Source organism: Mustelus asterias, unplaced genomic scaffold (genome assembly GCF_964213995.1).
Source record: "Mustelus asterias unplaced genomic scaffold, sMusAst1.hap1.1 HAP1_SCAFFOLD_145, whole genome shotgun sequence".
NCBI lineage: Eukaryota > Metazoa > Chordata > Chondrichthyes > Carcharhiniformes > Triakidae > Mustelus > Mustelus asterias.
Window position 1 is genome coordinate 135,656 of NW_027590170.1, and position 55,571 is coordinate 191,226.

General features: G+C 45.0%; 1 protein-coding gene, 1 long non-coding RNA gene and 1 other non-coding gene across 3 annotated transcripts; 1 reads left to right on the forward strand and 2 right to left on the reverse strand.

The window, feature by feature from the left end:
• Nucleotides 1-5,068: 5,068 nt before the first annotated feature.
• On the reverse strand, nucleotides 5,069-17,440 carry LOC144484933 (uncharacterized). The gene is made up of 3 exons (XR_013496126.1): nucleotides 17,230-17,440; nucleotides 16,141-16,252; nucleotides 5,069-5,585 (listed from the first exon to the last, which is right to left on the reverse strand). It is a non-coding gene; the product is annotated as an uncharacterized LOC144484933 (long non-coding RNA).
• LOC144484932 (uncharacterized) lies at nucleotides 7,407-15,485 on the forward strand. Its single transcript, XM_078203292.1, has 3 exons — nucleotides 7,407-7,467; nucleotides 8,770-8,874; nucleotides 13,088-15,485. Exon 3 carries the CDS (start codon nucleotides 13,432-13,434, stop codon nucleotides 13,996-13,998), a length of 567 nt encoding a protein of 188 aa, XP_078059418.1. The 5' UTR covers nucleotides 7,407-7,467; nucleotides 8,770-8,874; nucleotides 13,088-13,431; the 3' UTR covers nucleotides 13,999-15,485.
• A 4,632-nt stretch (nucleotides 17,441-22,072) lies between the features above and the next one.
• Nucleotides 22,073-22,145, reverse strand: trnal-cag (transfer RNA leucine (anticodon CAG)). The gene has a single exon. It is a non-coding gene; the product is annotated as a tRNA-Leu (tRNA).
• Between the last annotated feature and the right edge of the window lie 33,426 nt (nucleotides 22,146-55,571).

A 55,571-nucleotide genomic window follows, 5' to 3' on the forward strand; every position in this document is an offset into this window, starting at 1 on the left:
TCCGATGATATTGAGGTCCCAAGGAATAAGACTCTGTCAGATCTAGACGTGACGTTTGAGATTTCAGCCTGTGATTCCTTTTTCAATATCCTGTAAAATGAGTTTCCAAAAGTCATCAGTGTCAGTACAGGATAGAAATTCAGAACAGACAATTTCTATGGAACATTCTTTCCTCTCTCATTCCCCAAAAGCTGTAAATCTCCATCCCACACACTCTCTCCCCATTCTCAGCAGGTCTGGCAGCATCTGTATGGAGAGAAAAGAACTGATGTTTCAGAGCTTTGACAAAGGGTCATCTAGACAAGAAACATCAGCTCTTTTCTCTCCTTACAGATGCTGCTAGAACTGCTGAGATTTTTCAGCATTTTCTCTCTTGGTTTCAGATTCCAGCATCCGCAGTAATTTGCTTTTATAAGGCTGCAGATACCTCCTCCCAAGTAACATGCGTGTGCCCAAGACATCATCACTTGTTTCCCTTATTTCTTTAGCACCCATGGTGCTCTCCGCAGTAAACACAGAGGAGAAGTATTCATTAAAAATCTCACCCATCTCCTGTGGCTCCACACACAGATGGCCATACTGATTTTTAAGGGGATCTATTCTCTCTCTGGCCACCCTTTTACTCTTAATATAGCTATAGAACATCTTGGAATTTTCTTTAATCTTACCTGCCAGATCCATATCATACCCTCATTTTGTCCTCCAGATTTCCCTCTTCAGTATTTTCTTATACTTTTTATAGTCAGAGTGATTCATTTGTCCCCGATTCCTAAACCCAATGTATGCTTCCTTCTTTTACCTGACCAGAGCCTCAATGTCCCTTGTCTGCCAGAGATCCCTAAATTTACCATTCTTTCCCTGCATCTTAACAGGAATATACTGCCCCTGGACTCTTGATATCACACTTTTAAAACCTCCCATTTGCCAGTCATTCCTTTCCCTTCAAACAAATTCACCTAATCGACATCTGCTAGATCCTGCCTAATGCCCACAAAAGTGGCCCTGCTCCAGTTTAGGGCCTTGACCTGTGGACCTGTCCTATCTTTTTCAAGAACTATTTTGAAACTATTGGTGCTCCCAATACTGACACTTCAGTCACTTGCTCCACCTCATTTCTTAACTGTCTAATAGAAAGTGAGTCCAGGAATTGATAATGAAAAATAAGGAGCTGGGAGATGAATTGAACAAGTATTTTGCCTCGGTGTTCACAATAGAGGATACAGTTAAAACTCAGAAACAGCTGGAAATCAGAATTGCAATTAATTAATAATAATGAATAATAAAATACAGTGTAGGAGGAGGCCATTCAGCCCATCGAGCCTGCACCGACAACAATCCCATCCAGGCCCTATCCACATATTTACCTGTTAATTCCCCGATACCAAGTGGCAATTTATCATGGCCAATCTGTCTAACCGGCACATCTTTGGACTGTGGAAGGAAACCGGAACACCCGGAGGAAACCCACACAGACACGGGGAGAATGTAGAAACTCTGCACAGACAGCGACCTGAGGCTGGAATTGAACCCGGGTCCCTGGCGCTGTTAGGCAGCTGCACTAACCACTGTGCCACCGGGCCACATGTCAGTGCCATCGCCCAACTCCAGCCCAGTCTCAGCTCATCTGGAACCCTCACCCATTCCATTGTGACATCACACCCTCACCCATTCCATTGTGACATCACACCCTCACCCATTCCATTGTGACGTCACACTCTCACCCATTCCATTGTGACGTCACACCCTCACCCATTCCATTGTGACATCACACCCTCACCCATTCCATTGTGATGTCACACTCTCACCCATTCCATTGTGACGTCACACTCCCACCCATTCCATTGTGACGTCACACTCTCACCCATTCCATTGTGACGTCAGGGCTTCACTCTCCGATCACAATCCCTGCCGGCCTCCCACATGCAGCCTCAATGGCGGCAGTCAGCCCGGGTCTAACACTACAAGCTGCCGCTCCATTTGGTACAAAGCGGGGGAACCGGGAAGTTCATTTCCGGGGTTTGGGTTTGAACAACATGTTTACAAAGTCTCTCCACCCACCCGCTGGATTCATCGCTCCCCGCGCACCGCCCTCTACCTCGTATTGATCTCGCTTCCAAGATAAAACCGGCCGTCTGTCCGTCGCCATTACCCGCACTGCGCATGCTTCAGGTCCCGCCCCTCATTCACTCCGATTGGTTGGAGGACCAGCCGCTCCCGCTCGGTCCTTCAGCCCCGCCCCCTCTTCCTATTGGTCCGGAGCTGCCGTCAATCAGTCCCCGGGCATTGTGATGTGGAGCATGCGCACTGTCATTGCTGTCCTTGGCGCTTGTTTGTCCCGGAGAAGCGGAGTCAGCGTTAGGCAGTGGCTGGGAGGATTTGGAAACACTTTGTGGATCCGCAAACCCTTCAGAATCATTGTCAGCTCCCTGGTTTGCAGCTGCGGGGCTTCTCCCTCCCTCCCTCCCTCCCGGGAACAGGCCCAGGTTAACGGCCCCATCCTGGCTCAGCCACTGGAGGATGGTTCACATCAGAGGATGGGGGAGGGGGACAATAAATAAGAGGTTACACTTTGGCCTCAAATCAATGAGGACTCTGATCTCTGGGAAGGAAGGAAGGAAACCCTGGGAGGTGGGCGGGGAGGATTCACAAACACCCGCTGGAGGCCCCAACACCCCCAGTAAAAAGCTGCAGCTCCCGGGTTTGCAGCTTTTTCCCGGGAGGGAGTTGGGGAAGTTTTGTGGAGACCATTCCCGGCTGGTTCAGTTCGTGGTTCCTGGAGCTCAGAAACCCTGAGTTAGAATCCTGAACCCCACACTGGGTGGTTGTTTTATTAAATACTTTTATTTATTAATCATCTGTTGAAGAAAATATTAATTTGTTTTGAAAAATCATTTTATAGAATTTGTGAATTTGTGAATTTGGGCGGCACGGTAGCACAGTGGTTAGCACTGCTGCTTCACAGCTCCAGGGTCCTGGGTTCGATTCCCGGCTCAGGTCACTGTCTGTGTGGAGTTTGCACATTCTCCTCGTGTCTGCGTGGGTTTCCTCCGGGTGCTCCGGTTTCCTCCCACAGTCCAAAGATGTGCGGGTTAGGTTGATTGGCCAGGTTAAAAATTGCCCCTGAGATTCGTAGGTTAGTGGGATTAGCGGGTAAAATATGTGGGGGTAGGGCCTGGGTGGGATTGTGGTCGGTGCAGACTCGATGGGCCGAATGGCCTCCTTCTGCACTGTAGGGTTTCTATGAAAATACCCATTAAAATAGCAATTCTCCCAAAGTATTTCATAGAATCCCTACAGTGCTGAAGGAAGTTATTAGGCCAAGTCTGCACCGACAACAATCCCACAAAGGCCCTATTCCAGTAACCCCACATATGTAACCTGCTAATCCCTCTGACCGACTCATCCCAGGACACTAAGGGGCAATTTAGCATAGCCAATGCACCTAACTGGCACATCTTTGGATGATGGGAGGAAACCAGAGCATCTGGAGAAAACCCACGCAGACATGGGGAAAACGGGCAGACTCCACACGGAGAGTGACCCATATTGGGAATCGAACCCAGGTCCCTGGAGCTGTGAGGCAGCAGTGCTAACCACTGTGCCACCTGCATTGCTGATGAGAATTTTAATTCACTGACTTGGGAATTAATTCTCGGGAATAGTCATTCTGAAAATGACCATTAAAATGTGTTTTAATTTACCCCATAATGCCAGATTTCAGTTCACATTTCAAAATTGAATTGAGAATGTCTGGGAGCAAATGGTAAAATGAGGTTTGAGACACCAGCTGCAATTATTTTCTGTGACTGATGATACCTTTGTGCCTGTGCAGGAGGTAATTCCCCTGATGCTGTGGCACAAATAAAATGGAGCCTTTCCTAGGAACAGGCCCATGTTAATGGTCACGGTGGTGTTTCATTGGTGAGCAGAGCACGTGTGCCCATTGTGTTAACAACAGAGTCAGTGGGGCTGCACGTCCCCTGACTTGGAAGGAAAATAATTGACTCCTTGATTGTACTCTCAATCTGCACATGGTCTGGAGGACTGAATCCAGCTGGAGGGAGAGGGAGCTGGGCTCAGAGTGGAGATGGGGCAATGAGTTTGATTTCAGCTCAGGGACAAGAGAGAGTGTGTGGGATGGGGATTACAGCTCAAGATAAATGAGATGGAGAAATGTTTTGTGGAAACTGAAATTGTCAGTTCTGAAGTACTTTTTAAAACTCTTTTTGCAGGGAACTAGAAGAGGATTCACAGACATTCGATTCATCATGACCTGCTTTTGACAGTGATTGCTTATGATTGATTTTGACAGTGGAGGGAGAAATAGTTCCCTGTTTTGTCAGTGGAAGAAAATTTCAAAATTCAATGTGACAGAAAAAGAACTGAGACACACACACCCAAGTGAGAGTGCTCCAGTGAACTGACTGTGAATAGAGCTTTAACCAGTTACACAGCCTGAAAAACATCACACCATTCACAGTGGAGAGAAACCATACACATGGTCTGTATGTGGATGAGGCTTCAACTAATCATCCAACCTGGAGAGACAGAAGGACACCAGCACCATGGACAAACCGTGAAAATGTGAGGATTGTGGTAAAGGATTCAATTATCCATTCCGGTTGGAAACCCATTGACATGGTCACATTGGGGCTGGGAAAATGGAGAAACCATGGAAATGTGATGATTGTGGTAAAGAATTCAATTATCCATACTTGCTGGAAAACCATAGATACAGTCACATTGGAGAGAGGCCATTCATCTGTTCTGTGTGTGGGAAAGGATTCACTACCTCACCCCACCTGCTGTTACACCAGCGAATTCACACTGAGGATGAAAATTCTCCTTTTCTTTGCAGGGAAAGGATCGCTGGGTATAAATGTAAGGTGCTTCTCGCAACTATAACTGAGCCGTATTATGAACTCAACTGATTATCTTCAATTGATTCTGAGTGCAGCTATTGGCACACTCAGGATTGTTCAGCAAGTGCTGCCCAACCTGTAATCACAGTTAACATTGTATTTTTGGTTTTGTGAGTGTGAGCTGCTGAAAAAAATAACGACATATTATGAGAAATCGAGGAACATGCTGTTTTATTCTATCAGCCACTCACTGGGATGTACAGCCTTGTACCCGGCACTGCACTGGCAAAGATATTCATACGCAGTCTTGCTCATTTGTGTGGGAGGCTGAATGCCTTTTTGGTGCTGGCAGCTAATTAGTGGAAAGTATTACTCGTGTAACCACAACATAGTTGCAGAATGAAACAGATTAGTGTTCACTCTGTATTGTGCAGCCTTGTGATTGTGCTAAAGGCCATCACTTTCAGATCTGAAAAGTGCCTGGGTCAAGGTCAAATTACCCCAGAAAGGGACATTTTCTCTCAAATCTGAAGCAACAGGTGAAGCAAATCATTTCACACTGAAATACATCTTCAACGTTGCGGTAGTTTGTTCAGTTACACACTTGGTGGTCACGTGACTCTGGTTGCAGCATTCCTGAGCCTCATTGGAGGGATTCCTCACATGAGCCGAGTTTGAGGAGAGTATCTCTGGCCTCGAGTGATGCAGTCGCTGAATCTATTCCTGGAAAAAAACACATTTGGAATATTGTGATAATGCTGTCTGAATCCATCAGGACAATTTTGTATTCAAGTGGGGTGGGGGGGTGGGGGGGGGGGTTAATGTTCACTGTTTTATATTCGGGTCTGGGGGGGATAATGTTCACTGTTTTATATTCGGGTCTTGGGGGGGATAATGTTCATTGTTTTATATTTGGGTCTGGGGCAATAATGTTGCTTTATATTTGGGTCTGGGGGATAATGTTCACTGTTTTATATTCGGGTCTGGGGATGAATGTTCACTGTTTTATATTCAGTTCTGGAGGGAGAATGTTCACCGCTTTATATTTGGGTCTGGGGGATAATGTTCACTGTCTGGGGTTTGTTCGATAGCGATGAGGACCATCAGAGGATTCAGCAGGATATAGATCAGTTGGAGACTTGGGCGGAGAGATGGCAGATGGAGTTTAATCCGGACAAATGTGAGGTAATGCATTTTGGAAGGTCTAATACAGATAGGAAATATGCAGTAAATGGCAGAACCCATAGGAGTATTGATAGGCAAAGGGATCTGGGTGTACAGGTACACAGGTCACTGAAAGTGGAAATACAGGTGGAGAAGGTCATCAAGAAGACATACGACATGCTTGCCTTCATCGGCCAGGGTATTGAGTTTAAAAATTGGCAAGTCATGTTGCAGATTTATAGAACCTTAGTTAGGCCGCACTTAGAATATAGTGTTTAATTCTGGTCGCCACACTTCCAGAAGGATGTGGAGGCTTTGCAGAGGGTACAGAAAAGATTGACCAGGATGTTGCCTGGTATGGAGGACATTAGCTATGAGGAGAGGTTGGAAAAACTTGGTTTGTTCTCACTGGAGCGACGGAGGTTGAGGGGAGACCTGATAGAAGTCTACAAGATTATGAGAGGCATGGACAGAGTGGATAGTCAGAAGCTTTTTCCCAGAGTGGAAGTGTCAATTACTCAGGGGAATAGGTTTAAGGTGCGAGGGGTAAAGTTTAAAAGAGATGTACGAGGCAGACTTTTTACACAGAGAGTGGTGGGTGCCTGGAACTCATTGCTGGGGGAGGTAGTGGAAGCAGATACGGTAGTGACTTTTAAGGGGCGTCTTGAAAAGTACATGAATGAGATGGGAATAGAGGGATAGGGTCCCCAGAAGGGTAGGGGGTTTTAGTTCAGTCGGGCAGTATGGTCGGTGCAGGCTTGGAGGGCCGAAGGGTCTGTTCCTGTGCTGTAATTTTCTTTGTTCTTCGTACACAGGCTAATTTATTTTTCTAGGGGTGAGTGTGCCTGAAAGGTATGCAACTGGAAAACATTTTCCATTCACCTGCTGCATAGCTGCAGTATATAGATAGTGTTCTCACTCTGCCAGCAGGGCTGTGGGTTTAATTGGATAGATCTTAAAGACAGCCCGACTGGGCAGGATGAGCCAAATGGTTTCCATCTGTGATGTATCATTCTATAAAACAGAATATTCAGCATCGGGAGAAAGAAAGTGAAAGAAACTAGTCTCTGTGGGATTGAGCCAACCAGTGTAAGTACCTTCAGGGGAGCAGAGAGGGAAACTAGTGGGAAAACGTTTAAAAACTCGGGGTATTCCCACAGGAGAGCACTGGTTTAAATCAATTTTAGAAGTAGAGAATATCAGCGCACAAATTCCGAGGAATGCATTTTTAAAAATTGATTGATCTTAATTGCACAAGATAATATTCTATTATCGTCTTTGACAATGACGTCGTTAATTCCCAGGTGCCCCTGCGGGTTTGAAAGTGTCCTATTCATTCCACAGGAGCCTAATGCGCAGGCGCAGTGTTATATCTGGAGCGTGCGCAGTGTCACTTTGCTCGGAGTCTTGCGAGTCCGGGAGTTGGCACGTTTTTCTGCGGGTGAGTCGGTGGGGTTGCGGGAGAAATGGAGCCGGGAGTCGGGGTAGGGAGGGAGCTATGGCTTCCAAACATCCGCTGTAGGCTGCAAGACCCGAATAAGACCCTGCAGGTCCCGGGTTTACAGCTCCCAGGCTTTTATCCCGGGAACAGGCCCCAGTTGTCGGCCGCCATCTTGTTTCAGCGGAGACGGAGGGCGCATGCGCTGCTGTCTGACGGGTCATAATGGGCGTGGTTTCAGGGGCAGGTTCAGAACCTCTATCTTCAGAGGGACAATAGGTGGCAGGGCGCATGCGCAGCTATCCAAGAACATCGGAATAAGAATTCGGAACAGGAGCCCGTCATTCGGCCCATCGAGCCTGCTGCATCAGTCAATAAGATCATGTCTACTTTGCTCCCCCACCCCGTCCATACCCTTGACTTTCTTGTGGATCAAAACCTCAGCTTTGAATATATTCAATGACCTGCCTCCAATCCTCACTGGTGAAGACAGAGTTCCAAAGATCAACAACCCGCTGAGAGAAAAGATCTCTCTTCATCTTAAATTTGAGATCCTTTATTTTTACTTGATTTCCACACCAGAGGAAACATCCTCTCAGCATCTACCTTGTCAAGCACCTTATATCATATGAATCATAGAATCCCTACAGTGCAGAAGGAGGCCATTCGGCCCATCGAGTCTGTACCGATCACAATCCCACCCAGGCCCCATCCCCACAACCCCATGCATTTACCCTGTTAATCCCCCTGACACTAGGGTCAATTTAGCATAGCCAATCCACCTAACCCGCACATCTTTGGACTGTGGGAGGAAACCAGAGCACCCGGAGGAAACCCATGCAGACATGGGGAGAATGTGCAAACTCCACACAGACAGTGACCCAAGGCCGGAATTGAACCTGGGACCCTGGCACTGTGAGGCAGCAGTGCTAGCCACCGTGTCGCCCTTAAATTCCCAGATGTTTCATTAAGATTACTTCTCAGTCTTCAAAACTCCAAAGAGTACAGGTCCAAGCTGCTCAACCTGAAAGCTAAAACTCCTCATTTCAGGAATCAACCAACTGGATCTTCCCTGAACTGCCTCCACTGCAATTTTGTCCCAGCTAAAGTAATTCTGTGCCAGGTTAAAGGAGGAGTGAATGTTTTGAATCTCTTTCCTGGACAGATGCTGATGGATTTTGGAAACTCCTTTTACAGGGGGTTAGAAGGGAAGGATTTACACACAGCAAACTCAGACCAAAAGAAATGTTTGTCTGTCTTGAATTTCTAACCTTGAATTACACCGATAACTTTCCTCATTTACAGGGACAAGATTTGAAGATTGCAACATTTTTCCCGGACACCAATCTCTCTGAGATCTTTTCAGCTGCAGCAGATTTTAAAATGTGAAAACAGTGAAATTGTTTTGGGGTGAGTGTTAGTGAGCATTAATTTAAATTTAGAGCATGCTCTGATTCCATGGATCTCGGGCTATTATGACTCCTTCCCCATGGATGGGGAGGTAATGGTACAGCGATAGTGTCATTGGATTAATAATACAGGGATCCAGGGCAATGCACTGTGAACCCTGGGTTCGAATCTCACGTTGGCAAATGTTGAAATTTGAATTCAGTAAAAATCGAGAATTAGAAGTCCATTGATGACAATTGTTGTAAAAATCCATCTGATTTAATAATGTCCTTTAAAGAAGGAAATTACCACATCCCCCAGCAATGCAAACCACTCAGTTCAAGGGCAATGAGTTATGGGCAATAGATGGTGACGCAGCCAACACATAGAGTCATAGAGCAATACAGCACGGAAACAGGCCCTTGGGCCCAACTGATCCATGCCAACCATGGTGCCCTCCCAGCTTGTCCCAATTGCCCATGTTTGGCTCATATCCCTCTCATCCTTTCCAATTCATGTACATAAGAACATAAGAAATAGGAGCAGGATTAGGCCATCTAGCCCCTCGAGCCTGCCCCGCCATTCAATAAGATCATGGCTGATCTGAAGTGGATCAGCTCCACGTACCCGCCTGATCCCCATAACCCCTAATTCCCTTACCGATCAGGAGTCCATCTATCCATGATTTAAACATATTCAACGAGGTATCCACCACTTCAGTGGGCAGAGAATTCCAGAGATTCACCACCCTCTGAGAGAAGAAGTTCCTCCTCAACTCTGTCCTAAACTGACCCCCCTTTATTTTGAGGCTGTGCCCTCTAGTTCTAGTTTCCTTTCTAAGTGGAAAGAATCTCTCCATCTCTACCCTATCCAGCCCCTTCATTATCTTATAGGTCTCAATAAGATCCCCCCTCAGCCTTCTAAATTCCAACGAATATCAACCCAATCTGCTCAGTCTCTCCTCATAATCAACACCCCTCATCTCTAGTATCATCCTGGTGAACCTTCTCTGCACTCCCTCCAAGGCCAATATATCCTTCCACGAATAAGGGGACCAATACTGCACACAGTATTCCAGCTGTGGCCTCACCAATGCCCTGTACAGATGCAGCAAGACATCTCTGCTTTTATATTCTATCCCCCTCGCGATATAGGCCAACATCCCATTTGCCTTCTTGATCACCTGTTGCACCTGCAGACTGGGTCTTTGGGTCTCATGCACAAGGACCCCCAGGTCCCTCTGCACAGCAGCATGTTGTAATTTCTTTCCATTTAGATAATAATCCAATTTGCTATTATTTCTTCCAAAGTGAATAACCTCCCATTTGTTAACATTATACTCCATCTGCCAGATCCTCGCCCACTCACTCAGCCTGTCCAAATCTCTCTGCAGACCTTCTACGCCCTCCAAATGATTCACTTTTCCACTTATCTTTGTGTCGTCTGCAAACTTTGTTACCCTACACTCAGTCCCCTCCTCCAGATCGTCTATATAAATGGTAAATAGTTGAGGCCCCAGTACCGATCCCTGCGGCACGCCACTCGTTACCATGCACTTCTCCAAATGCTTTTTAAATGTTTAAACCTGCTGTTTGAACCTGCCTCAACCACTTTCTCTGGCAGCTCATTCCATGTACACATCACCCTCTGCATGAAGACGTTGCCCCTCTGGTCCCTTTTAATCTTTCCCCTCTCACCTTAAACCTATGCCCTCGAGTTTTCAATTCCCCGACCCTGGCAAAAAGACAATGTGGGTTCATCCAATCTATGCCCCTCATTATTTAATACACCTCAATATGGTCACCCCCATATTCTCCTACGTTCGAAGGAATAAAGCCCTCACCTGTTCAACCTCTCGCGATCACTCAGGCCCATTAGTCCCGGCAACATCCTCATAAATCTTCTTTTCACTCTTTCCAGTTTATCAATGTTTTTCCTATAACAGGGTTACAAAAACTGTACACAATACTCCAAGTGCAGCCTCACCAACGACTTATACAACTATAACATAATGTCCCAACTCCTATACTCAGTGCCCTGACTGATGAAGGCCAGTGTGCTAAATGCCTTCTTCACCACTCTGTCTACCTGTGCCGCCACTTTCAACAAACTATGTCCTTGTACTCCTGGGTTCCTCTGTTCCTCAACACTCCCCAGGGCCTTACCATTTACTGTGTAAGTCCTACCCTGGTTTGACTTTCCAAAATGCAACACTCACACTTAAGACCATAAGACATAGGAGCAGAATTAGGCCACTTGTCCCGTCAGGTCTGCTCCGCCAACCAATCATGGCTGATATTTTTTTCATCCCCATTCTCCTGCCTTCTTCCCATCACCCCTGATCCCCTTATTAATCAAGAACCTATCTATCTCTGTCTTAAAGATAGTCAGTGACCTGGCCTCCACAGCCTTCTGCAGCAAAGAGTTCCACAAATCCACCACTCTCTGGCTGAAGAAATTCCTCCTTATCTCTGTTTTAAAGGATCGTCCCTTTAGCCTGAGGTTGTGCCTCTGTACTCTGTATTATCTGTACTGAAATCCATTTGCCAATCATCAGCCCACTTCCCTAACCGATCAACTGATCAAGATCTCCCTGTAATTTTTGATAACCTTCTTCACTATCAGCAATACCTCCTAATTTAGTATCGTCTGCAAACTTGCCAACCATGCTTTTTATGAATTTTTAAACGGCCATTCATTTCTCTGTTTGACCTCTGCCCTCCCTGATCAGCTCTCTGCCATTGTCTACCTTCCTCTGCCTCTAATAATGGGTGTATTTTAACTATTATTTCCGCAAGCTATGTCTTGATGAGGTTTTTCCCACTTCACAACTCTGTTCACTGCTGATTTACCATTTTAGAAAGGAATTGTTTCTCTTCCACTGGAGATCATTTCCCTTCCACTTCTGAGCTTATATTGACCAACAAAATCTGATACATTTTTATTCCCTGTAATTCATTCTGCCCACCCTGAAACGTTAATCTTCTTTCTGTCTAAAAGGACGGTCTCTTTCCTCATGTTCACAATTAAAGGGCAGGAGATGGCTGACATTTAAGGGGACAGTAAATTAATATAGGACAGAGATATGTCCAGTGTTATTATATGGTACCCAGATTAGATAATTATGTTGCTGTATAAAATATATTTATTATTATTTCTTGCATTGTAATATAATCCTGTAGCGATGTTATACATTTCCAGTCATAAAGTCATTACAGCACAGAAAGAATCCATTTGGTAACTCGAGTCCATGCTGACTCTCTGTATAACATTCCAGTCCCATTCCCACTCTATATCCCATTCTCCTGAAAGTTTATTTCCTTCAAGTGCCCATCCACTTTCCTTTTTAAATAGGATCCATAGATATGGATGGAGATTTACAACTTTTTGGGAATGAAGTAGGAAAGAATGTTCCATAGAAACTAGAATTGTCTGCTCTGAATTTCTATCCTATACTGACTGTGATGACTTTTGCAAACTTATTTCACAGGATTTTGAATGAGGAATCACAGGCAGAAATCTCAACCGTTCTGAATATCTTGTAATATGGAACTGTAGCTACGTTATATATTTCCAGACGTCTCTGCCCTCAGAGGGCTGTTGGTCTTTTGGATTTCTGTTCCACAGGGACCAGTGGAGGCTGAGGATCATTGAATATATTCCAGTTAGACAGATCTTTGACTGACAAGGGTGTCAAGGGTTATGGGGAACAGACAAGAAGATGGAGAAAAAGCTAATATGTGAGGGGATTTCTTCACTCAAGGATGTGGTAAAGCTTTGGAATTCTCAACCCCTGAGGACAGTGAAGCCTCAGTCATCAACTATTTTCAAGAGAGAGATTGATTGGTTTCTAGATATTGAAGATATCAAGGGATATGGGTTTAGTGTGGGGAGAATGATGCTGAGGTAGATGAACAAATTATCTCATTGAATAGTTTAAAAGGCTCGATGGGCCAAATGGCCGACTGCAGCTCCTATTTGTTATGGTCTCTGTGTCCAGGACAGGAAGCAGTGAGCATGGATCTGTCAATCAGCCTCAATCAGCACCTTCAGGAGAATTGGGAGGGTGAATATTAGATACAGCAGAGTGAGAATGGAGGGAGAGTGTGTGGGATGGAGATTTACAGCTTTTTGGGACTGAAATAGGAAAGAATGTTCCATAGAAACGAGAATTGTCTGTTCTGAATTTCTATCCTGTACTGACACTGATGACTTTTGTAAACTTGTTTTACAGGATATTGAAAGAGGAATCACAGACCGAAATCTCAAACGTCACGTCAGATCTGACAGAGTCATATTCCATGGGAGTTGAATATCATCGGCCTTTGAATCTAGAAGGAGAAATGATTGTCCGGTCTCTTGATTTGAAAAGATTTGAAATGTCAGTGTGACTGGAAAAGCACCAACACACTGCCACACTCGAGTGAGAGTGTTCCAATGCACTGACTAAAGAGCTTTAACCAGTTACACAGCCTGAATAAATATCACACCATTCACAGCGGGGAGAGACTGTACACGTGTTCTGTGTGAGGCTTCAACTGATTGTCCACCCAAGAGAGAGGCAAGGACACCTGCACCATGGAGAAACCATGGAAATGTGGGGACTGTGGGAAGAGATACAGATACCCATCAGAGCTGGAAGCTCATCGGCGCAGCCACACTGGGGAGAGACCATTCACCTGCTCTCTGTGTGGGGAGGGATTCACTCAGTCATCCAGCCTGCAGTCACACCAGCGAGTTCACACTGGGGAGAGACCATTCACATGTTCTCAGTGTGGGAAGGGATTCACTCGGTCATCCGACCTGCGGGCACACGAGCGAGTTCACACTGGGGAGAGGCCGTTCACCTGCTCTCAGTGTGGGGAGGGATTCAGTCATTTATCCACCTTGCGCACACACCGGCGATTTCACACTGGGGAGAGGCCGTTCACCTGCACTGTGTGTGGGAAGGGATTCACTCGGTCATCCGACCTGCGGACACACCAGCGAGTTCACACTGGGGAGAGACCATTCACCTGCTCTCAGTGTGGGGAGGGATTCATTTGGTCATCTGACCTGCGGGCACATGCATGCGTTCATACTGGGGAGAGGCCGTTCACCTGCTCTCAGTGTGGGAAGGGATTCACTCGGTCATCCCACCTGTAGAGACACCGGCGCGTTCACACTGGGGAGAGGCAGTTCATCTGTTCTCAGTGTGGGAAGGGATTCTGTGATTCATCCAGCCTGCTGAGACACCAGCGAGTTCACACTGGGGAGAGGCCATTCACCTGCTCTCAGTGTGAGAAGAGATTCACTCGATTATCCAACCTGCGGACACACCAGCGAGTTCACACTGGGGAGAAGCCGTTCACCTGCTCTGTGTGTGAGAAGAGATTCAGTCTTTCATCCGCCCTGCTGAGACACCAACGGGTTCACGAGTGATTCTAGGGGTTGGATTCTGCTGTTATTGTTTCTGCTTTCAATTACATCCAGGACATTTTGTTCAGTCTCACAGTTGGTGAAGTGGGAGGGTCGGAGGGTTTCTTTCTGCTGGACTGGCCGGTCTCATGACTTTACTTCCAGTGGACTGATGCTCTTTGAGTCTTGTTGCGAATACCCGGTTTCAAATTTCACAAGGATCACAGAGTGACAGGGTGTTAGGAAGTTAAGAGTCATTATTTCTGTTTGAAACCCCCTCAAATGTCCATCCAATTTCCTTTGTAATTGTTTATTGACTCCACTTCCTCCACCCTCGTAGGCAGCGAGTTCCAGGTCATTACCATTCACTGCATCAAAATATTCTTCCTCACATCCCCCCTGCATCTCTGGCCCAAAACCATAAATCCCCTCGTCCTTGTCCCATCAGCTAATGGGAACAGCTTTTCTTTGTCCACCTTATCTAAACCTGTCAGAATCTTGTCCACCTCTATCTAATCTCCCCTCAACCTCCTTTGCTCCAAGGGGAACAACCCCAGCCTGACATCGACAATAAAGAACAAACTAACAGAATATGTTAATACCTGAAATCAAATGGGAATGTTTAATTTCTGTTTTAAAGATATTGTGAATATATTGTCCTGGACAATAAAGGAATTGGAATAACTCACCTTGGGTGTGGTTGAATGGAATATATCAATCTGATATTCACCTACAGTCCAGTGAAAGTCTGGAATGTGTAGCTGGAAATCCCTCCCCAACAGCACTATGAGCGTACTTACACCTCAGGCATTGTATCAGTTCAGGGAGGCAGTGTTGGGGTTGACCATGGCCGAGGCAGCTACATACAGCCACATATTCTGTTATAATTGAAGGACTGCAGATTGAATGTGAGGCATTATGGGACTGGACTATCGTGACCACATTCCTGTGACTGCTCAGTTTCTACAATCACCGACCATTAAACCTGCTTAGCAGGGCCCCAACAGAGGACCTGGTGAGAATATTTACTCAGAATGAGTTAGATGATGATGATGATTTCTGTTTGTCAATTTTAAATTTTTAAAAAATTTCATTGGTCTGTTTCCTGTCTGTTTTTTTTCTGTCTGTTTCCATGCTGTAAACCTCTATGCCTGTTTGCCCTGGATCAAACTGACACCCAGGAACTCTCAAATGCTGCAGCTTGAATGTGTACTAATAAACTATTTCTTTTATCCAATGATAATTTATTTTTGTTTTTAAGTAGTTTATTAACCTTACCACCTGTTGCTATACTATTTTGATCCTTAGGAACAGAATAAATCTTAGTCACTTAGCAGATACTCACCAAAAATCTAGCTTCTTCTCCTGTGGAAGAGTAAGATCACTTCCTAAAGGCTGAGAAAGTTAGAAAGCAAAACAGCACCTCTTTTCCTTCCTTCCCTGACTCCCTTAATTACCCAACTCTCAGCACTCTATTCTAAGCTGCACTCAAGTGATGCCGGTTCAGAGCTGTTTCTGAGCTGTAGATTCAATACAATACTCACTTGCTGACATGGACATCAAGGCCTGTATGGGTCTCCAGGCCATCATGCACACCATCATGATAAGGAGGATGGAGCTGGTGTTGCCAGCCATGTACATGATGAACAGATTCATGGGCAGCTGTTTCAATGGGCCCAAGGCGATGAAAACAGAAAGTGAGCAGGGTATCAGTAAAGGGGGCCGGTTAGGGGAGGCCATATGCTGATCTTATACCCAGGCCTGGAAGTAAGGATGATGATTAACCCTTTATCACACAGGCTGCTGTGGTTCACCAAGGTGCTTTATCACCATGGACAAACCAGGGGCGTTGTCAGTCACACACTAAAGGCACATTCAAATCCAACTTACTTTCTCAACCAGGATCCGGTCTGTTTCTTGGACGCAGATGTCCGGTAGCTGTTTGTCTGAATATGCGACTGGGTACATGGAGTCTCTCTGGCTATACTGTTGACCACGGCTCCTATGAGAAACAGAAAACACAAATTGGTCACCCTTTCAGGACCTTCTTTAAAGAGGGAGTCTCTCTGTTGAGGACCCCAATGTGGTGACAATAGTGCCAGCATGAACTAAAGCTTGGGCAAACCTCGGACGCACACTGCCGTTGTGTCCACTGAACTGCCACGGGAATGGAGGATGGCAGAAGTGGATGAGTGTCAATTGATAAAAAGGGTGCCAATCCACTTGCCCTCCATTTAGGGACCATCATAGATCATAGAACCCTACAGTGCAGAAAGAGGCCATTCGGCCCATCGAGTCTGCACCGACCACAATCCCACCCAGGCCCTACCCCCATATCCCTACATATTTTACCCACTAATCCCTCTAACCTACTCATCTCAGGACACTAAGGGGCAATTTTAGCACAGCCAATCAACCTAACCCGCACATCTTTGGACTGTGGGAGGAAACCGGAGCACCCGGAGGAAACCCACGCAGACACGAGGAGAATGTGCAAACTCCACACAGACAGTGACCCGAGTGGGAATCGAACCCAGGTCCCTGGAGCTGTGAAGCCGCAGTGCTAACCACTGTGCTACCGTGCCGCCCTGGTTTTTGACAAAGTGACAAATCACCAGATGTACCAAATTGTATCTTGAAAACAAACACTGCGGGACATTGAGAGAGATCCAGTTCAGCACCCGGCCCTGGAAACGAGCAGTCGTTCCTCCAACCACCACCGCAGTTGGCACCTGATCAGGTGAAGGGGCCGAAACCAAAAGGGCATCTCAGGGTCATGACCTGGAGAACAGATGCCAAGTGGGGTCTGAGTGGTTTCTGGGGGATTTGAGGGGCTGCTTTGTGGTGAGGAGTTCGGTGAGGGGTAAAAGAGGCGTGAAAAACCCGGGGTTGGGAAGTTTTGGGTTGGTGCCATGTCCCCGGGTCAGTGTGCGGTGGCGTCCCCTCAGGAGAGGCGGGCCGGCCCGGCTTGCCGCTTACTCGAGACCCCGGCTCCCCCGGGCGGCCTCCGCACCTGCTGGTGCCGCTCAGGGTCCGCTTGTGCCAGCGCGCGCGGTTGACAAGTCCCACCCCTGCAGCCATGGTAACGCCGCCGATCGTTAACCGTCCCCCCTTTCAAATCTGATTCAGATCAAGAGAAGAAGCCGCGCGCTTCCGTCAACAAAACACTCCCGCTGCAATGCGCATGTGCGAGCCCAACCGCCTGAGCGTTCTGCGGGCACCGCCTAAAGTCCCGCCCCACATCGACGCCATCTTTGTCAGGGGCGCATCTGTTCCGACTCTCCACCTTCTGTCCAAATGGAGAACATTTGCCCCGCACAAAGATGGACATCACTTAATGTCAGAGATATTTGCAATATTGAGTCCAGATGACCTTTTGTCAAAGCAAAAAGACATAGAAAGTGGGAGATATTTATGCTGCAGGGTGAGGGAATGAAAGATGAGCTATAGCCACAGAAACCAGGGGAAAATACTGCGAATGGCTGTCGCATTCTCTCTTTCGACAGCCATTACAGCACCAGGGACTCAGGTTCGTTTCTCGGCTTGGGTGACTGTCTGTGCGGAGTCTGCACGTTCTCCAGGTGCTCCTGTTTCCTCCCACACACCACCTTTTTCTTCTCATGAAAATCCAGTATTTCCGATCGCCCTGAATGAATTTTGAGGTTCAGGTCAGAGCGAATAAATAAAAGCAAAAATCTGTGAATGCTGGAATCTGAAGCAAAAACTGAAAATGAACCACTGTGGCAAATGCATCATTCTCAATCTATTTTACTAGGTATTTGTTTCATTATTCAACATTTAACATCAATACATTTATTTATTTATTCTGCATCTCCTGATTCTGAATTGAATATCTCTGACATATGCAGCATTGAATTGCAACTATGACTGACCAACAAAACAGATCGAGTCACTGCTTAATGCACACCCCATGATGCTCATTTGAGATTGACCACAATCAGTTTATAAACAAAATCAAATATCTTTAATGGGAAGAGATTTAAGAATGACCAGTTAGTTTATTCTGGGTGTGAAATATTCTGGTGCCTAAATCCCATTCATAGAAATCATAGAAACCCTACAGTGCAGAAGGAGGCCATTCGGCCCATCGAGTCTGCACCGACCACAATCCCACCCAGGACCTACCCCCACATATTTTACCCGCTAATCCCTCTAACCTACACATCCCAGGACTCTAAGGGGCAATTTTTTTTAACCTGGCCAATCAACCTAACCCGCACATCTTTGGATTGTGGGAGGAAACCGGAGCACCCGGAGGAAACCCATGCAGACACGAGGAGAATGTGCAAACTCCACACAGACAGTGACCCGAGCCAGAAATCGAACCCAGGACCCTGGAGCTGTGAAGCAGCAGTGCTAACCACTGTGCTACCGTGCCGCCCGTGCCGCCCATCTATTGAATGTCCAGTAGATCTGCACTGAGCCTTGATTTCCTCATCAGCATGAATGGTTTTCTGTATATCTTTATTCTGAAAACCGATTTTAAAAAGGTGTGTCTGTGCAATGTGCACCAATTCCTCTAGTTCAGTTACAGTATCACTTGTGTCTGTCTTTATGAGCACACACTACTATTAGACATGTTTCAGATGGTGATTAACTATGTTGGTCTACATCTATAAACCCATGCATCGAACAAGTTGCTAATATATGCACGGTGTCAAAATACCAACATCTCTTTCCTGCAACTAAATCTAAAAATGCAGCATTTCTGATTTTCCTGAAAGCATTTGAGACCGAGGTCAAAACAAACATAATATGGCAACATCGAGAATTGGATAATGTTCAGCAAATAACCAAAATCATGCATACTTCCTGAAATGCTAAAGTTTCTAGCTGGTTTTGAACCAGGGACTTCTCACGCATTAGGCAAACATGATAACCACTACACTACAGAAACTACCAGCAGTTCAGTGTAGCCAATCGACTTGTCTGCAAGGTTCAACTCTGCTGTGTTGCTGCAGGTTCTCATGGTTAGACTATCCACCAGTATCTATTACAAGCCCACCAACTCCCACAACTATCTTGACTGCAGTTCTTCACACCCCACATCCTGAAAGGACTCCATCCCATTCTCTTCATTCTTTCGCCTCCGCCGCATCTGTTCTGATGATGCCACTTTCCTAAATAGCGTTGCAGATATGTCTTTCTTCTTCAACAGTTGAGGTTTTCCACCCACTGTTGTTGACAGGGCTCTTGACCATGTCCGACCCATCCCCCCGCCACTGCTCTCACTCCCTCCCCTCCCTCCCAGAACCAGGACAGGGTTCCCCTTGTCTTCACTTTTCACCTGACCAGCCTCCGCATTCAAAGGATCATCCTCTGCCATTGCTGCCAATTCCAGCATGATGCCACTACCCAACACATCTTCCCTTTAACCCCCCCCCCCCCCCCACCCCCCCACTCCACCACCAGCATTCCACAAGGATCGTCCTCTCTGGGATACCCTGGTCCACTCCTCCATCCCACCCAAACTCCTATCCCCTACCCATGGCACCTTCCCATGCAATAGTAGAAGGTGCAACACCTGCCACTTTACCTCCTCCCTGTTCACCTCCCGGGTCCTAAACACCCTTTCAGGTGAAGCAGTGCTTCACATGCACCTTCTCCAACCTGGTCTATTCAATTCACTGCTCCCAATCCAGTCTACTCTACATCGGAGAGACCAAACACAAATTGGGTGACCGCTTTGTTGAACACCTTCAGTGCGTCCGCAAGCAGGACCCAGAGCTTCCTGTCACTTGCCGCTTCAACACACCACCCTGCTCTCCTGCCCACATGTCCGTCCTTGGCCTTTTGCAATGTTCTAGTGAACCCCAATGCAAATTGGAGGAACAGAACCTCATCTTCCGATTGGGCACTTTACAGCCTTCCAGACTGAACATTGAGTTCAACAACTTCACAGCATGACTTTCCCCCCCACCGTCACCCCATTTCCATTCATTTTATTTCATTTTGTTTCTTCTTTTCATCTCATTCATCCATTTTATCATACTTCTTTCTCACTTCCATTTTTTAACTTCTTCATTCCTGCTCTCCTTCTCGCCCACACCCGCCCCCTCCCCCCCACCAACCCCCCCCCCCCCCCCCCCATCCCCTCCATTCAGGGCAAACCATCTGTACCTCTGCTCTACCATTCTGATTAACACTTTTCACACCTCTCTCAGCCTTCTACATTCTCCTTTTCATTCCCTTTGTCCAATTACAGCACCCCCCCTTCCACCCTCATAATATAAATCTTGTCTGATTTTCTTTGCCCTTAGCTCTGATGAAGCGTCATCCAAACTCGAAACGTTGGCTAGTTACTCAATATTTGTTTCGTTATTCAATATTAAATATGAATACATGTATTTAATACATACATCTTCATTCCGAGTTGAATATCTCGGGAATATGCAACATTGCATTGCAAACATGACTGACCAATAAAAGAAATCGAGTCACTGGGTGAATCACATCCCATGGTGCTTATTTGAGACAGTCAGTTTTTAAACATCATGCTACTGTGCAGAGGGACCTGGGGGTCCTTGTGCACGAATCGCAAAAACTCAGTCTGCAGGTGCAGCAGGTGATCAAGAAGGAGAATGGAGTGTTGGCCTTTATCGCGAGGGGGATAGAATATAAAAGCAGGGAGGTCTTGCTGCAACTGTACAAGGCACTGGTGAGGCCGCAACTGGAGTACTGTGTGCAGTTTTGGTCCCCTTATTTGCGAAAGGATATATTGGCCTTGGAGGGAGTGCAGAGAAGGTTCACCAGGTTGATACCGGAGATGAGGGGTGCAGCTTATGAGGAGAGATTGAACAGATTGGGTCTGTACTCATTGGAGTTTAGAAGGCTGAGGGGTGATCTTATAGAGACATATAAGATAATGAAGGGGCTGGATAGGGTAGAGGTAGAGAGATTCTTTCCACTTAGAAGGGAAACCAGAACTAGAGGGCACAGTCTCAAAATAAGTGGGGGCCGGTTCAGAACAGAGTTGATGGGGAACTTCTTCTCTCAGAGGGTAGTGAATCTCTGGAGTTCTCTGCCCATTGAAGTGGTGGAGGCGACCTCGTTGAATATGTTTAAATCACGGGTAGATAGATTTCTGATCGATAAGGGAATTAGGGGATATGGGGAGCAGGCGGGTAAGTGGAACTGATTCGCTTCAGATCAGCCATGATCTTGTTGAATGGCGGGGCAGGCCCGAGGGGCCTAGATGGCCTACTCCTGCTCCTATTTCTTATGTTCTTAAACAATATCAAATATCTTTAAAGGAAAAAGATTTAATAATGATCTGCTAGTTATACTTAATCCCTCTTTATTCTGCGTGTGAAACATTCTGGCGTCTAAATCCCGTTCATCTATAGAAAAGTCCAGCAGATCTACACTGAGTTTCGATTTACTCATCTGCCTGAGTGATTTTTTCCCATTTCTTTATTATGAAGAACAATTTTAAAAATATGCTTCCGGGAAATGTGCGCCATTTCCTCTAGTTCAGTTACAGTTTCACTTGTGTCTGTCTTTATGAGCACACACTACTATTACACATGTTTCAGATGATGATTAACTATGTTAGTCTGCATTTGTAAAACCATTATATTCTGTTATGGATTGAACAAGTTGCTAATATGCGCACAGTGTCAAAATACACACATTTATTTCCTCATTGCGTCTTAAAATACAGCATTTCTGATTTTGCTGAAAGCATTTGTGGCCGAGTTCAGAGCAAAGATAACATGGTTACAACATGGAGAATCGGATAATGTTCAGCAACAACTACCATGCAAAACTTCCCTCACGCTAAATGAAGAACTATGATTAGTGTTTCTGCCCGGTTTCGAACCAGGGACTTTTCGCGTCTGAGGCGAACGTGATAACCACTACACTACAGAGACAACTGGCAGTACAGCGCCTACAATGTGCAACTCCATTGTGTTGCTGCAGGTTTGAATGGTTATACTGAGAGCCCATGTCACTCAATACAAGACAAAAAACCGTTTCTTTCAACCTGATTTCTCAACTTATCTTGAACTTCAACCTTTAAAAGCGGTCGTCCGGCAAATATCGAAGGAAGCAATGATTTCTGCTCAATCATTAATGCATCATTCTCATCTTCCTTCGAATAATTTCAACCAGTTCTACCCAGTATTTGTTCGTTGTTCAATGTTAAATATTAATATATTTTTATTAATTACATATCTCCTCATTCTGAATGAAATATCTCCGAAATAGACAACATTGAATTGCAAACATGAATCGAGTCACATGTCACGGTGCTTAATTGAGATTGACCACAATCAGCTTTTAAACAAAATCAAACATCTTTAAAGGGAATAGATTTAAGAATGACTTGTTAGTTATACTTGATCCCTCTTTATTCTGTGTGTGAAACACTCAGGCATCTAAATCCTGTTCAGCTGTGGGAAAGTCCAGTAGATCCGCACTGATTCTCGATTTCCTCAACTGTCTGAGTGGTTTTCCCTATTTGTTTCCTCTGAAGAACGATGTTAAAATAATGGTTCCGCGCAATGTGCGCCAGTTCCTCTCGTTCAGTTACAGTTTCACTTGTGTCTGCCTCTTTGAGCACACAATACTATTAGACATGGTTCAGATGATGATTCACTTTGTTAGTCTGCATCAACAAAGCCATTAAATTCTGTTGTGGACTGAATGAGTTGCTGATATGTCCACGGTGTCAAAACAGGAACATCTATTTCCTCTCATTGCGTCATAAAAATACAAGATCTCTGATTTTGCTGAAAGATTTTGAGGCCGAGGTCAGAGCAAAGATAACATGGCTTTAACATTGAGTTTCGGATAATGTTCAGCAACAAATTTCAATCATGTAAACTTCCCTCACCTTAATGAACAAATTTTAATAATATTTCGGCATGGTTTTGAACGAGGGATTTTCCGTGTGTGAGGCGAATGCAACCACCATTACACTACAGAAACTGCTGGCGTCTGAAGGACCCAATGGGACTCTCTTGAAATGTTGCAACACTCATTGGGACTGCTGTAGACATATTGATCCAAGAATGATTTTGATTTGATTTGATTTATTATTGTCACATGTATTAACGTACAGTGAAAAGTATTGCTTCTTGCGCGCTATACAGACAAAACATACCGTTCATAGAGAAGGAAGTGAGAGTGTGCACTTTGCAGTGTTACAGTCATAGCTTGGGTGTAGAGAAAGATCAACTTAACGCAAGGTAAGTCCATTCAAAAGTCTGACAGCAGCAGGGAAGAAGCTATTCTTGAGTCGGTTGGTTCGTGACCTCAGACTTTTGTATCTTTTTCCCGAAGGAAGAAGGTGAAAGAGAGAATGTCCGGGGACGTGGGGTCCTTAATTATGCTGTCTGCTTTGCCGAGGCAGCGGGAAGTGTAGACAGAGTCAATGGATGGGAGGCTGGTTTGTGTGATGGATTGGGCACAATCACGACCTTTTGTAGTTCCTTGCAGTCTTGGGCAGAGAAGGAGCCATAGTAAGCTGTGATACAACCAGAAAGAATGCTTTCTATGGTACATCTGTAAAAGTTGGTGAGAGTCGTAGCTGACGTGCAAACTTTCCTTCGTCTTCTGAGGACGTGGAGGTGTTGTTGAGCTTTCTTAACTATAGTGTCGTCATGGGGGGACCAGGGCAGATAGTTGGTGATCTGGAGACCTAAAAACGCGAAGCTCCCGACCCTTTCTACTTCGTCCCTGTTGATATAGACAGGGACATGTTCTCCTTTACGCTTCCTGAAGTCGATGACAATCTCCTTCATTTAGTTGACATTGAGGGAGAGATTATTGTTGCTGCACCAGTTCACCAGATTCTTTACCTCATTCCTGTACTCTGTCTCGTCATTGTTTGAGATCTGACCCACTACGGTGGCATCGTCAGCAAACTTGAAAATCGAATTGGAGGGGAATTTGGCCACACAGTCATAGGTATATAAGGAGTATAGTAGGGGGCTGAGAACACAGCATTGTGGGGCACCGGTGTTGAGGATGATCGTGGAGGAGGTGTTGTTGCCTATCTTTACAGATTATGGTCTGTGAGTTAGGAAGTTCAGGATCCAGTCACAGAGGAGGTGCCGAGGTCCAGGTCACGGAGTTTGGAGATGAGTTTCGTGGGAATAATAGTGTTGAAGTCTGATCTGTAGTCAATAAATATGAGTCTGTCCTTGTTATCTAGGTGATCCAGGGTTGAGTGCAAGGCCACGGAAATGCCGTCTGCTGTGGACCTGATGCGGCGATAGGCAACTGTAGTGGATCCAGGTAGTCCGGGAGGCTGCAATTGATTCGTGCCATGACAAACCTTTCGAAGCACTTCATAATGATGGATGTCAGAGCCACCGGCCGGTAGTTATTAAGGCATGCTGCTTGATTTTTCTTAGGTACCGGGATGATGGTCGTCTTCTTGAAGCAGATAGGGACTTCAGATTGTTGTAATGATTGAAAATGGTTGGCAATGGCAAAGAACAATAAGAGGCCCTTCGACCCACCATGCCTATGCCAGTTATTTTATGACGAGCTACCAAACTGACGTGTCGGTGCGGGCTTGGTGGGCCGAAGGGCCTGTTCCTATGCTGCACTGTTCTTTGCTCTCATTTCAATTTCCTCCTCTCATTCCATGAAGCTGATTTTTCTCCCTTTCAATCCCCATTTGAAGAAGTAGTTTCTGTGGAATCCATGTACAGTTTGCTTTAGGTAACAACGTTTCACTGACCCAATGGCATGAAGTATTGGATATAGCTTCCCAATATAGTTTTCAACGTAAGCATATATTTATTTATGCAATTGATTTCAAATGGAATTTACAAAACGGGTTTAATCGGATGAAGCATCTCCTCACTATTTCGGAATCATATCTAATATAATTACATTAACTCCACAACTTTCCACAGAGTGTGGAATATAACAGAGGCGAATGGATCATCTATACCTGAAGCAGTTTCCTTGTGTTGTTCCGAACATCCGATCTGACAACCTCGAGAATGGGTGGGGAATCTGTCTTACCTACAGTGACCTCACATGGGGTGGCACGGTGGCACAGTGGCACACTGCTGCCTCACAGCGCCAGGGATTCGGGTTCGATTCCTGGCTTGGGTCTGAGTGGAGTTTGCACGTTCTTCCTGTGTCTGTGTGGATTTGCTCCAGTGTCCTCCCACAGTCTGAAAGACGTGCTGGTTAGGTGCATTGTCATGGTAAATTTCTTCCTTAGTGTACCTGAACAGGTGGCGGAGTGTGGCGACTAGGGGATTTTCACAGTAACTTTATTGCAGTATTAACGTAATCCTACTTGTGACATTAATAAATAAACTTTAAACAAGATACGGACACATCCAGAATGTGTTTGGCTGTAAAAATAAATACATCGATTATTGCTTATTCTCCAAAAGTGTCCACCATTGATGAGAAATAGATTTCTGGCTGTTCCTGTTGCTAAAATGGACAGTTCCACCGCAATGATTATCTAACGGGATATTGCCGCACTGACATGACCCCAGGGAATTCCAATTCAGAAAGTTACTCTGGGGCTAGTACGCTTTCGGGATTGTCAGTGAGTGCACTTCTCTTGAGTGTGTCAGTGGCTGTGTTAATCTGTTTGTTTATCTTCCTTAGTGATTGTCTGTGTGTCTATGTTTGAGTCGATCAGTTTGAGAATCGATCACTGTTTTTACTTGTCCCTGTGTCTATGCTTTTGTTGATTCTGTGCGGTATACGAGGCTTCTAGTGAACACGGAGTTGGGGTTATTCATGTATTTTCATAGTTAGCAACTCAGACTAATGTGTCAGAAATCTACAGAATAATTCTGGATTTATAACGAGGGACGTTAGAATTGATGTCAGTCTCTGGGCATATATCTATATGGTTATATATCCTTACACGTGTTGGTCTTTGCATGTGGCCGTGTGTGTATCTGCTCTCCCCGTGTCTGCGTGGGTTTCCTCGGATGCTCCGGTTTCCTCCCACGGTCCAAAGATGTGCAGGTTAGTTTGATTGGCCATGCTAAATTGACCCTAGTGTCAGGGGGATTAGCGGAGTAAATGTATGAGGTTACGGGAATAGGGCCTGGGAGGCTTGTGATCGGTACAGACTCGGTGGGCCGAATGGCATTTTTCTGTACTGTACGAATTCTATGATTCTATGATTCTATTATCTAGATATCTATCTATCAGCCTTTACAGGTGACCGTGTGTGTATCTGTTTCCAATATGCGGCATTGCTGTCCACGGGAGGGCGCTCTCTGATCACTGATGAAAAATCACGATTCCCTTCTCGAGGAAGCGACTGTTTGAAGATGTAAAAATGGGCGGAGAGACGGAGTCACTTTCGACCTCATAACATCCCACTGACTGTTTCAACTTCTCCATTTCCAGGTCTTATGCAGACAGTGATCACTGCCTCTGTTTCTGGTGTTCAGACTGGAACTATGAGGGTGCTGACTGTCTCTGGTTATTGTCCTGATCGCAGGACGGTCATTTTGAACCTTTGACTGAAATCCGCCAATCACCATATTCATTCCCCATTTCCATCTCTCGGCGATTATTCCGTTGTTGTTACTCCTTCTAAACCGCTGCGTGTCTGTTGTCTATTTTCAGACATGAGTAACGGAGACTCAGTGTCCCAGTCAGAACCAGGAATTTAAGCAGCAGAGGGTAAAGATTCAGCAATTCCCTGCAGTTACTCTGTATCGAGTTCAGCTACAGTCTATGTCCTGTTCTGGTATCGCCATATCCACACAGATCTCCTCAGAGCCGATAGTTATGGATTTACCGATACGGCTCCCGGCTTTAAACATTTCAGCGGGAACCTCAGCCAGACACAAAGCACTTTTCACTTGTCCATGAAAGATTTGAAGGTGACAGACAGCGCCGTGTATTACTGTGCACTGAGACCCACAGTGAATGAGGCTCCCGCGGGCCTCGTACAAAAACTGGCACAGGTCCACAATCAATGGTTCCTTGTCCGCAAAACACCTTGCGTTGAATTTCAGATAAAATGTGCAGATCATGAGCCTGCCAATGCAGCCCCATCTGAGTGGCTTTCCCTCCTAACGTCAATGATTGTCACTGTTGGGGAAATGTGACATTTGGCGCTCAGATTATTCCTGGATAAATCCAATCATTTCCTGATCCCAATCACAAAACCCACAGATGTCCCGGGTGAATAACTTAATAAATCAGTATTTTTAATCTTTCTGTGTCAGATGTTTATCTGTCAGGGAACACCTGTTAAATGTGATCTAATATCAAAGGCACACTGAGAGTTGTCACATTTTGAAGTTTCTGGACAGAAATAATGACTGATTGAATCAGTACTTTCCCAGTATAAGAGTAATCCCAGTGGAAACGCAAGTCAATGTGGACTTGGGTGATTACTTATCCCCGGTATAAATAAAGCAGTAACTACTATTATGTTTATGCAGTGGATGCACTCATTAATACCCGCAGAGTAAATGAGTGTAAATTATTTATTTCACTTTTAACTTTATTTATAAAGAAAGATTTATCTATAAAAAGGGGGACATTGAGTTCGATCGAAAGAGGGTGAACCGAGAAAGAGACAGTGTAACTGATAACGTTATTCACCTTTCATGGAAAGAGAAAGAGAGTGAGAAAAACACACACAGCCCGGGATGGAATGTGTTTGGAGGGAGCCAGCTGTGTTTAGTCCACCACTAACAGTGTTTGGTCCACAGCTGACGTCATCTCAAGGGGACCAGCAAATTGCAACACTGGGAAAACCCCCCAATTTGCCAATGATTGAAGCTGCCTCTGATCTGAGTTTACTCCGTGATATAAGACTAGAAGCAACAACATATTTTAAACAGTGTCGCTGTTTACTGTCCATTCAGGAACCACATGTTCCCTGCGTGTTCTACTGATGATAATGGACATGCTGCCCCGTGAGTCTGAGCTCAAATCCTCAGTGTGTGTTCAATGGGTTATATTCACTCACAGATTTCTCACACAGTCTATATGTTGTTACAGGAACCAATGGCCAAACTTCAGTTTCCCAGGAGCCGCCTGAATGAACGGTTCAGGAAGTACAGACGGTAATTTTGAACTGCAGTTATAAAGCAAAATACGCTGACCAAACTCTATTCTGGTACATCCTGTATCCCGGAGAAGCTCCGAGATATTTATTGAAAAGTTACGGCAAGGGGAAGGGGGATAAGTCTCCTGATTTTTCGGACCAGTTTTCTGCTAATTTGGACAGAGACAAGAAAACAGCTCCATTAAATATCACCGGGGTCCGTGCCTCTGTCTCTGCCGTGTATCTGTAACAGTGTGCGCTGAACCGCAGTTACAGAGACGCAGTTAGTCCGTACAAAAACCAGCAAAGGCATTCTCACCTCCTCTCACTGAATCCGATCTCTGAGCTGGATTGTGAACAGTTAATAGAAACAAAATCATCTCATTAAAACCAATTAAACCGAATGATCAGGTTCTTTGTGCTGAATGTCTGTCAGTGTATGTAAAATCCCTCTTTATAGTAGTTTCTGTCGTTTACGAGCAACTCTGAATAGGAGACTCTGGTGCTGTTATTACAACATGAAATAAAACTCATCAGAGTCATATCTCAAAAATCATCTCAGTCAAAAACCATACATTCGCTTTAATGCACTCTATGTGTCAAAGAGAGCAATGATTGTACAGTCGTTTGATTTCTTGAAGGCAGTTGATAGATTTGTGGATATTCAGGGAAATAACGGATATGGAAGTAGTCACAGAGTCATAGAGGTTTACAGCATGGAAACAGACCCTTCTGCCCAACTTGTCCATGCTACCCTTTTCTAACCACTATGCAAGTCCCAATTGCCCGCGTTTGGCCCATATCCCAACAAAATATTTGTCTGAGCATAAAGACTTATCCCGCGGATTCGATTTCCCAAAGCACTTCTGGTGATTACAGCAGACTTTTAAAGAAAGACTTTCGGGCATGTGGGCATCGCGGGCTAGGCCGCTATTTCTTGTTCATCCCTAGTTGTCCTTCAGGAACTTTCTGACGCTCTTCTCAATTAGGTTTTTGCATTCAGTCGATTTTCTTACCAAATGTTCCAGTCTCTAGAGTACACCAAACCTGTTCTTCGAGATTATTAATAGAGATATTAATCATTGTTCATTGGATTCTAAGCATGTATTGAAATAAACTTTTGTACCTTTACTGTTAAGAATTCTGAGTTTTAATATGTGTCAAGTGTTCATTGTGTTAATATGAGTCACATTCTTCCGAACTCTTTCCAATGAAGTTTCTCTTCGATTCCCAGTTGATATTTTTATTTCATTACTGTAACATTGAGAGATGTTTAATCAGGCTGTTGTGATTATGAGGATTTGCCTCAGCAGGCGGGCATCAGTTTACACTATTGACTGACATATCAAACCGAACAGTATTGGTTTCTTTGCCCCGAGTGTTCTTTGAAACATCAGAACAAGGGTACAACTAGTTCAAGGCTACCTGCAGCATTTTGAATTCTCAATGTTCGTGCCGATTTCCCGGTGATTCCAAATAAACAACAGCTAATTCTTCCCTTGCACAGTGAATGTAATAATCAGACAGAATCTGTGAACGATTTTAGATGATGTTTGTGTGAATTGTGGTCTGGTTTGCGTTCACAGGAATGTATTGACGCGTTAGTGTATAACCCTCTGTTAGAAACAGCACTCGACAGACAGCAGCTGTGACTCAGAAACCTGCGGCAGTTTTTGTACGAGGATTTCACTCGTTCTCATCACTGTGAGACTCTGTGCACAGTAATAGACCGCAGTGTCAGACAGCCGCAACTCCGAAATAGTCACTCGGTACAAATTGTCTGACTGCTGGACTGAATCAGAAAACCGGGTCCGAGCGAAATCCGCCTTTAATTCAAAACCGCCGTTCTTGTCTCTCCGGACTGCAAACTCGGGCTGTCTGCCTGGGTATTGACGATACCAAAATAAATAATAAGCATCGTCGGTAAAGGTGCAGTTTAAAGTGACATCTTCTCCCTCTGTCCGTGTGAGTGAGGATTCCCGCTGAGTAACAGAATCTCCATCGCTCAGATCTGAAACACACGGTTAAAGAAAGGAAAAAAACATTGATTAAAAGTTCAATTGAACTAAGGGAGAAAATTCACTGACAGTGTAACGTAAAAATATGTATTGAATGTATTGAATCATACCACATTCTCTCCAACTGATCTATGTTCCCGTTTACAATCCCCTGGAGATTTCTCCCTCTCGCCTCTTCTCAATGCAGTTGTCCCTTTCTTCCTCAGCTGTTTAGTTTAGTTTACCTTTAAATTAGTCTTTGCTCCTCTCCTCAAGTGTTCATTGTGTTAACATGAGTCACATTCTATCCAACTCTTTCTAAAGCTGTTTCTCTCCGATTCCCAGTTGATCTCTTTGTTTCATTGGAATTGTGGGACATATATTTGGAATTCTCCCACAAGTGGAATCATCCTCTCCCCGTCCACCACACCAATCCTCGTTATCATTATAAATAGATCAGTCAGGTTTGCGTTAGTTTCTTTGGTCAGTCGAGAAAGTAATCATAATCTTGCATTCTGATAGCTCTCACCTCCCAATCCGAGTACCATTTCTCGAAATCGCCTTTTCAGTGTGCTTTTCAAATCTATTTTCAAAAGACTAAAACCACTCGCAGGAATTCATTTGTGTTCTACGGCATGTCCAATACCTGTATAACACGAATGTCCTGCTTTTCAACTTTATTCCTCCAGAAAATAACTCATTTTTAAAGTGTTAACCTTACCAACAATGAATGTCACCCAGATCAGAGTGAAAACGGGGAGCCGCATTGCTGCTGCTCCTGGATTCCAGGGACTTGTTTCTCCGAAAGCTGCAGAAGGTTGAACAAGATAAAGCTGAGAGCATTGGCTGTGGCTGATCTGACGTCACACCCTACAGAACCTATGGTCGGAAGAGTGGAGAGCACTGATTAGAGAATAAAGAGCTGATTGGATACCACAATCTACTAATTGGTTTATTCCTGGCAGCGTCATCAGCTGATATCCAATAAGCTCCTGGGCTCTTTGCTCTGGATTCATCCAATTAGCTGAGAGCTCCTTTCTGCTCTAATTCATGACAGTAAGAACTCTCACAACACCAGGTTAAAGTCCAACAGGTTTATTTGGTAGCACAAGCTTCCGGAGCGCTGCTCCTAGAATCAGACAAACTGGGAGCACCAGCTCAGTACAATAAATTTTCAGCAATCCGTCAACAGTATAAAATTTTAGAAAATGCTCATTAGAATGCATGCCTCTATTTCAGGTTTTATTTCTCTCATTGTTTTTCTGAATGAAATAACTGAATATTGTTTCAAAAGATGTAAAGGAGGAATTGTCTTGGGTTTGTATAAATTTGATTTAGCATTTTCACATACACTGGTATGCAGTGGAAAGTATTGTTTCTTGGATGCTATACAGACAAAGCTTACCATACATAGAGAACATAGGGGAGAAGGACAGGAGAGGGTGCAGGATGCAGTGTTACAAATAAAACCAGGGTGTAGAGAAATAACAGCTTAATGTATGGTAGATCTATTTAAAAGTCCGATGGTAGCAGGGAAGGAACTGTCCTTGAGTCGGTTGGTACGTGACCTCAGACATCCGTTTCTTTTTCCCAACGGAATAAGGTGGAGAAGCGTATGCCCGGCGTGCGTGGGGTCCTTGATTATGCCGGGCGCTTTTCTGAGGCAGCGGGAAGTGTAGACAGAGTCAATGGATGGGAGGCTGGTTTGCGTGATGGACCAAGTTTCCTTCAGGACTCTTTGTAAAGAGCAGGGATGTGGACTTATTTGGATAGCCCATGCGAAGTCCTGGCACAGGCACAATAGGTCAACAGACTCCTCCTTGTCTGTACGGTGTACAGATCTCCGTCTGCAACTGAAGTGACTGAACTAATAACTGCTGTCGGTGCAGACCAGGCTCAATATCGCGGTGATGATATTAATTTGGATTAACCTTTCCCGCACAACAGTCAAGAGCTCAAGGTTAACAAAATGCATAGAAATAAAGAGCAGTAAAATGCTAACATGCTTCAGCCGACCCGAGTAACCATTTTCCTGAGGAATGGATAGCACCATAGAGTGATAGAGTCATAGAGGTTTACAACATGGAAACAGGCCCTTTGACCCAACTTGTCCATGCTGCCCTTTTTTTCAAACCCTGAAGCTAGTCCCAATTGCCCGCATTTGGCTCATATCCCTCTATACCCATCAGACCCATGTAACTTTCTAAATGCTTTTCAAAAGACAAAATTGTACCCGCGTCTACTAATACCTCTGGCAGCTTGTTCCAGAAACTCACCACCCTCTCTGTGAAAGAATTGCCCCTCAGGACACTTTTGTACGTCTCCCTCTCACCTTAAACCTATGCCTCTAGCTTTAGACTCCCCCACCATTGGGAAAATATATTGACTATCTAGCTGATCTATGCCCCTCATTATTTTATAGACGAATGGCAGATGGAATTTAGTTTAGATCCCCCCTCAGCCTTCTACACTCTAGAGAAAAAAAGTCCCAGTCTATCCAGCCTCTCCTTATAACTCAAACCATCAAGTCCCGGTAGCATCCTAGCAAACATTGTCTCCAACCTTTCTAGTTTAATGATATCCTTTCTATAATAGGGTGACCAGAACTGTACATAGTATTCCAAGTGTGGCCTTACCAATGTCTTGTACAACTTCAAAAAGACATCCCAACTACTGTATTCAGTGCTCTAACCAAAGAAAACAAGCATTCTGAATGCCGTCTTCACCACTCTATCCACCCGTGACTCTACTTTCAAGGAGCGATGAACATGTACCCTTAGATGTCTTTGTTCTGTAACTCTCCCCAACGCCCTACCATTAACTGAGTAAGTCCTGCCCTGGTTCAATCTACCAAAATGCATCACCTCGCATTTATCTAAACTAAATTCCATCTGCCATTCGTCAGCCCACTGCTCAATTGATCAAGATCCCGTTGCAATCCGAGAAAATCTTCTTCACTGTCCACTATGCCACCAATCTTGGTGTCATCTGGAAACTTACTAACCATGCCTCCTATATTCTCATCCAAATCATTAATATAAATGACAAATAACAGCGGACCCAGTCCTGATCCCGAAGGCAAACCTCTGGTCACAGGCCTCCAGTTTGAAAAACAACCCTCGGCAATTACCCTCTGGCTTGTGTCATCAACCCAATTTTGTATCCATTTAGCTACGTCGCCCTGGATCCCATGATATTTAACCTTATGCAACAACCTGCCATGCGGTACCTTGTGAAAAGCCTTGCTAAAGTCCATGTAGACAACATCACCTGCACTGCCCTCATCTACCTTCTTGGTTACCCCTTCAAAAAGCTCAATCAAGTTTGTGAGACATGATTTTCCACTCACAAAGCCATGCTGAATGTCCCTAATCAGTTCCTGCGTCTCTAAATTCCTGCAGATCTTGCCTCTCAAAATACCTTACAACTTACCCACCACAGGTATGAGGCTCACTGGCCTGTAGTTCCCAGGCTTTTCCCTGCAGCCCTTTTAAAACAAAGGCACAACATTTGCCTCCTTCAAATCTTCAGGCACATCACCTGTGACTGTCGATGATTCAAATATCTCTGCTGGGGGACTCGCAATTTCCTCCCTCGCCTCCTACAATGTCCTGGGATACATTTCATCAGATCCCGGGGATTTATCCACCTTGATGCGCTTTAAGACTTCCAACACCTCCTTCTCAGTAATATGTACACTCCTCAAGACATCACTATTTATTTCCCCAAGGCCCCGAACATCTATGCTTTTCTCAACAATAAATACTTATAAGAAATATTCATTTCGGATCTGACCCAGCTGTTGTGGATCCGCACATCGATGACCTAGTTGATCCTTAACAGACCCTACTCTCTTCCTTGTTACTCTTTTGCCTTTTATGTATTTGTAGAAGCTCTTTGTATTCACCAGTAGTTCACAATGTAGTCAACTTACTGAAGGGAGCAGTGACAGCTGTGAGGATTGTGAACTCGCAAACTGAGACGTTGTGCTTTTTTCCAAAAGAAAACTTATTCATAAAGTATCTGAAAGAACATTACAAAATACTTCAAAATGGCCATAACAGCAAGTGCAATAACATTCAAGGTTTCGACAATGAAGCTGTTGCACTCTGTGTATAATTAAAGGAACATTACAGAATTTTTCAGAACGGTTTTTACAGAAAGTGCAATAACGTTTAGGTTTCGGACACAGATAATTTTGCACTCTGACGCGCTTCAACGCATTCAATGAAACATTACAGAACGTTGCAAAATGGTCATTTCAGAAAGTGCAGTGATACTGAAGTTTTCTGCAAAGATAATGTTGCACATTGAAGAGCTTCAGTGCAATCAATGGAACATCATACATATTTCAAGATCGTCAATACAGGAAGGGCGATGTTATTTAGGTTGTCTACATTGAACAAGTTACACTCTCAGGTGCTTCAGTAGAATTGCGAGACGTGTAATATTCACTGCATTCATTCAATGTGAGTCCAACAGCACGGGGCGTTTATATAGAGTTCTGCTCCCCTCAGATCACAATGGCCGAAAGGTCGCAGTTTTCCCCATTGCGCCTTTGCAGCAACTGCCCCAAGGTTTAGTGCGTCCCTCAATCGGTAGTCCTGTGCCCTGGAATGTGTTGTCTGCAACACTCGATCGAGGACAATTCTTTGCACATGAAGATCAACTGGTTTCGGGAAGGCAAATAGTGTATTTTACCGAGTTGAAAATTCTCCAACAGCAATTGGTGCTTGTCTCGGTTTGTCCCTGGGAACAGCCCGTAGACATGATGAGGAGATGCCGGCGTTGGACTGGGGTGAACACAGTAAGAAGTCTCACAACACCAGGTTAAAGTCCAACAGGTTTATTTGGCAGCAAATACCATAAGCTTTCGGAGCGCTGCTCCTTCGTCAGATGGAGTGGAAAGCACAGAGTCCTTCGTCACGGAGTTGCTTAGGATGAACCTCGACCAATAAAAAAAGCTTCTCATCACCTCGGGATATAAATGGATAGTTTATCTGCTACGTTCGGGTTTTGTGTCTCAGTGACTCACTGACACAGTAACACACCCCAGCGCCTGATACCGATGTGCTGTCTCCATTAGGACTGGACAAAGGTCTTGTTGAGTGAATGAAGAGTTTGAAGAGTCTGTGGTGTTTCTGCTAACAGATGAAATGACAAATTTCAGGCCACGGTTCTGTGCCATGTTGAACAAGCGGATGCTCTCAGGGCATCAGGTGATTGTATTTCATTGGATTTCAATCGATTGACACTTTTGTGTTAATATCTGCTGTGATTGAGAGATCGCAGACACTCCACCGATAATTGTCCATGCAAAAGAAAGTTGTTTTTTATGGTCAACACTCTCCTTCAAAAATTGCTCACTTAAAATCAAAACGGGAAGCTGCAATTCCTCTAATTGCCGTTTCCTGGTTTCTGCATTCTCTCGATCCAGAATATTAAAGGAGAATGACGTCAATGGAGGTTTAATGGAATACGTAATCATATATATTACTTCCATGGTAAATATCTTTCATATCGTCACCGAGGACAAAGTAGAAATGCAACACCGATGTGTGGTTTTCGATAAGTTGCCTTGGGACAGAATTTTCATATATCCTTTTCAGTAAAAGGCAGAATTATCTCCTTTGCTCAGCCAACTCGGAGCTTCAAAGTCGCAAATGTTTAGCTCAGTTTCTCTCTCCACAGAGTCTTTCCAGCAATTTTCTGTTTTTATTTCAGATCTCCCCTATCATATGTACACATAGACATCCATTATTTCATATTGGCACCGAGAACATTCCTGTCGGTTTCATGTTGCAATTCCTCCTGTGTTTCATTATATCCAAGGAAATGACTAATAACGGCATTTGGTGTGGAAATTAATATTTGATATGAATGCGGGAGTGTTTGATATGTCTGTCGATATGTTGGGCGTTGGATATACATGATTTGTACTATGTGCATTGGCTGCAAGTTGTTGATTAATCTCACTCCTAACAACAGCAACATGCATCACATTCTGGAGTACTTCCATGGAGTGGAATGTAAAATGAGTACTGGAATTTTTTCAAAGTATCAAAATATTACGATGGACCTGAGCACCAGCTGATGGTCCATTATGCGGGATATCTGTTATTGAAACCTGTAAGGGAGAGACAAGGGAGAAATGTAGGTGGAGATATGGGAAGAAAACAAGAGGGATTGAATAATTGGAATTGGAGGCGAGACCTGGAGTTAAGCAGAGCAAGAACCGGTGATATAAATGAATGAATGAGGAATAGATTTAGAGGAAGATACAATCAGAGAAACAGCTGCAGCAAAATAGACAAATACGAACTAAAAAATGGGGAATATTTGTTCCAAGTGTTATTTTCACTCCCAGGTATTTGATACATTCTGTGTTTTGTTGCAGAAATAGTGATGATTCTGTGTCCAATGATCAATCTGAATTAAGGGTTCTCCAAGCACAGAGCATAATGCTGGATTGTAAATACTGGACAGCGACTCTCCCTACTCTGTTCCTGTATCCCAGCGAAACTCCGAGATATTTAATGAGGATTTATAGCTCGGAGGATGTGGAAAAATATTGCCTACTTTGTACAAAGGAACACTGTTCCTCAAATGTCACCAGGACGCTTCTCTCCGATTGTGTTTCTGCTGCAGAGATAGAGCGGATCCCGGACAAAAGCACCGCACTGATAGTTCCAGTTAGTGATCAGCAGAGGGCGCGCTCACCCGAAAAACGTGAGAGTAACAGAAATGTATTATAATTCCGAGCGAAGGCACTCAACAAAGTGAGTTAGTGGTGCGTCAGCTGACATTTTGTCTTTGGTGTTATTTCCTAGTCTGTATCAATTATTGGTCAGCCCTTTCCCATCTCCCCTTTCCGTTTCTCGGTCCATTTGATCACAGTCGGTACACAGCGTGTGCGTGAATGCTTTTTTGCGAATATTACTGAATTTCCCCACAATGCCACTGTCATTTCGAGCGTAATTTTCGAGCTTTGTTGTTTCCTGACACCTTTTACGGACCAGAATCTCTGCCTTACCATAACTAGATCAGGATTTTCTTCTGATGTGAATAACACCAAAGGACACCTTGCCCCGATAAGGACATTAATTATATCCCAGTTCAGTGTTCTTCCATTTACTCGCAGTCACCTCACCAGACTGGGAATTGTGGACAAAACATGTCGCACATTTTCTCTCTGTTCGCAAGCATGGTTTGAATCACAAATTTAAACCCACTACCGTCTTATTTCTTTTTTTCGGGTTTGAACCTTGGAGAGTCTGTCATTCAGCCACTGTCCTTTGATGTTATCAGTGATCGGTGGATATGTACGTCGAGATCTCTCTGCTTATCAATACTCCTACGGGTTCTATCTTTCCGATATAATCCCGACATGCATTGGACCTTCCAAAATGCATTATCTCACACTTGTCCAGAATAAACTCCATCTGCCATTTTTCCGCCCCAGTCTCCAACCGGTTTATCTTTTGCTGTAGCTGTATCCTCTGACAATCCTCTTCACTCTCCGCAACTCCACAAATTTTTGTGTCGTCTGTGAACTTACAATTATACCAGCTACATTTTCCTCCAAATCATTTACATATACTACGAACAGCAAAGGTTCCGGAACTGATCCCTGTGGATCATGGCTAGTCACAGCCTTCCAGTCAGAAAATCACCCCTCTACCGCTACCCTCTGTCTTCTATGGCTAAACCTGTTCTGTATCCATGTTCCCGCAGAGAACATACGGCGCATGTGCAGTTTCGCCTTCGGCATCTTTCATATTAAATTAATAATTGTATTTTTATTTACATATAAATCACCTCCCGGTGGCCTGTCTGGTTCAGAATTTCAGTCACTTTCTCCATTTCTGAACAGTCGTTCTTTTTCTTAAAATAAACGGCGGGTGTCGGGGCTGGTGGTGACGTCACTGAAATAGGACGGCCAGTCCTTCCCCGCCACTGGCTCCTGATGTTCCGCCAAAGAGCTGCAGCTGGTCCAGGGTACGGCCAAGATGTGACATTGTGAGGAGCAGCAGCAGCAGCTGCAGGGAGTGTCCCAGTGACCCCTGGCGCCAGGAGGGGAAAGAACAGCAAGCATAGTCTCTGCCCAATGGCTACCCCCAGGTCAGTTGTTCAGTGACACTGGGAACCTCTTAAATTTAATCTTCAGCTTCTCAGATTCACCCCCATCCATCCCTCCATCCATTGCTCCCTCCCTCGATCGGTCCATCGGTCCATCCATCCGTCCATCCCTTCCTCCCTCCATCCGTCCCTACATGTGTCCCTCCATTCACACAACAAGAACTATTCAGTCTGCACAGCAGCTTCAGTCTCATCCCCCAGTTTGTTTTCCACCCTTTGTCACACCAATTCTTCTCCCACATGTTTCACATCATTACATTATAATACAAACTTGATAACCTCTCCAATTTGACATTTGTTCAGGGGTACAGACAGCAGATAAATGATCAACTACAACCCCACCCTGGGCTATGGTGATACATTTATACATTAGCTCATTACACAATTAAACCCACACACTGGTTTTAAGTTTGCTTCCGTTACCCAGCAGGTTGAGTAAACTGAAATTGACCTCAACACTTTATGATCTCTGTCTCTGTGTTTGTGAGACTGTCCGTAATAGTGTGTATGTCTGTGTGTGTGTGTCTCTGTGTGTTCTTCTGAGAGTATATGTTTTTGATTTTGTTGTATTTGATTTATTATTGTCATGTGTATTAGTATACAGTGAAAAGTATTGTTTCTTGCGCGCTATACAAACAAAGCATACCGCACATAGAGAACAGTAAGAAGGCTCAAAACGCCAGGTTAAGGTTTATTTGGAATCACGAGCTTTCGGAGCGCTGCTCCTTCATTACGTGAGTGGAAAGGTAGGTTTCACAAACACGGCATTACACGCACATAGAGAAGGAAATGAGAGATTGCAGAATGTAATGTTACAGTCATAGCTAGGGTGTAGAGAAAGATCAATTTAATTAAAACATTGTTATAGATTTCAAAAGAATTAGAATAGAGTTTTAGAAGCAAAGACCGAGAGTAAAAGATAACATCAGAGAGATGCGGGGCACAGCATGCAATAAGTCGCTATGGTCCGACGCCATCCTGATTTTTTTTGGTTTGTCTCTGTGTTTATCTGAGAGTGTGTGTATGTTTGCTTTTGTCTGAGTATTTATTAGTATGTGTCCGTATGTGCGACTTTGCTTGTGTCTATTTCTCTGAGATTGTGTGACTGTTTTTGCCTGAGTCCGTGTGTGTGTGTGTGTGCGTGTGCTTGTGTCTGTTTGATTGTCTGTTCATGTGTGTGTATGTGTGTGTATTATGCTGAAAGTGCGTGTCTGTGAGTTTACAACCTTGCCTATGTTGCTTGACTGAGATCATATGTGTGCCTATGTTGGACTGTGTGCATGTGTTTCTGTGTGCGTGACTGTGTTTGCCTGGGTGTTTGTGTGTGTGTGTTGGTGCCTACGTGTTTTTCTGTGATTGTATGTATGCCTGAGTGTTTGACTGAGTGTTTATGTGTTTGTCTCTAAGTGTGTGTGTTTTGTCTGAGAGATTGTGTGTATCTGTGTGTTTGCGTCAGAGTGAATTTGTATGTGTGTGCCTGTGTGTTCGTTTGATAGTACAGCTGTGTGTGGGTCTGTGTGTGTATATTTGCCAGCGAGTGTGTCTGTGTGTGTGCATGCATGTCTGAGAATGTATGTTTTCTTTGTCTGAATTTTTCTCTGTATATGGCTGTGTGCAAGAGTTTGCTTGTGTGTGTTTGTCTGAGTGTGTTCTTGTGATTGTATCTTTGTCTGTGAGTGTGTGTGTGCCTGTGTTTTTCTGAGCGTTTCTCTGTGTTTGCGAGTTTTCCTGTGTCTGTTCGTCTCAGAAATAAGTGTGCCTGCATTTGCCTGTGTGTTTGCGTGTATGTTTTCTGTACTTTTCTAAATGCGTGTGTGTGTTTGTGTCTGTGTGTGCATGTATTTGTCTGACAGCGTGTCTGTGTGTCTGAAAGAGAGAGAAAGTATGTGTGTGCCTGTGGGTGCGTGCGTGTGTTTGTCTGAGCGAGTATATCTGTGTATGGGCCTGTGTGTGCGAGTTTGCCTGTATCGATTTTTGTGAGATCCTGTGTGTGTGTGCTCGTGACTGTTTCCTAGAAATCATAGAAACCCTTCAGTACAGAAAGAGGCCATTCGGCCCATCGAGTCTGCACCGAACACAATCCCACCCAGGCCCTACCCCCACATCCCTACATATTTTACCCGCTAATCCCTCTAATCTACGCATCTCAGGACACTAAGGGGCAATTTTTAGCATGGCCAATTAACCTAACCCGCATATCTTTGGACTGTGGGAGGAAACCGGAGCACCCGGAGGGAACCCACGCAGATACAAGGAGAATGTGCAAACTCCACACAGACAGTGACCCAAGCTGGGAATCGAACCCAGGTCCCTGGAGCTGTGAAGCAGCAGTGCTAACCACTACGCTACGGTGCCGCCCATTTGTCTGTTTGTGTGTGTACGTTTGCGAGTTTGCTTGTGTCTGCTTGTCTCAGTGTGTTTTTCTGAATGTGTGTGTGTGTGCGTGTGTTGGTCTCGCATTGTGTGTGTGTGTGAACATTTGAAAAAAAGAAATGTATGATATACTTGGCATTATGGTGACATGGCTCCAAGGTTAGCAAGGATGGGAACTAAACATTGAGGGCCATTCGATGTTTAGGAAGGACAGACAGAAAGCAAAAAAATGGAGTACATTGTTTCTTAAAGCGGGGCGGCACGGTGGCAGAGTGGTTAGCACTGCTGCCTCGATGGCAGGGGCCCGGGTACAATTCCGAACTCGGATCACTGTCTGTGTGGAGTTGGCACATTCTTCCCGTGTCTGCTTGGGTTTCCTCCGGGTGCCTCGGTTTCCTCCCACAGTCCAAAGATGTGTGGGTTAGCTTGATTGGCCATCCGAAATTGACCCTCGTGTCAGGGGATTGACAGGATAAATAATTTGGGTTACGGAAATAGGGCCGGGATTGTGGTCGGTGCAGACTCAATAATCCGAGTGGCCTCCTTCTGCACTGTAGGGATCCTATGTGATATTGAAGAAAGATATTAGCACAGCGGATGTGGAAGACTGGTAAGGGAACTGTGGCCAAGCCATCGCGTACAAGGGAAGAAGAAACATACAAATTGGTAAATAAATCCATCGACCTGAGAATTTGGAGCAGTTTCAATTCAGCACAAAAGGACCCAGGAATTGATTCGGAAGGGAAAAAATAGAGTGTGAAAGTAAGAAGGCGGGAAACATAACAAATAGTTGATCCATTTGTGGGCATTTTCGAAAAAATATTTAGACTCTAAACTGGTCGCCACAGATTGGAGGGTAGCTAATATACGCCCGCCATTCAAAAAGGGAGGTAGAGAGAAATAGGGTGAACCATAAGGCAAAGAGCCGAACATTAGAACTAGGAAATTGCTCGAATCAATTATTAAGGATTTCATAACTCAGCATTTGGAAGGCAGTGGTAAAATCAGACGAAGTCAACATGGATTTGCAAAGGGGAAATCATGCTTGGCAAATCTATTGGAATTGTGTGAGAATGTAACTAGTAGAGGTGACCAAGGAAAACTGGTGGGTATGGGTTATTTAGACTTTAAAATGCTTTCGGCAAGGTCTCATATAGCGTACGACCATAAAAGTGGCATGGATAGTGTATTGAGCTGGATAGAAAGCTGCTTAGCAGATAGGAAGCAAAGAGTTGGCAGAAATGAGTGTTTTTCCAATTGGCTGGTAGTGACCAGTGGGGTACCGCAGGGATCCACGCTAGGAGCCCAACTGTTCTTATTGTGTATAATTGATTTCAAAGAGGGAACTAAATGTGTTTTCTCCAATTTGCAGGTGACGCAAAGTTAGGTGAGAGGGTGAGCTCTGAGAAGGATGCAGCGATGCTTCAGCCTGATTTAAACAGGCAGAGTGAATGGACATATGCATCGAAGATGCAGTATAATGTGGGCAAATGCGAGATCATCCACTTCGGAGGCAACAATAGGACGGCAGATTATTATTTGAATAAATTGAGCGGTGAATATTCAGCGACAGCTTGGCATCCATGTGTATTGGCGCTGAAAGAAAGCACCACAGGTTCAGCAGGCGGTAAAGAAGGCAAGTGGTATGCTGGCCTTCATAACGACAGGATTTGAGTATAAGGATAGGGATATTTTACTGCAATTTTACAGGGCGTTGGTGAGCCCACAACTGGAGTATTGTGTGCAGTGTTGGTGTCCTTATCTGAGGAAGGATGTCCTTACTGCAGAGCGAGGGCAATGAAGATTTACCAGACTGATTCCTGGTCTGTCGTGTGAGGAGAGACGAAGTCAGTTAGGATTATATTATGTGGAGTTTAGAAGAGTGAGAGGGAATCTCATAGAGACTGATAAAATTCTAAAAATACATCGACTGGCAGACTCAAGTCGGTAAGGGTGGAATGGAGGAAGAGTACTTAGAATGCTGTCGGGATAGTTTCCTTGAACAGCATGTTACGGAACCGACGAGGGAACGAGCTATTTTGGATCTGGTATTGTGTAACGAGGTAGGTAGAATTAAGGATCTTATTGTGAAGGACCCTCTTGGGTCTAGTGACCACAATATGGTCGAATTTCTGATTCAGATGGAAGAGGAGAAAGTTTGGTCCCAAACAAGTGTCCTCTGTTTGAACAGAGGGAAATATGATAGGATGAGGGATGAATTGGCTAAGGTAGACTGGGAGAGCAAGCTGGCAGGTAGGATAGCTGAGGAACAGTGGAGGGTTTTTAAGGAGATCCTTTTCAGTTCTCAGCAAAAATATATTCCAGCAAAAAACAAGGATTGTAAGAAAAGGGAGAACCAGCCGTGGATAACGAAGGAAATAAAGGAGAGTATTAAAATAAAAACAGCTGCGTACAGAGTGGCCAAAAATAGTGGAGAAACAAGTGATTGGGAAAAATTTAAGAAACAAAAAAGAGAGACGAAGAAAGCGATAAAGAAAGGAAGGATAGACTATGAAGCTCGGCTAGCAATTAATATAAAAAATGAAAGTAAAAGTTTTTATAAATATATAAAAAGGAATAGAGTGGCTAGAGTGAATGTTGGACCCTTGGAGGACGAGAGGGGGGAGTTAATAGTGGGAAATGAGGATATGGCTGAGTCTTTAAATAAGTTTTTTGTGTCGGTCTTCACGGTGGAGGACACAAATAGTTTGCCAAATATTAACGATAGAGGGTTGGCAGCAGGAGAAATACTTAATACAATTAATGTTACCAGAGAGGCAGTGCTGGGTAGACTAATGGGACTGAAGGTGGACAAGTCCCCGGGTCCGGATGGAATGCATCCCAGGGTATTGAAAGAAATGTCAGAGGTAATAGTGGATGCGTTAGTGATTATTTATCAAAACTCGTTGCATTCTGGGGTAGTGCCGGTTGATTGGAAAACGGCTAATGTTACGCCGCTGTTTAAAAAAGGAAGGAGACAAAAGGCGGGTAACTATAGGCCGGTCAGCTTAACGTCTGTAGTAGGGAAAATGCTGGAATCCATTATTAAAGAGGAGATAGCAGGGCATCTGGATAGAAATGGTTCGATCAATCAGACACAGCATGGATTCATGAGGGGAAAGTCGTGCTTGACGAACATGTTGGATTTTTATGAAGATGTGACTAGGGCGGTTGATGGAGGAGAACCAGTGGATGCGGTGTTTTTGGATTTCCAAAAGGCGTTTGATAAGGTGCCCCATAAAAGGCTGCTGAAGAAGATTAGGGCACACGGAGTTGGGGGTAGTGTGTTAAAGTGGATTGGGGACTGGCTATCCGACAGGAAGCAAAGAGTCGGAATAAATGGGTGTTTTTCCGGTTGGAGGAAGGTAACTAGTGGCGTGCCGCAGGGATCGGTACTCGGGCCGCAACTATTTACCATTTATATAGATGATCTGGAGGAGGGGACGGAGTGTAGGGTAACGAAGTTTGCAGACGACACAAAGATAAGTAGAAAAGTGAATCGTGTGGAGGACGGAGAAGATCTGCAGAGAGATTTGGACAGGCTGAGTGAGTGGGCGAGGATATGGCAAATGGAGCATAACGTTGATAAATGCGAGGTTATACACTTTGGAGGAAATAATAACAAATGGGATTACTATCTCAATGGAAACAAATTAAAACATGCTACCGTGCAAAGGGACCTGGGGGTCCTTGTGCATGAGACACAAAAGCCCAGTCTGCAGGTACAACAGGTGATCAAGAAGGCAAATGGGATGTTGGCCTATATCGCGAGGGGGATAGAATATAAAAGCAGGGATGTCTTGATGCACCTGTACAGGTCATTGGTGAGGCCGCAGCTGGAATACTGTGTGCAGTATTGGTCCCCTTATATGAGGAAGGATATATTGGCATTGGAGGGAGTGCAGAGAAGGTTCACCAGGTTGATACCGGAGATGAGGGGTTTGGATTATGAGGAGAGGCTGAGGAGATTGGGTTTGTACTCGTTGGAGTTTAGAAGGATGAGGGGGGATCTTATGGAGACTTATAAGATAATGCGGGGGCTGGATAGGGTGGAGGCGGAGAGATTCTTTCCACTTAGTAAGGAAGTTAAAACTAGAGGACACAGCCTCAAAATAAAGGGGGGTCGGTTTAAGACAGAGTTGAGGAGGAACTTCTTCTCCCAGAGGGTGGTGAATCTCTGGAATTCTCTGCGCACTGAGGTGGTGGAGGCTACCTCGCTGAATATGTTTAAAGCGCGGATGGATGGATTCCTGATCGGAAAGGGAATTAAGGGTTATGGGGATCAGGCGGGTAAGTGGTACTGATCCACGTCAGATCAGCCATGATCTTATTGAATGGCGGGGCAGGCTCGAGGGGCTAGATGGCCTACTCCTGCTCCTATTTCTTATGTTCTTATGTTCTTATTAGACAGGGTAAATTCAGAAAGATTATCCCAGAAGGCTGGGGAGTCCAGAACTAGGGGGTCATAGTCTGAGGATAAGGGGTAAAACCTTTAGAACTGAGGTGAAGAGAAACTTCATCACCCAGACAGTGGTGAATCTGTGGAATTCACTAGCACAGGAAGTGATTATGACCAAAACGTTGCTGGATTTCAAGAAGAAATTAGATATAGCTCTTGGGGCTAAAGGGAGCAAGGGATCTGGAGGGAAGGCACGATCAGGATATTCAATTTGATGATCATCCATGATCATAATGAGTGGCGAAGAAGGCTCGAAAGGCCGAAAGGCCTTTTCCGGTTTCTATTTTTTCTGTTTCTGTGTGTGTGGGTCTGTGTATGTTTTTTTGTTTTCCCTGAGCAACAGTGTATATCTTTCTCTGCATGTTCTTTTGATACTGCATGTGTGTGTCTGTCTGGGGCTCTGTGTGGGTGTATCCGTGTGTATGATTTCTGAGATTCTGTTTGTGTGTGTCTGAGTGTGTGTATTTAGCTGAAAGGCAGCGTGTGTGTATGTGTGTCTGAGTTTGTCTGAGCATTTGTGTCTGCTCTATGAGAGTGTGTGTGTTTCTATGTGCTTGTTTGAGTGTGTATATATTTGTGTTGTCTGAGAGTGTGTGTTTGTGTTTGCTTGTCAATGTGTGTGTGTGTGCGCCTGTGTGTGTGTTTATCTGACAGTGTGAGTATCTATGCATGTGCTTGTGTGCATGTATGTATCTGTGTGTGTGCGTGTATATATGTGTGTGTGTCATTTTGCCTGAGGTAATCTGTGTGTCTTTGTCTACGTCTGTGATTGTGTGTGTGTCAGCTTTTGTCTAAGAGAGTTTGCATTTTTGTCTGAGTGTGTGTGTATGCCTATGGGTGTGTGTTTGTGTGCGTGTATTTGTCTGAGCGTTTGGGTGCGTGTTTGTATGTGTGTTTGTTTCTGATTGTCTGAGTGTGTGTGCGCGTTTACCTGAGTGTGTGTGCATGTCTGAGTGTGCGTTTTTCTGTGTGCGTGTTTGTTTGAGTGTGTGTATGTGCGTGTGTGAGAGTATGTGTGCTTGAGAGAGAGAGTGAGAGAGATTCCTCACTATACTCCATGACTGCAAGGTTCTGGTCTTACTGATGGGGCTCCCTTGCACTGAAGCACTTACAGTAGCTCCTGCTCATCGCATGCTCACTTTTCGATTAACTCTTTCAGCGCTGAGCCGTTAGGTTCAAATCTACAGCACACATAAGAACAGATCAATTTCCATGTCCTGAAACCGTCGAAACAGCCCAGAATGTGCCTTTCTTTCTGCTTTTGGACTCTGCAGTTGTACTTATGGTTCTTGCCGTTTGCAGCCTAATGTTTGAGTTGTATTATTTTCTGCACCTCTGGTCATCCAGAGGAAAGACAGAGAGAATCGTGGCATCCGCCTGTTCCCGCTGTGCAATGGGCAGTCAGCAGGGGGCGGACGTAGGGCGCATCTGGACACTGAAACAGAAATGTTCATGCATTCATATAGGTTGCTCAATAATTAATTCAAATCTGAATAACATATTTGGAAGGTGGAGATCGTAGGACAGTGACCATGTCACTGGAGAGTCCCAGACTAATATTATGGGCACACGGGTTCAATCCAATTCCCCACCCAGCACCCTCAGTGCACCGAATGCAATGTGAATTTTTGCATTCAACAATAACTTTTAAGTTTATTTATTTGTGTCACAGGTAGGCTTACATTAATACTGCAATAATGTCACTGTGAAAATCCTCTAGTCGTCACACTCCGGCGCCTGTTCCAGTACATTGATGTAGAATTTAGCTTGGTCAATGCACCTAACCAGTACATCTTTCAGACTGTAGGAGGAAACCGGAGCACCCGGAGAAAACCTAAGCAGACACGGGGACAACGTGCACACTCCGCACAGATAGTGACCCAGGCCAGGAATCGAACCCGGGTCCCTGGTGCTATGATGCAGCAGTGCTAACCACTATGTCAATGTCCCGCCAATCTGGGTTTAGATAGGAAGGCGAGAAAGAACATACTTGTTATAGATGGGGTGCACCACAAGTTCACCAGACTGATACTTGGGATGTAAGCATTGTCCTTTGAGGAGAGATTGAGGTGTGCATTCAATTAAATTCTGAAGAATGGGAGATCTCATTGAAAGATATGCATTTCTGACAATTCCAGGATTATGACCCAGCAGTACTGAAGGAACTGCCGATATATTTCCAAGTCGGGATGGTGAGTGACTTGGAGGGTGAATCTCCTTTTGATGGTGTCCTCAGGTATCTACTGCCCTTGTGATTTTATCGCGGTAATGGCTGTGGCTCGTGGAAGTATTGTCTGGTGCTCTGGAAACACGAGTTCAAATCCCACCAACGATGACAGGTGGAATTTAAATTTAATTAATAAAAATGCAGATTTGAAAATTCGGCTGAATAATAGAGAACTTAAGAAAACTGTCATCCGTTGTTGCATAAGCACATTCTGCGCAGCAATGCTGTATCAATGCTCAATGGAGTTTGGAAGAAAATGGGGGTTCTTATAGAAACGCATACAATTATGAAAGGAATAGATAAGATAGAAGCAAGGAGGTTGTTTCCATAGCAAATGAAATTAGAACTAAGGGACAAGACCTCAAAATAAAGATGAGGAGATTTTGGACTGTGTTGAGGAGGAACCTCTTCACCTAAATGGCTGTGAATCTGTATAAATCCCTGCCCAGTGAAGCAGTTGAGGCTACATCGTTAAGCGTTTTTAAGGTAAAGATAGATTTTTGAGCAGTAAAGGAATTCAGGGTTATGGTGAGCGGGCGGGTAAGCGGAGCTGAGCCCATGAAAAAATCAGCCATAATCTTATTGAATGGCGGATCAGGCTCGGAGGGCCAGATGGCCTATTCCTGCTTCTAGTTTTTATGTTCTTTCAGAAAGGAAATCTGCCGACAACCTGGACTATGTGTGAGAAAAGACCTAGAGAAATGTGGCCGACATTTAGCTATCTTCTGAAATGTTTAGTGAGACAAGAGGCGAGAGGCTGCAGCAACCACATAGGGCGGAAGAATAAAAATAACTCGTCATCTCTTACATCTTCCAGCCTTCATGCAAAGACATCAATCTGAAACCTTAACTCGGTTTCTCACTTGCACAGTTACTGGCTGGCATGATGCAAGCAGCGTTTCCTGTTTTTGTCTGAAATGCTGCACTTTGGCCTCTTAAGTTCACGTTGGTTTCTTCCCTGAAAAGAAATGTGTGGCTCATTTCGAGAATTCCAACGCACAGCCTGTTTTCATCTTCACTCTTCCTGCCTACGAGTCCCTCCTCAGCCTGCTGCAATGCTCCAGTAAAGGAGCTAGATTCTTAGTAAACAAGGAGGGTGAAAGGTGATCAGTGTTGGCAGAAGCTTATAATAAGATCAGCCATAATCTTATTTACTGGCAGAGCAGGCCGGAAGTGACCAACTCCTACTTCTCAGTCCCCTGTATGTTACTGTATACATATTAAAATTTCGCGGTGGCTTGGTAAGGTGCACGTGTAAGAGACGTAGCAAGAATTGTTCCTGAATCGAAGATGAGCAAGTCGGGTTTACATTGCCAATTGTTAGGGTTTGGGATTCATTGTCTCAAAGACCAGAGTAAACATTTTCCGTGGTGACTTTCGAAAGAGAATGATTACAAAATCGAAAATATAACATGTCGAGGGACATGTGCCAACGGCAAATGCAGTGGGGTTTGTTTTAGCTCATTGAGATAGCAAGCATGCGCTCGTTAGGCCGAATTGCCTCGTTCTTTAATGTATGAACCGGATGAATGACATGATTGACTGGAGTGCAACACTTTCATTTGATTCACTAATAGTTGCTGCCTGAAGAATCGGTTAAACAGATACTTGTTAATTCTTGGATTCTTTCTCAATAATTTTCATTCATTGGGCTGAGTATTATTGGCAAGGCCAAAAATTGTTGCTAGTCCGAAACGCAAATGACTGCGGATTCTATAATCCAAAACAAAAACAAAACATTCTGAAATATCTCAGTGGGTCTGACAGCATCTGCGGAGAGAGAATGGAGCCAAAGTTTCGAGTCTCGATGACGATTCGTCAGGGCCATCCGGACTCGAAACGCTAACACTATTCTCTCTTCACAGATGATGTCAGAAGTGCAGAGCTTTTCCAGCATTTTCTGGTTTTGTGTTGCTCTTGCTAATTGCCCTTGAACAGTATAGTTTGCTCATGGCCATCTCCCCAGGGGAGGGAATGGCGTAGTGATATTATCGCTCGAGTATCAATCCAAAAACTCAGCTAATGTTCTGGGGTCCCGTGTTTGAAACACAATTCAATAAAAATATCTGAAATTTCGAATCTACTGATGACAGTAAAATCATTGCCAATTGTCAGAAAAAAACAGTTGGGTCACGATGTCCTTTGGGGAAGGAAATCTGCCGTGCTTACCTGGTTTGGCCAACACGTGAGTCTAGAGCCACATCAATGTGGTTGACTGTCAACTGCCCTCCAAGGGCAACTGGAGATGGGCAATAAACGCCCATGTTCCAAGAATGAATAAACAATACTGCGTGTCAGGAGTCTCATGAAAGCCAGACGGCGTAAAGACCGCAGATTTTCTTTCTTAAGGCGGGGAAGCTCGACTGAATTGGGGAGTTGGAATGGGGTTATACGAGGAAAGATCGGACAGAGTTCATTGGAGTGCAGAAGATTGAGTGATGATTTTTTGAAACATATATGATCTTTTTTGGGCGGGGGGGGGGGCGGTTGTTGTGGGGAGGTGGGGGTTCGGAGGGGTAATGGGGCCAGCGGTGTGAGGGTGGAAGCTGACGGAATGTTTAACCTTTGCGGGACAGATAGGAAAGAGGGCGAAGAAAATAATTGTTTCTTCTCTCAGATGCCTGTATGCCTTTGGAACTGTCGTCTGCAGAAATCTACTGCAGCTTCAGTCGCTGGGAAAGTCTCTGAAAAGATTCATGCTTGTCGACAGTTGGCAACATCTGGCCTCTCACCCCTCCCCCCGCACTGCCTAACTGCCACCTCGCTGCTGGAGTTTCCAGTCCCGGGTGATTAAACCACACGTTCTGGTCTTTGAGTAAACTGAGAGGCTCAGCGACCTCTTGACTGAAACCGCACACTCGGCCCACTTCCTGCTGCCGTTGGTCGCCTTGTCAACCAGACCCTGGTTCCCCCAATCAGCAGTGAACGCATGTATCATTTTATCTCAACAGTTTCTATCAAAATAAGCAAGCCAAAGTCGATTAACCCCCCTACTGCCGAGAAGCAAAAGAAAATCAACACCTGATAGGAAATTTAGAGCATGGACTTCGAGACTGAGAAGAGTAATTTGTGCCATTCCTGTTAGAGAGCTGGATCATTCCTCTTAAAATATCAAGTACAGGTTGAGAAGTCACACGAAAGTTTTATGGGTTTGTTGCTAGGGAGAGCGATCTCTGGGCAAGTCATCCAGAGTCCTCGGCACAGTGGTTAGCTCTGCAGTGCCAGAGGTACGGGTTCGATTCCAGCCTCGGGTGGCTGCCTGTGTTGAGTTTGCACGTTCTCGCCGTGTCTGCGTGGGTTTCATCCGGGTGCTCTGGTCTCCCTCAGTCCAAGGATGTACAGATTGGGTAGATTGGCCATGACAAAATGCACCTTTGTGTCCCACAGATGTGCAGGTTAGGTGGATTGACCGTGGGCAGAGCGGAGGGTCTGGGTTGATTTCTCTTTCGGAGAATCAGTGCAGACTCGATGGGCCGAACGGCCACTTTCTGCAGTGTATGGTTTTTACGATTCTATTATTATATTCTATGGTGAACACGGGCACAAAACCCACCATGATCAATTGTTCCTCCCTCCCCCTTCAGGGGTGTTGTAACGGCATGACGATTAATCCAGAAAGCCAGGGCTAAAGCTTTGGACACACATGAGGATTGCATTCCTGCCATGGCAGTTGGAGAAATCTGAATTCAATAAAAGCAACCTGGAATTCAACAATCGAACCATGAGTCAATTGTTGCTAAAACCCATCTGGTTCACTACCTGAGACTTCAAGTACAACACCATGGTCAATGCAAGCCACGCGGTTCAATGGTGATTCGGGATGGGAAATACATTCTGGCCCTGCCGGAAATGCACGTACCGCTGGGTGAAGCAACAAATACATTGTGTGTGGGAGTCTCTGGCCTGGCTAACGTTTATAGCCCATTCCAAATGGCCCTAATCACTGCTGCAGCCAATGTAGTCAAACCAGGCACAGGAGCAGCGTTTCACTTTGGGTATTGGGAACATTTTTGGGTTCTTCTCGCTTCCAGGTGACCAGTTAGCTCTTCAATTCGTTATTCCTATCAGGAATTACCTTAACTTCCATTGTTTTTCGTTGTTATATTTTTCGGCGGGTTGGGGAGGGGGGTGGGGCGGGTGGGGGTGGGGGAGGATGTGAGTGGGGGGACGGCATTATAATGGTTAGACCACCAAAATAAAAGCGTTTCTGAAAGGAGGGTTGTGACAAGTGGCGTTCCTCAGGGGTCAGTGCTGGGACTTTGCTGTTTGTAATATATATAAATGATTTGGAAGAAAATGTAACTGGATTGATTTGTAAGTTTGCAGACGAAACAAAGGTTGGTAGATTTGCGGATTGGTAGACCTGCAGATAGCGATGAGGACCATCTGAGGATGCAGCAGGATATAGATCGGTTACAGGCTTGGGCGGAGAGATGGCAGATGGAGCTCAATCCGGACAAATGTGAGGTAATGCATTTTGGAAGGTATAATGCAGATAGGAAATATACAGTAAAGGGCAGAACCCTGAAGAGTATTGATAGCAGAGGGATCAGGTGTAAAGGTCATTGAAAGTGGCAACCCAGGTGGAAAAGGTAGTCAAGAAGGCATACGGCATGCTTGCCTTCATTAGCCGGGGCATTGAATTTAAAAATTGGCAAGTCATGTTGCAGCTTATAGAACCTTAGTTAGGCCGCACTTGGAATATAGTGTTCAATTCTGGTCGCTACACTACCAGAAAGATGTGGAGGCTTTGGAGAGGGTACATAAAAGATTTACCGGGATGGTGCCTGGTATGGAGGGCATTAGTTATGAGGGGAGATTGGAGAAACTTGCGTTGTTCTCACTGGAACGACGGAGGTTGAGGGGTGACCTGATAAAAATGTGCAAGATTATGAGGGGCATTGACAGAGTGGGTAGTCAGAAGCTTTTTTCAACAAAGAACAAAGAACAATACAGTACAGGAAGAGGCCATTCGGCCCTCCAAGCCCGCGCCGCTCCCTGGTCCAAACTAGACCATTCTTTTGTATCCCTCCATACCCACTCCGTTCATGTGGCTATCGAGATAAGTCTTCAACGTTCCCAGTGTGCCCACCTCCACCACCTTGCCTGGCAGCGCATTCCAGGCCCCCACCACCCTCTGTGTAAAATATGTCCTTCTGATATCCATGTTAAACCTCCCCCCCGCCTCTCACCTTGAACCTATGACCCCTCGTGAACGTCACCACCGGCCTGGGAAAAAGCTTCCCACCGTTCACCCTATCTATGTCTTTCATAATTTTATACACCTCTATTAGGTCTCCCCTCATCCTCCGTCTTTCCAGTGAGAACAACCCCAGTTTACACAATCTTTCCTCATAACTAAGCCCCTCCAAACCAGGCAACATCCTGGTAAACCTCCTCTGCACTTTCTCTAAAGCCTCCAAGTCCTTCTGGTAGTGTGCCGACCAGAACTGGATGCAGTATTCCAAATGCGGCCGAACCAACGTTCTATGCATCTGCAACATCAGATCCCAACCTTTATATACCCCGTCCTATAAAGGCTAGCATGCCATATGCCTTTTTCACCACCTCCTCCACCTGTGACGTCACCTTCAAGGATCTGTGGAATTGCACACCCAGGTCCCTCTGCGTATCTACACCCTTTATGGTTCTGCCATTTATCGCATTGCTCCCCCCTACATTAGCTCTACCAAAATGCATCACTTCGCATTGATCTGGTTTGAACTCCATCTGCCATTTCTTTGCCCAAATTTCCAGCCGATCTATATCCATCTGTAGTCTCTGACAATGTTCCTCACTATCGCCAATTCCAGCCAATTTCGTGTCGTCCGCAAACTTACTGATCACCCCAGTTACATCTTCTTCCAGATCGTTTATGTAAATCACAAACAGCAGAGGTCCCAATACAGAGCCCTGCGGAACACCACTCGTCACAGGCCTCCAGCCGGTAAAAGACCCTTCCACTCCCACCCTCTGTCTTCTGTGACCAAGCCAGTTCTCCACCCATCTAGCCACCTCCCCCTTTATCCCATGAGATCCAACCTTTTGCACCAGCCTACCATGAGGGACTTTGTCAAACGCTTTACTAAAGTCCATAGAGACGACATCCACGGCCCTTCCCTCGTCAACCATTCTAGTCACTTCTTCAAAAAACTCCACCAGGTTAGTGAGGCATGACCTCCCTCTCACAAAACCATGCTGACTATCGTTAATTAGTTTATTCCTTTCTAAATGTGCATACATCCTATCTCTAAGAATTCCCTCCAACAACTTCCCTACCATGGACGTCAAGCTCACCGGCCTATAATTACCCGGGTTATCTTTCCTACCCTTCTTAAATAACGGGACCACATTAGCTATCCTCCAATCCTCTGGGACCTCACCTGTGTCCAGTGATGAGATAAAGATTTGCGTCAGAGGCCCAGCGATTTCATCTCTCGTCTCCCTGAGCAGCCTTGGATAGATTCCATCAGGCCCTGGGGATTTGTCAGTCTTTATACTCTCTAAAGAACCTAACACTTCCTCCCTTGTAATGGAGATTTTCTCTAATGGTTCAACACTCCCCTCCGAGACACTCCCAGTCAACACATCCCTCTCCTTTGTGAATACCAACGCAAAGTATTCATTTAGGATCTCCCCTACTTCTTTGGGCTCTGAGCATAATTCCCCACTTTTGTCCCTGAGAGGTCTGATTTTTTCCCTGACACCCCTTTTGTTCCTAACGTATGAATAAAATGCCTTGGGATTCTCCTTAATCCTGTCTGCCAAGAACATTTCGTGACCCCTTTTTGCCCTTCTAATTCCTCTTTTGAGTTCTTTCCGACTTTCTTTGTATTCCTCCAGAGCTCCCTCCGTTTTTAACTGCCTGGACCTAACGTACGCCTCCCTTTTCTTTTTGACCAGTCCCTCAATTTCCCTGTTTATCCACGGTTCTCGAATCCTACCCTTCCTATCCTTCTTTTTTACAGGCACATGCCTGTCCTGCAGCCCTAACAACTGTTCCTTAAAAGACTCCCACATACCAGTTGTGGATTTACCCTCAAACAGCCTCTCCCAATCAACAACTGCCAATTTCTGCCTAATCCCACTAAAGTTAGCCTTCCCCCAATTCAACACCTTACCCTTGGGACACCACTCATCCTTTTCCATCGCTATCCTAAAGCTAACAGAATTGTGGTCACTATTTGCCACATGTTCCCCTACTGAAACTTTGAAGACCTGACCGGGCTCATTCCCCAGTACTAGGTCCAGTATAGCCCCCTCTCTAGTCGGGCTATCTACATATTGTTCCAAAGAACCTTCCTGTACGCATTTTACAAATTCCTCCCCATTCAGAGTCCCAGCTCTTAGCGATTTCCATTCTATACCAGGGAAATTGAAGTCTCCCATTGCAACAACCCTATTTTTTCCTGCACCTATCCAGTATCTCCTGACATATCCGTTCTTCCACTTCCCTTGGGCAGTCGGGGGGCCTGTAGTATATCCCCAACATAGTGACTGCGCCCTTCCTGTTTCTGAGCTCCACCCACAGTGACTCGTTACACGACCCCTCTGAATTGTCCTCCCTCTGCACCGCTGTAATATGTTCTCTAACTAATACTGCTACTCCCCCACCTCTTTTGGCCCCTCCTCTGTCTCGCCTAAAACACTTGTACCCCGGAATATTCAGCTGCCAGTCCTGTCTCTCTTTCAACCAAGTCTCTGTCACCGCAACTACATCCAAATTCTTCGTAAGCATTAAGGCCCTAAGTTCGTCTGTCTTACCTGCTACGCTCCTTGCTTTGAAGTAGATGCACTCCAGACCTCCAGGCCCAGTGAGTTCATCCTCCCCCAGAGTGCTCTTCTTCTTTGCCAGCCTTGTCCTGGCCCCAAGCTCGTCCCCAGCCTCTACACTTGTAGACCTAATTTTTTGATCCCCACCCCCCTGCCATATTAGTTTAAACCCACCCGAACTGCACGAGCAAAACTCCCAGCCAGGATATTCGTGCCCTTCCAATTTAGTTGTGACCCATCCTTCTTGTACAGGTGCCATCCTCTCTTGAAAACTTCCCAATGATCCAGGAAAATGAAGCCCTCCCTCCTGGACCAGTCCTT

Excerpts from the sequence above, each read along its gene's own strand:
- LOC144484932 (XM_078203292.1), top strand. The coding sequence starts at position 13,432 with ATGGAGAAACCATGGAAATGTGGGGACTGTGGGAAGAGATACAGATAC.